Here is a 72089-nt window from a genome sequence, read left to right as displayed (position 1 = left end):
CAGATATAACTATACTGTTGTACGATGTAGTACCAATTTGGAGCCAAATTTGAGTCGATCTGGGAGGGAAATCTGCTGCTATTTTTTTTATAATTCAGACAACATATTATTCTTGTAACCGTTGTGCAATGACCTTCTAAACAAAAACTTCAGAATTTTAACCACCTTATATAGCGTAAGTTTACTAAAAATATTGTGTGATTCACTTTTCTTCATCACACAACACTTTTTTTTTTTTCGTTGTGCAAAAAGTGTTGTGTGTTAACGTTTTTGGTGTAGTGATAATTCAGTAAATAACACTAAATAACCAAACTAGCCAGCATTCGAACACAAGACGTGAGAGTTTCCCATCTTAAATGTTCCCGTCCTAGGACAAAGTGCATTTACTGAACCACATATTGTATATCTTTAAACTTAAAAATCATCTATGATTAACCAAATATCTGTTTTTATTTTTATTTTTTACATATATTTTCAACACAATTCGTTGTCTGCATATGTTTCTTCGTCATAAATAGGACAAAAAAAAAAAGGCCACGTTCGATACTGCCAAATGTTCCATTTTCAAATCTATAATTACGATCTAAATTTCAATTTATTATCATCCACCACGTACGTACGTACTTTCAGAACTTAGGGGGAAAAAATCAACCACTAGGTACCATCCTTCCTTCTTAATTTCCCCTCTATATGAACCATCACCCTCCTCCATCTTCAACACCAAAAGAAAAAAAAGGGTTCCCAACCTCACATTGTAGATGACCTCGGTGGCATTCTCCGTGTCTTCAGCGACAGTTCAACCTGGCGTTGCCCATTCGAGGACATAAACTTCGGCCCTGTTGGATACATCGATGACAGCTCCGTCGTCTTCAAAGACATTACTTACGACCAAACCCTCAACCTCTCCCTCCGTTTATACAAACCAAGATTAACAAACCCTACTTCCTCCACTGCCAAGCTCCCGGTGGTGCTCTACTTTCAAGGCGGCAGTTTTTGCGTCGGCTCACGTGTCTGGCCAACTTCTGCAACGCATGTGTCCGACTGGCAGCCGGGCTCAACGCCCTTGTGGTGTCACCGGACCACCGGCTTGCGCCGGAGGATAAGCTCCCGGCTGCGCTGGACGATACGGCGAGTGCGGTGGAGTGGCTGCAAAGGGAGGCCTTCGATGATTGAGAGTGGTGGTATCGTTGGCTTTGACAGGGTTTTTGTCTTGGGTAAGTCTTCTGGTGGCACCACAGCTCAGCTGGCGGTTTCGCTCGGAGGCGGATCGGTCAAGTTGGCGCCGCTTCGGGTACGGGGGTACGTGCTGATGGCGCCATTTTTTGGTGGAGTGGAGTGGACAAAATCAGAGCGGAAGCGTCGTGAACAATTGATGACATTGGATGTAGTTGAAAGGTAATTCTTTCTGGCTACCTCTAGTTCCTAATTAGCTTGACGAATTTATATAAAGCAATATTGGGAAATAATGCACCTTCATGCATGCCACCGTTCTGATAAAAATGAAACAAATTTTTTGGTTGGAACAAATTTTGGGCATAAGCCTACACTTAGCTCCGCTGCTGGGCACGAATAATTAAATGATCATTGATAAATATCTAGGACTTTGTGATATTATATAGATAGACTTAATTATAGGAGAAATTCTCATACACCCCAAATCCACCAATATACTTTCCATACACCTCACCAACTTATTTTCTTTCTCACTCATACAAAACTTTTCACTTTTTCTCCCTACTTTTCAAAACCACTCACTATTCATCCCACTAATATCTCTCTTCATCATATTTTTCTCTTATCTTATTCAACTATATTTTTTTTTTAAAAGCGTGGTGGGCCCATATCTTGAAATTATTTGTTTAAATATTCGTTACAGCTAAGTTTCATTCTGTATATTAGATGGTAAGTAGTTAAAACTTTATTATCCATAATCGCACATTTAGATATTATTCTGTCGAGATTGGACTTACTTGCAAATTGTAGAAAATTTGAAAAAGAACTAGAAGAAGAAAGAGAAGAGGTAAGAAGAGCAAAAGACTACAGAGACAGACTCAGCCGAGTCACTCCTAATTACTGGAATAGAATATTCTTAGTACAGAAAAGAATCTACAAGATCAAGAAAAATATTGAAGATCTGAAATTCATGGTTACAGAGAAACAAAAACCTCTTGACTATTTGAGCATCGGTTATAGATCCGCAAATCACTGATATCAGAGCTTGTAAAGAGCTCAAAAGGGGAATCCCCAATGGGGACAATGTCTGAATTGCTATTAGAGAAGTTGAATTCTCTACTAAAATCTTCTTATGAGAAACATCAGAACCTGATACAAGAATTATCTAGATGTCAAAATCATCTAGAAAAAGTACCAGATATAATCGCCCAATTAGAAAAAATAGAGCACAAAATAGATTATATCAAAGAACTTCCTGAAAGGGAAGAAGAACAGCTAACAAGTGTTGGCAGAAAAATCACTGAACAACAAAAAACGCTGTATTCCATTAAAGATATACTGAAGGATAAGAAAAAGCCTCCAGTAAAATCAAAGAAAGCTAATGGATTCAAACCATTAGAGAAACCTGAGAAGAATCCTATGCCAAGCATGATTTTTCTAGAACCTTCTACTAGTCTGACTAGTATCAGGTATGAAAAACCAAAGCACTTGGTAGCCAGAGATGTCAAAATGATGAGCATCTTCGGGAAAAAGAAAGGAGTGCAACTCCTAAATGTTGAAGAATTCGAATACAATGAAATTGAACAAGAGGTCAAAAAACTCCTCAATTCTAAAGTTAGATTTTAAACAAATCTACAAAAGGGGAAAGTTTGAATTGATGGATAGCCATCATTTCAAATTATTGGAATATACAACCCCCTCAACAACAGGAGAAACAGATCTCTTGATGATCACTCCTGAAAAAGTTGCCAGAGCAAGAACAAAGAATTATCAATTTATGCATATTGGAGCAGTCCAAGTAGGCACAAAACTTCTTACCCGAGAATGCATAAACTGTTCAGTTCTATGTGTCTTACAAGATATTAGACTAACAGATTTTCAAGCTAGTCTGTTGGGAACACTTGAAGCATCCCTGATAGGAGCATGAAATGCGACGTTTATAATGATTAAACCCTATATTTTGCTAAGTTATTTCCTTTAACTTGATCAATTTAACTTAGTTAGTGTTTTACAGGTGAAAATGGAGTCTCGAAGTCCAAAAATGACTAAGGAGGCACAAGTGGAGTAGAAATGGGAAGAAATGAAGAAATGGAAGTTCTCCCAGTTTGACTAGGAAAAGGAATCCCAGTTGGAGTAGGAATCAGAAGCTGACTTGGACTCAAACTCTTAAGTCGCGGAATTAGGAGTTCTACTTGGACAAGGAAACCCAATTCTACTCAGATAAGGAATCCTAGTGTGACAAGGAGTCCCTGTTGGATAAGGATTACTCAAGAAGGTTCCGGAAGAGTGTAGAAGAATCGCAGAAAAGAAGTTTGTATTCAACTAGTAAACCGACCTACATATGGAGTTCTACTTATACTAGGAGACTTGTGGAAGCTGGGAGAAGCCCTTGGAACGTTCATGAAGCATCTAGAAGTCTCAAGAAGATCATATGCCGTGCACATGGAAGAGGAGTACACTTTGGATTCGGTTTTGAGAGAAATATGGAGTTGGAATTCGAAGTGGAAAAGGATTGTAAATTTCTGTGATATTCTTGAAGGTTCTTGACTTTTCATTCTTCAATAAGGCGTGGAAGGCATCTGAGAGGCATGTGATGTGAAGGAAAACCGAATTGGACTCAACTTGTGCTTTAAAAGTCGAATTCATTACAGATTCAGAAATCTGCCTGTGCAGATCAGTCAACTTCAACGGAGTGTCAAAAATTGCTCAGAGCTCAGAAAATTATGGTCTTTATATGGTTGGGAAGCTACAGATGTCTAATTTCCAGAAATATTTACGTTTCATCAATATCTATTTTCTAGAGGAAGTTTTGGCCTTTTTAGTACACTGAGGTCAATCCTGCCAGAAATCTGTTTTGTGTCAAAGAAGTCCTAGATCAACACAAACTAAGAAAAGTCAAGTAGAAACGAATTGGGAGTGCTTTGAGACATTCCCCTATATATACCTAGTGTATTTGACGTCTCAAGGTGAACAATTTTCTCCACAAATTCGTTTCTCACTTGTTTTCTCTCTAGTTTTCAGGTTTTCACAATCTTCAAGGAGCTAAGCTGTGCCACCTTCCTCCACCACCGTGTTCATCACTTGTTGCGATACCTTAGAGCTGCTTTGGGTCTTTGGGACGTAATTAAGGGTTGTGCATATGCTTTACCATACATATATTCACTGTTTGGTGTACTTGTTAGATAGAATTTCTGCTTTGGATTTTCTATGTGTAAACCGAAACTTTTGAGTATGCAAATCTGTTTTCAAGTATAATTTTGATGTTCTATTCAATGATTGATGTGTTTATGTGTCCTTTGTCTTGATTAATTGCCGAATATATGGATTGTTGATCTAATTTTGTGCTTCATTATATGTAACGTTCTTGTGGTTGCAAACATAGGAAGACTTGCATGTAATTTGCTAGTAATTAGGTTTATGCTTTGTAAACCCTAATTCGAATAAGTAGTAAAGGCTTGCTTTGAGTCGAAATCAGGTTATGCATGTGATGATGAGTTTTGACATGCTTGGATTCGCATGTCTATTGATTCTTTCTTGAACTTAATGATTTGAAAACGGGATTTTTCAACGCAGTTGCTTTGAGTGTGTGTGATATTGAAATTTTCAAAATAAAATTGATTTGGTGCTTGCTATTTCAATTTGACTTAAGAAAGAAAGTTAAAAGGGACAATGGTTGCTTTGATCTTTGTGTCTTGGTTGATAGCTTTCCATGGTAATTAAAAGAAAGATTAAGGCATGCATGAAAACGTTGATCTTGAATGGTTCTTGATAAGTTGTTCTTCAAAAATTCTTCTTTTCCCACCTTTGTATAGAAACGATTTTTATTCTTGTTTGTTTTCTGAAAATTTATAGTTTAAATCTTCAAAACCCCCCTTGTTCTTTTGTTTTCTTGTTTGTGTATATGTGTAAATCGGTTTTAGGATTTTTAGGTAGCATGTAAATCGTAAATAACATGTTAATAATCTGAAAATATATTTTAATTTCGTGAATAGTGTTTTCATGAATAGTAATATGTGTTTGTGTTATACATGGATTTGTGTAGTTAGAGTTTAACTAGGATTTATTGTTTGTATTTGTGTTGTATATGGATTTCTAATTTAACTATAACTTGGATTCTTTGTAAATTTCGAATTGTTATCTATATATACTTGTTATTTTTGTTTGTTTTGTAAATTCTTTCTCTTATTTTCGTTTCACATGTAAGTACGCTCAATCCCCGGCTTGAACGATCCCTGCTTATTCTATACTAACAACTATATTTTTCAGGGCATAAATTGGCGATTGCTTTTGCCACGTACCAATGCCTATGCAATCAAGTTGCATATTTTAACTGCTTCCCAAACTTCTTAACCAGCTTGAAAGATGCAGCTAACTGTCTACGACTGAGAGTCAAGACAGATGGCATATCAATGAAAGAAGATATGCAAGACTCGCAATAGTATACAGAATAGTACACTATAAACTGATGAGTACCACAGTAGAGCCCAAGACAAGGATATCAAATATCCCAGGTCTTACTACCGGATTCCTCACCAATCAGAAGAATCATTCACAACAGATTCATAAAGTTACTTGGAATGAAGTGACTTTTCCTATTGAATGGAAATTATCTGGTCTGAAGATACCACCAGAAAGTGCTAAAGCAAAAATTTATGAAAGCAGAAAAACTGGAGAAATCAGTCTAAATTTCGACAATCACAGAAAAAGTGATGTCTGTTCTGAAAATATCAAGATAAATAAAAATCTTCTAAGAAAAAGCTACAGCACTAGAGAAGCTAGTGTCAGTGGTACCAAATACTCTGAAGAACCATCAGAGCCTATCACTGAAGAAGAATTAGAAGCTGATCTGAATAGACCAGTTAATATGCTTAGAGCATAAAAGCTCTATAAACTTTATGATGAAGCAGAATCTTGCGAAAATCCTGAACGATTAGAAAAACTAATAAAAGAAATGAAAAAATTCGAAACAGGAAAGGTAAGGAAAAGCCTTCCCTATCAAGATATCGAAATGGAAGACGGAGAAAGCTCCAATTCCAAAACTTTCATCATTAGAGAGAAAGGGAAGCTGAAACTTCCTGTACAGAAAGCCCCTACGGGCAGAAAAGAAGAAAGAAATTCTAAAAAATTTGTCCCATAAGACAATATGCCTAGAGTGCCAATCACGAACTTTGGCATCTGGCTAAATCTAGACAAAGCTCTAGGTAAAAGAAAAGTCATTGACCAATGGGTAGATAGCCCGATGATGACCTCTGCTCTTACCCTTGGGAAATTTGAAGCACCAGATCATCAGGTGTACTTTGAAACTACTCTCACTGGAGTATCCAAAAAGTACTATCTGTCGTTCAAAGAAATTGCCAGAGGAAAAGACTGGCTAGAAGAAATAAAAAATTCAAAATCTCCGTATGATTTTGCAGTACCCATGTACGATCAGTTATGTGGAGACCTCTCAAATCTGAGTGAAAATGCAAAAGAAACGGCCAAATCAAATATCTATGCTCTCAAAATCTGTGACCTGAGATATTTTGAAGAATACTTGAATGAATTTCAAGAATACTACTGCACAATAGGAGAACTAGAGAATACTGATCTAGTCAACCTGTTGCACAGAAAACTCCCTGAACTATGGAGAACAGCTGTGAGAGAAAGCATAGCTGAATAACCAATTGAAAGATTTTCATTTGGAGGAATTGCTGACAGAATCAGGCAATTACAGAAAGAACAATGCAAAGCAAACCTGAGAGCCAAAATGGCCAAGAAACAACTCAAAGGAGTTGAAAATTTCTGCTATGGAATACTGGATATGCCAACCAACTGGGGATGTCATGAATCCAAGTTCCACAAGAAGAGAAAAGAAAAATATTACTCGAAAAGATTCAGAAAGAGTAATAAAAAAAAAGGATTGGAAATTTAAGAAAAGTTCCAATTACAAGAAACAACAAGATGAAGATCCAAAAAAGAAATTCTTCAAGAAAAAGAAGAATCACCAAGCCAACCATCAGAATAAGCAACCAGGCAAGAAAGCTTGCAGATGCTGGTTATGTAAAGCTAAAGGGCACTATGCCAATGAATGCCCAGAAAAGGGTAAAAGATCTACTAAAACTCTATTTGACGAATACGAGCCTATAGTAGAAACAACACATATTAAGGGCTACGAAATAGCCTATTCTGATGATGACGAAGTTGACAGGTCAGTCTACTCTGCCTGGTCTGAAGAAGAAGAATCATCTGATTCTGAAATAGATTCTAAAGTAGAATACTTGGAATCTAGACAGATGAATGTTCTGCATGTCAAAAACTGGGAAGAAAGTAAGACGGAAGCAATAACGTCTTCTTATCAGGTGAACCCTGGTACATTCGTTTGTGATTACTACCTATGTCACAAAAAGAATGGACTTCCTATGTTATGTGAAAAGTCAAAAAAGACTTATCACAAAGAATGCTTCATAGCAGAAGCAAGAAGAAAAACCAAGAATGGCCTTATCAGTCAATTAGTAGAACAAGAATATGAAGAATATTTCTCTGAGCAAAAAGAGAAAGAATTAGAAACTTTGTTCCAAGAAATTGTGGAACCCTCTTCCTCAAAAATAAAGGAAGAAAAAATCGATGCAGAAAAAGTCAATGAAACTATAGAACTAGTTGAAACACCAGAAAATGTTCCTGAAGAATGCAAACCATTCATACCTCAGGAACAAGCTCAAGAAAATGAGCTACAACAATCGAAAATCGTCTCTACTAGTAGATACAGCAACTACATAGAGATTGGATTAAAATTTCCTGATCACAAAAAGTATCATCTACACGCATTTGTAGATAATGGATCGGGATTCATAATTGCAAAAATATTTGCAATTCCAGAAGAACTCTGGAAAGAAGAAAAGAAAAGAATAGCTATTGGTGTTCAGTTTGATGGAAACCACCTTACCATGAACAAGGTAGCTAGAAATGTTCACATCACCATTGGTGAAGGAACATTTGTTATCAACACTCTTTGGCAATCAAAAGGCCAAGGATCTGATTTCTTGTTGGGGAAATGATTTTATTCTCCAACAAAGATTTATTCAAGATGAAGAAGCAATCGGCTTCAGAAAGGAGAACGAGTGTTCTGGGCAGACCGGCTTACGCAAGCGAAAAGTGTAGTAGGTCCAAAGTTTACTACTCAATATCAGAGATTGCAACAGAATAGTGGTGATCATAAGCCCTACAAACCCAAATTTGAACCTGTGCTTCAAATCAAGCAACAACAAGAGTTGTTTATAGAAAATTCTTCTTCTTCTTCTTCTTTTGAAGAAGAAATAACTAGCTAAGATGAAGAAGCTAGTTTCATCCATGAACATAACCTCAAGCATTTCCAGAATAAGCTTGAGTAAAAAAAAATTCCCACTCTTGATAAAATCAAGAAAATGCTCGAACAAAGTATCGACGTCGACCCTCAGAAATTTTGGGAAAAAGACCCAGTGGTCTGTGAATTGAGACTACATGATATGAACGCCATTTGTCATATCAAAGCTATTCCTCAGTACAAAGAGGAAGATAAAAAAGAATTCAGAAAAGACATTGAATATCTCCTGAACAAGAGATTAATCGAACCATCCACTAGCCCTCATCATGCTCCAACATTCTACGTGAGAAATCATGCAGAAAACCTCAGAGGCAAAGCTAGAATGGTAATTGACTACAAAGATGTCAATAAGAAGACCGTTAAAGATGGTTATCAAATTGCTCAAGTAAGAGTACTGATCAACCAGGTCAGAGGAGCTAAAGTCTTTTCAAAATTCGACGCAAAGTCGGGTTTTTGGCAAGTCAAGATGCATCCAGATAGTGTTCCTCTCACTGCATTTGGAACACCATAAGGTCATTACGAATGGTTAGTAATGCCCTTTGGCCTAAAACAAGCCCTTTCGATTTTCCAAAGAAAGATGGATGACATCTTCAAACATGTTGCTGAATTCTGCGTCGTCTACATTGATGACATTTTAGTCTTCTCCAAAAACAGAGAAGAACACATGAAACACCTCTATGAGGTTGTAAAGCTGGTAGTTCAGCATGGAATCATCTTAGGAGAAAAGAAAATCTACTTTATCTTAGATGAAGTTGATTTCCTTGGAATAAACATCAAGAATGGAGTGATAAAACTCCAACCTCACATCCTTGAGAAAATTTGGAAATTCCCAGATAAAATTCATGATGCTAAGAGTCTAGAGAGATTCTTGGGAGTCATCAACTATGAAAGGGATTTTATTCTCAAAATCTCAGGACTAACAGCAATGTTATCTCCTAAAACAAGTTCCAAGAAAAAATGGAACTTCACAGAAGATGATGAAAAAATTGTGAAGCAGATAAAAGCTCCTGCAAAAATCTCCTTCCTCTCTAACAACCAGAGGAAAATGGTGAAATCATTCTCCAAACAGATACTAGTGATAATTACTGGTCCGGTGTTGTTCAAGAATGGAGTGATAAAACTCCAACCTCACATCCTTGAGAAAATTTGGAAATTCCCAGATAAAATTCCTGATGCTAAGAGTCTAGAGAGATTCTTGGGAGTCATCAACTATGAAAGGGATTTTATTCCCAAAATCTCAGGACTAACAGCAATGTTATCTCCTAAAACAAGTTCCAAGAGAAAATGGAACTTCACAGAAGATGATGAAAAAATTGTGAAGCAGATAAAAGCTCCTGCAAAAATCTCCCTCCTCTCCAACAACCAGAGGAAAATGATGAAATCATTCTCCAAACAGATACTAGTGATAATTACTGGTCCGGTGTTGTTCTGGCAAAAACTCCTGAAACTAACATTGAAAAGATCTGTAAATTTTGTAGTGGCAAGTTTAGTCCTGCAGAACAAAATTATCTTACAGGAGAAAAAGAAATTTTGGATGTCAAGAAAATAATTTTAAACTCTCCAGCTTTTCTTGGAAAACCTTTTACTGTACGCACCGATTGTGCCAGAGTAAAGAATTTTAAAAATTTTAAACTTGATAAAGCTGCTAACAGAGGAAGATTAGCTAACTGGAAATTATTTCTTAACCAATATGATTATAATGTTGAGTTAATTGTAGGAAACAAGAACTATCTTCCAAATGCCCTAACTAGAGAAATGGCAATGTTTAGTCGAAGAGATGACGACGAAGGTCGCAATCCCAGAAACAGAAGAACTGGGAAAGAACATGAAACTGCTGAGGATCCTAAAGAAAAAATCCTCAAAAGATTTCTGCTAGGACCAAAAGGACTAGCCACAACTGATCAATCGCAGGGTAAAGGATTGGCTAGCCTGTCTCAAACAGCATACGGTAAAGGCTCATCAAGACCGTTGAAGGCTGTTGCTTTGCCAAAAAGCAAATCAACTCCAATTGGAGTAATAAATGTTTTTAATTACGAACTGAAAACCTTTGTGATCCTGTGTTCAGAACTGGCAGGAGATTATCATACCACCAGAAGGCAATCCTAGACAACCTCTTATATGTCTTTCAAGAAAGAAATAGTGGTCTCATGTTCCCAGCTTTGTTTGCCCTTGCTGAAGAACTCCATAAAAATGACAGACCACAATTTGAAGAAGTCTATGAAACTACACAGCAGAGTGCTGTCCAGAACAAGAAAATTCAGTATCTTGAAGATCCTGAAAGTGCTAGAGTCCCTATTTTAGCACTAACAGAACCAGAATGGCATGACTTTCATAATCTTAATGGAAGTCAGAATTCTGCCTCATTTCCTCCAACTCTCTTTGTCATCCCTGGACCTTATGTTGGAAGATATGTGGTTAATGTTCAAAGTGAACATCCTCAAGAACACAAGCTCTGGCTTGTTGAAAATGGTTTTTTCCATAATCTTTGGACTAAGACCAATGATGATTTCAAGGGCTTACCACCCATCATAGTCAATACAGTCAAAAATGTCAGAAAAAACTAGGGCTGTCACTCGGTCGGTTCGAATCGGTTATAGGTATTACCAACTTCAAAACCAAAGCTTTCGTTTTCAAAATTGAGCTACCAATTACCAACCAAAATTTTTGGTTTTTAATCATAACTATCAAATTCAGTATTTCGGTTTTCAGTATAACCAACTTTAGAATAACTTATTCTTTGTAATTAAAATTAGAAAGAACAAAACTAGGTTTTTCAATTTTATAGTTGTAAACTTTGTACTCATCTCCTAATTATAGCTTTCTTTTGTATATATGACATCAAGTTTGAGTCATTTTCAATAAAACTAGGTTATTTAACCATCTTTGACTAGGTTACTTAAAATACATGTATTATTAATATAGTATATGTTCATACTATTATGAAAAATTTTATGTTTATTTCTTAATATACATGTATGTGTATTGAAAACCATAGTATATAAAGCTAACATTTAGATAATCGGTAGATTCGGTATTTACCAAAATCAAACCAACTTTTTCGGTAATTTTCAATTTTGGCTTTATCTGTCTCGGTTACCAAAAAGTCGGTTTACCAAGCTTAAAACATCGGTTGGTATTTGGTAAATTTGGTAATTACCAAACCAAGTGGCAGCCATAGAAAAAACTACTGTATCCTCAAGCTAAAATTCAGATCAACTCCTCCGGAATGGATTCAGAACAGAAATGGTGAAGTTGAATATATTTCTCCATATCATTATGTGAGGATTATACAAGGAAGATATCTCAAGCCCGCCTGTGTGGGATACAATGGTCAACCAAACTCAAGCATCCCCTAGATGAAGGCCATGTCCCTAGACTATATCCAAAAGATCATCGAAAAAGATAAAGAAAATACATTCCTAGCAGCAGGAGAGAAAATCTTAATCACTGCCTATGATAACCCTAAAGTGGAAAGCAGTGACATTTTTCTATCTCTCAAGAGAAAGGGAGTAGACTCTACGTTGGCATGCTTGCAGTGGATCTAGAAGCTTGAAAATGACAACCACTACGAGATGTATGCAGATACAGACGTAGAAGATAATGAAGTTAAAGCCAGGATGGATGACAACTCTCTTGTCCTAGGCCACAATTCGGAAACAGACGAAAACATATGAAGCAACAAGTGTAAAAAGCACCGAAAGAAACTTTGGCTTTTCCTAAAGATGCTTTTTGCTTTTCAGAAAAGAACAAGGTGAAAAACATGTCACCTAAAAGAATCTTCTTTTCGCCAAGCGACCTCCATCATCAAGAGCACTCACGGGAGCAGAAAATAATGGAGTTGTGCTGTACATTTTTGTGTTTTGAATTCAAGTTTGAGTTCCGCTCCCTATATAAGGAGCTTTAGTTTCAGTTGTAAGGCATCAGAAAATTTTCATATTAGTTATAGATCAGAAAATCGAGCATAATCATATTCTCTCAAGAAGTAAGAAAGCCATAGTAGCAGTGTGCTCTTCATTCCTGTCTAGTGTGAAAGAGTGTGCTTTCATTACAAGTAAGTATCTGTAATCATTCTTATGGAAATCTAAACAGCTTTTTAGCTGTTTACCTGAGAATGAGGCTCTGAATTTAGTCTATAATGATGTTTGAATAAATGATTTCCGATTGCTGATCTACCTTGTCATTTTATTTTAGTTTGATGTTTAAAGATGTTTATATCTGTTTCTGCCTTTACTCCTGTACTATTTTTAGGCTTAAACTTTCTGTTTCTTAGGAGAAATTGCCTCGACTTAAGATAGAGACAAGCAGCAGTGATTCCACCTGTTAAAGTAACCGTTAGGTGAAAAACTTGGGCATGTTGAAGGCTAGTTTTGTTTATTGTCAAAAGTTTGAACATGTTTTCCTAAGAAAAAGCAAGGGTTAGACCCAAAAATCAGTATAGGACATATTAGGCACTAGTTTAGAAAAGACTACCCCTATAGGTCTTTTCCCTAAAGAATTGTGTAAATGGGTACAATACAAACTTGTTGGTGCAAGTGGGCACAATACTTGTGATTTCTGGATAAACAGGAATTAACCCTTAATTATATACCACTAATAATCCAGACTTTATCATAGCTAGATTATTTATTAAGTAGTATATAGGAAAAACTTCACAAATAGTCACTCAACTATGACTCATTTGACACTTTGGTCACTCAATTTTTAAGTATATCATTTTGGTCACTCAATTTTTAAGTATATCATTTTGGTCACTCAACTATTACTCTGTCAATCAGTCTAGTCACCGAATGAGTATTTTGTTTCATTTTAATCACTTCTCTCAATCATTCCAATTCAGACTTCTCAACTTTCAACAATTGGTTGGATGAAATATCCTTAATATTGTGGCAAATAAAGTTTTTTTTAATGAAAAAATTAACGGAGTGATTAAAGTGAATAATAGAGTTAAAGTTGAGTGACCAAAGTAATATATTTAAAAAGTGAGTGACCAAAGTGTCAAACAAGTAAAAGTTGAGTGACTATTTGTGACATACTCCATGACGGACACCTACTGACCGCGAATAATTAAGATAACTATATAAATATGACCTACCATTAATAAGTAGTGGAGGATGATCCTCTCCACATGTAAATGACTCCACTATCATTGTCTCAAAACCTATTAACTATCTAGGAAAATAGTCTATAATTAGTATAAAATTCTAAATGTTTAAGGACATCTAATTTATGTGTCTGCCCAAACTCTAGTGACTTGTCCAAGTTGTAACAGGGTTAGTCTTACAGATATCTTTGTAGATATCCTAATCATTGTACGATTATGTTTCCTTGTAAGACTCTGATTTTTTGCTTGTAATTCTCTATATAAATAGGCCCTTATTATCAATGAAAACACAACTCATTCTCTCAATTCTCTCTGCATTCTTTTTTCCTAAAACATGTTATCAGCACGAAGCCCTAACCCTGAAACAAATAGCCAAACCCTAAATCCGAATACAAAACCTTGAAACCCTTTCTGCCTCGGCTACACACCTTGAAGCCCTCAACCTCAAGAGTCCAGAACCGGCCAAAAAACTACCGATCAGCCTCTGGAATCTCCAAACCGTCCGCCACAAATCCTCCGCTGGTTTGCCGCATTCTAGACATCCTACGGTCGCCAAACTTAGTCACCAACAGCGCCTCGACGCCAAGATTCAAGAACCGGTCTAAAAGTAACTGAACTGGCCGCCTAAGTCACTGACCCGTAGGCAGAAAAACCAAACATACACTACTAGAATTTTGTTCACAGACATCAGTCCAGAACCGATGTTAAACTAATTTTCGACCGATGTCTTAGTGGGTGTAGCGAAAGATATAGACATCAATATAAGCGCGTTTTTAACCGATGTCCCAGACAACAACCAACATCGATTCTAAAAAATAAATCGATGTATAATCGTTATAATCATCATATTTTTGTATGTTAGGTATGTCTAATTCTTCATATTTTCACATTTTATGCTTAATAAAGTATATGTCGAACAATACCTACGTGAACATTTGCATCGATTTGTTACACCCCACATCTGATGTACCCTTTTTACTGAGTTACACGAATTTCTATATGTTTACCTTTTGCGGTTATAATTTTAACGTTTAGGGGGGGTGGCTAAAAATTGACTTTTTATGGGTTAATAATTTGAGAAAATTTCCTTCATTAAAGTTGTAGAGGACGTTAAACCGAGCGCGTGCATATGTGGTACGTAAAAATCGGAGTTCGTATGCAAAAGTTATGAGTGAAATACGGAAGTTACTATTCATGGTAAAAATTTTGATAAATATAGAAAGTTACTGGGTAGGTTTCCAAAACCGGAAACCCACCCCTCTTTCTCTCTCCTCTCCCCCGACTCTTCCCCCTTCCCTTCGGGTTTCTCTTCTTCCCTTCGATTCTCCACTTTCCGGCCACCAACCGGCGTGCAGCCGGTCACCACAGGGGCGCCTCAACCCTCTCTTGACACTAGTGACCTAGGATTTTGGAGTTTTGGCCGAGAAATTCCTGATCAAAGCAAGGATTGCTCCGGTTGCAGTTTTGGGATTTCGCCGATTTCCGGCAATTCCGGCCACCTCCGGCCACCAGGTTAGCATCGAAGGTTCGGTTTTTGATGGAGATCATTTCCCCTAAGGTAGTTCATTCCAATTTGCATTGTAGAGGTCGAATTAACGATTTTTCATTTCTAGGGTTCTTAAGGTTTCGGGGCTTTTCTTCACCGGCTTGATTCGACTACTTCAAGGTAAAATTGGATTATGTTGCAGTTGGGAAAGCTGTTGGGTCTGTTGTGTAGATGCTAATGCCGGAATTTGGTGGTCATCGGAGGAAGTGGTCGCCGGCGCGTGGACCCCACGTGGTGGCGCGTAGAGCTGCGTTTTAGTTCCATATATCCTATAATGATTGTAGAATTCGATGTATGAAGTTTGGTGGAAATCGGAGGAATTACGAATTGAGTTTAAATAATTAATTATCGATTTTCGTGAGTTCGATCGCCGAATTTCTTTCGGATTCACTTTAGATATTACATCGATGAAAGATTAATGTTGGAGTATTAAGGATGGATGTTGTAGAGAGTTGAGGAGTTGGATTTTAGGAAGGGGGATGTTTTGAATTTCCATTTCTAAGTATCGTAAAGTTAAAATTTCATCCTGTGAAATATATATTTATGAATGTTATTCGTACAGGACGAGAGGAGTCTCCATACGAGGAAAATCACGAGCGACGTCAGGATTGACCGCATATTGTGAGTGGACTTTTATTTTCAAGGATTGATGCATGCAATCATTTATTTGCTTCCGAATGATAAATTGCTTATCGTATTACATTTTTGAATTTCATGATTGATCTCTGACATTACTTTGATTTATGCGGATTCAGAATTTATACTATTTGTTTTATATTTATATTCGGCTAATTGAGATTATTATGAGATTTACGAAATAAGATTTCGATGAAGTAAAACTTTATACTTATTTATATCCTATTTATTTTGAACTTGAGATGATCTTGGCGTGCGGGGTCACGTCTTTATACACTTGGATTCTTATTTCGTGAGATATGTGGGGAAACTATACAGATTTATTGGCTTTCGACGATCTTCTTCCTCACCATACGCGGGTCATGTGATTAGGTCTCCTCCTCACTTACTTTGTGTTTGTGAGTGGCAGTTGAGGTAGCTTTCTCCTCCTCACGTGGGTGGTAGTCGAGGTAATGTTCTCCTCCTCGCACAATCTATGTGTGAGTGGTAGTTGAGGTTATTAGTTCTCCTCCTCGCACAATCTATGTGTGAGTGGCAGTCGAGGGTAGGTAGAGCCTGAGGGTCTCTATTCCCGTATGGTGAACTCTTTTCCCCGTATCCTTTTGTTGTCGTTTTGGACTAGCGGGGCTAGTCGGTTTTTCTTGAGCGGAGCTGCTCATGGTTTTCTTAATTATTGCATGCATCGGGAGTTTTATTGATATAACTGTGGAAAAGTATAAACTCCTTTTTCCTTTCAATTATTTATTTTTGTCCACTCACGCTAACGTTTTTATATACTTTTCCCTGGGCCCTTCGGTTTCAAATGCCCAGATTGCAGTATTGCTGCTCGGTGTACGAGTGTGAGCCATAGTGACCGCACCTGCTTCCGCCATCACATTCTGTAGGTTACCTGTTTAACCTACTGCACTCCTTGTCCATTTATATTCCTAGAATGCTCTGATTACTAAGGGATATGTGACCTAAACTTGTATGAATTATATTTGAGGTCTATGACCTAACTTTGGTGATTGTAGTAACTTTTACCTTTTGGAGATTATGTATGATGTTATTAGCTTTGAGATGGGATTGGTTGAATTTGGGAGCAGGGTGGCTCCAGGAGTTATGGTTGGATTATTAGAAGTGAATTTTGGTTTTCCGCAGGATTTTGGGTTATTCATTTTTAAGGGAGGTTATGCCGAAATTTTTGGTAAATCTCCTTTAAAGGTGAGTCCCGCAGGGCCACTTCGGATTCCAGGGTGGAATTCGGGTGGGTCTTGTATTTCTATTCCAGAAACGATGTCCAGTACACTTGTAGACATAAGTTCCTATGAGTATTGTTTGTTCGTGGCCATTTTTACATGTAGGTTGCCACATTATTTTCCTAGGAACGATGTCTGTATCTTTATTCTACATCGTTTTTTTATTCAGAAATGACGTTCACCTTTTGACCGCACATCGGTTTGCTCCATGGTAGGTGATTTGTATGTTCATAATAGATTACGGTTTGGTGATTAGAAATCGATGTGCAGTAGTTTTGATTACATCGGTTTTGAGTTACAATTCGATATATTAATAATCATAGGACATCGATTTCATTTTTGATACTGATTTCTAATCTCTCAATTGACTTCGTTTTCCTTGGCATTACTGTTTTATTATGCTTTAATATCACTTCATTTTGACAAGCATGATGTGAAAAGTTTGCATTTAGCTATTGCTGGGAAAAAAATTGCATCTCATCATCCAAAATAAGGGGCTTTCCCATTAATTTGGAAATTTCTTTCCAAATTCATGATTCAACATAATTCACAAAATAAACCCCTAAACTTACAAAAGCTAGCTTGGAAACATATGAGCAACAATGTACAAAAGTTCCACACCAAGCTTTACTTCAAAGCCAAAACTAGCTAGCCTTACTCAAAAAATATCTTGGCAGTCACATTCCTACATCAAACTCTGTATATAATCAGCCACTTCAATGCGCACCTCGTCAATTTGATCAGGGGATGTGACACCATTGATAGGGTCAGAAAACTCTGCTACAAGTTCATCTGCAACCTGGAATACTCTAAACTCTTAGACTTACAATAAGATTTCGATGAGAACTTGTATAATCTGAAAAATTGAATGGCTGTAACTGAGCTAATGGCACTTGCATGCCAATAATACAACTCCTCAAAGGATTGACCATGAAATGAAGGTATATTATAAGTTATAACTTCCTACAGCTTATCAGTTAATAACAGGCAGCAGACAACTTAACACTTAAATAACTGGTTATCTTTTGAAAATGACTATTCATGCACAAAGGGACACAAAACTTGGATAAGATGAGTTTTTGTATCCTTAAAACCACGGAGAACTCCTTGAAGAACCAAAGATTCTACAACTGCAGAAGCACCAACTTTATGAGTAATCAAACAGAGAGCTCAAAAAAGAGCAATCTCTCGCTTCCCTATGACCTAAATTGATGTAGTTTAGTGACTTTATATCTTGAACATGTGGTTTGGTGTGAGTCTTAGTGACTCCCAGATCAATCAGTGAGTTAGTCACTTTCCTGTTATATGGAAGATGCTACAGTTTAGCAAACCCCACATTAACCAAGTGGGAATGCAATGGTGGGGTGCATATACCAGCTCTGCCTGGACCACTGTGACAATAACCAAAGGAGAAACAGACAAAAACATTACAAATTTCCCTTCTAGATATCTATTCCAACTTTACATGATAACACAAAAGCAATGCAAATTTTCTCTTAAAAAGATAAGAACAAAGGTTTTTGAGATTTGTTCAAGACAAGCTAGAGAAACAATTGGAGAAGTGAAGCAGGTTGAAAGATTCAGAATAAAGAAAATACAAGGTAGGGAGGTTCAAAATGAATAACATTAACATATATATGGTACAATGGTAGTACAGCAACGCATTTCAAATCCTCCATGTCAGGACCTACATTGATTCAAGAAAATGGATGCTTTACATTAATGTGATTCCGACTACTCCGGAAATATGTTTACCAATGCAGAACTTTCAGTAAATCTAGAGCCTATCATTCAGTTCGAATTTTGCCCAAGCAACTAAACATATATTGCCACTTAAAAAAGAACTTATTTTTTAGCTCAGTTCATTCCCTAGTCTCAAATTGCTGATCCGTATAGCATGTGATCCAAGTACACTAATTCAACTACTAACCCAAAAAGATTGTGCAGATCCTAAAGCATAACTCCAGGTACAACAAAGTTAAGCCAACAAATCCATAGCAAATATAAGATTCAGTCTTTTTGCAAAAAAAAAAAAAAATATTAATAGTATGACCCCAGCTACAATTGTAAACTAAAATTTGAAGGAAAAAAAAGATTAACATACTGAAGTTCGAGCATAACAGGTCTTACCAAAGTTCGAGCATAAAATGATTCTCATATAATGAAGTGCAGATTGATTTGTTAAAGTGAATCACCTAGATACATATTTGGGGACTTCATCCATATTCTTTACAACAGCTTTATTAGATACTGGAGTACCGGCTTTGTTGATCACCTTCCCATCCACCAATACTTAACCTACACCATCAAACAGATGTGTAAAGAGTTTATAACTTCATTGCACGCTTTGCTATTTTTCAATTTCCCAACCATTGAAAGAATATTAGGTTCAATTGCCTACCCAAAAAAAGCATCAGATTGTGCATACCTATTTGACAACTGAACTTAACCAAAAAGGCACAACAATAGTACAAACGCACAATAACTTCTTTCAACAAAATGTGTAACTTTCAGACCATGATCCTATTTACAACAAATAAAAATAATCATGCAGTAAACTCTGAGACCATGATGCTATTTAGAACCACACATCCAGTAGATAAACACAAATGATATATCTCCTTAGTTTAAGAGTTGAATAAATAAAGAACAAAGCATGGTTGAGTTCAGAAAAGGATTTTACATGCAATATTGAACTGGAGGAAAATAAAAACAGAGCAACTAATATTGTTGAAGGCCATACCTTTTGTGAAAGAAACTAGATTTCCAAGCCTATTGCGAGCAATTGAAACCGGATTTCCAAGCCTTTTGGGAGCAATTCAACCTTAGAAAACTTCACCTTTTCCCAATCAGCCCAACCAACAGCCCAGAACCTCTACCTACAGAACATAACTATATAAGGAAGCAATGTTTGAGGCCTCTTCTGTTAGTTTCCCTGAAAACATAATTATCATCACATCCATCCAATACTAGATAACTCAATCAACATAAAAATTACAAGTATGGCCCACCAAAATGGCAATAGTAAAGCTAAAACGAACCAGGTGTGAGAACATTGGCAAGATTTTGCAGAAAACCCCTCCGAGGAAGCAAGCACATAGCAATATCACTTGCTTGAGTAGTCTTTGCCGCTGATGCTGCAGCCTCCCCAAGACCCTTAAAAGCTTCTGTAGACGAACCAAATTGTCCAAGCCCAAACAAGCCAACCCTCTTCTAGCCAAGACCAGGAAGCCTAACAACCGTAGACTAGCCAGACTTTCCTGTGAAGTCCTCCTCAGTCAAGACCTCAGCCAACACCCCACCCAAACAGGAATCCAGCTTCTTCAATATCAGATTTTCGAATTTCGAGTTCTGATCTTTCGCCAAGTCCTTCTGCATAACACCAACACTTGCCCCTTTCCATTCCGTTACATCAATCTCTTTCGTCACGAAAGTGAGCTTCATAAATCACAATCAAATCAATACATCACACAACGAAATCCAGTTACAATAAAATCAAATTGCTCACATATTATGTATAGCTTCAATTCCACAAAAGTCAATCACATAAACACAAAAATCGAATCACCACATCAAAATAGATCGATCCTTTACATATATAAAGCTCAAGATCAATCAAACAACTAATAAGAACAATCATGAACAACTACAAAGTAGTTCTAGATCAGATTTTTATTTTCCTAAAATTAACACCAAAAACTAATCCAGATAACAAAATCTCTATACAAATAACACATGCATGCCAAGCAATTTTAGAATTCCAAATATTTCAGCGAAATGGAGCAGAGCAAAACCTTTGGGGCTTCAAAGACCGGAGAAATCTGGGTGAGGCCGAGAGTGGTGTGAGCAATTGTGTGAGCCATGTGCTTCTTCCCTCTCAAGGGCGTGACTACAAAACAAAGTCACAGACTCGGCGCGTGCCTTAGTTTTGTTAAAAACGAAGAAGAATATGAATGTGAAGAAGATGAAGTGATTGCGATAAAGGAAGAAGCCAATGACACGACACTGGCCACCATTGGAGTCCCATAGGTAAGGTAGTCGCCTGGAGTGTTTGGGATGATGTGGAAGAAGAGATCAAGGTAGGGGTTGCCGGTGGAGAGAAACGTGGCAGAGTCGTTCTCCGTTAGGCCCATTGGGAGGTTGTGCTTGGTTCCAACGTCGTTGAAATTCGCCACCATCAGGTCCACGAAGGGTTGGCCGGTGGTGGGTTTGGAGTCGGGTTTGGATTTGGGTTGGGGTGGCGCGCGGAGCGGTGGTGGTGGGTGAGGGTTTGTGGAACTCGGGAGGACCGAGAATACTGGGAGGAGCCATGGCTCGATTTGTGTGAGCTAGCTACCTATGAAACTAGGGAGGGAGAGAGAGGGAGATGAAGGAAGCAATGAGGAGCTCCAGAATGGCGGCGAGTTCGAGTGAGCTTAGGGTCCAGAATGGAGGTCGAGTTTGGGATGAGATCCAGTTTGGGGTGAGTTCAGAATGAAGGAGTCGAGCGAGAGAAACATTAGGGTTTTCGATCTGTTTCTATTTTGGGGCAATTTTTTTTGTAAGTGTGAAAGTTTTGAGTTTTAGTCCCCGCTTCTTCATTTCACTTAAAAGACTTAGCGTTTTTTGCAAAAATAGGTTCCCGCAAATTTTCGAACTAAACTTTTAACACTAGTCAATTTAAGAACTGATGTTAATGACATACATTTAAATCGGTATTTTCGTAAAACGATGTTAGATTACTTTTTTACGTTGTGGGCAAGTCCGACCGATTTAAAACATGCGATGTCTATGAACAGATTTCTAGTAGTGATAACCTATTTAGGGCAATTTCGGCCAAGTTCTGGCCAACGCCGGCCACCGACGACCAAACCGACATCAGGTGAGTGTTTTCCGACCAGAATTCAACCAACTTTTCCAGCAACCCTATTTCGAGGCATTTTTTTATTAAACATTCCCACTTTCCGTACTTTCAATTTCTTTTCTTTTTTCTCGGGGACTTGCAACCTCCCTTCTTCTATCCTCCTTCTTCTTTTGTGGGGAGACCTAAGCTGAATTATAGGGGTTCGTGCTATCTCCAAGCTTGGAGCTTATAGAGATCTCCAAACTTAGGGTTTGTTGAGAAGATACAATTGACCACAGACACATCATTGTTTCGATCTAATCCAATATCTCTTGGAACTGAATTTCTTGTGAGCGATTACGCACAGAAATTCCTAATTTCTTGGGAGCGACTACGCTCAAAATTTTTTGTTGTTTTCATGGTAGCCATTTTGCTTCGAAACTAACCATTTTTTCTTGTTCTCTTTCAGGATGAGTAACCTGAACAAACTGGACTTTGCTCCATTGGGAACAACTGGCTCTGGATATCACAAGTGGGTTCGTGATGTCCGCCAGCATCTCAAGGCCAATAGAATCCTGAATACAATTCTCGAGCCTAGCCAGGACGTGCTAACTATTGAGCGAGCTCAAGCTTTGGAAGCAAATAAAGCAGCCTTGGAGGAAAATAAGGTGAAAGTCATCATCCTAATGACTCGTCATATGGATGATTTTCTCCAGTACGAGTATATGAACGAAGAAGACCCCAGAAGGCTGTGGGTCTCACTCGAAAAAAAGATTTAGCAACGTCTGTGACTCCCTGCTTCCTAACCTAGAAGTGAGATGGCATATCCTCCACTTCTGTGATTTCCAGTCAGTTCTTGACTACAACTCAGAAGCACTTCACATTAAATCCTTAATAAAATTCTGTGGAAAAGATATCACAGATGTAATATTAATTGATAAGACTCCTTCTACCTTCCCTGTCTCTGCTTTGATTGTTGCTAAGAACTATCGAATCAATGTTACTGTAGAACAAATCACAAGGTTTCATGAGCTCATTGGAGCTATGAATGTCGCTGAAAAGCATGAAAACATCCTTATGAAGAACTATAATTCAAGGCTCATGGAAACAGAACATATTCCAGAGTCCAATTATAGTCGTGCCCCTAAGGAAGGGTGCCAAGAGCGAAACCCTAAATCTAGGGACATTTCTGGACATTCTGGTCCATATTCTCGCTCTAATGAGGAAGATAACCGCCAAAATAGGCGAACACGAAACCGAAGAGGTCAACGTGGAAAGAGAGAGGGAGGCAATTCTTCTGGCCATATTGGTGGCGCTACCAACACTAAGAGCCATCCTAATATTGATGCTTTCAAAGTGCTTCAATCATGGGATCCTGATTACAGAGATGTATGTTCTCAATGTGGAGCATCTGGTCATTGGGAACATGTTTGTAGAGCTCGTGAGAGTGTTTTCACCGCCTACAAAACATATTGTGAAGCAAGAGAAGCTCACTACATAGAACAAGAAGATCAAAAAGGTGATCTTGAACTAAGGGTTGAAGACTTCAAATCAGGCCAAGATCAAGAGACTAGCGATTCTGAATGAGTCTTTATTTTTCCAAGAGATGTAATAGGCAATTGCCATATATTTTGTAAATGTCATTGGTTAAGTTTTTCTTCAACTAGGCTCATCCAAAGTAAGTATGATGTCTAGGAAGGTTTTGAGATAAGTGGTACTTAAGCGATCTTTGCTCCACCGACATCTCTCTACTCACCTGGTCATATTTATTTTGGAGTTACCGAATAGAGTCGAACAACTACCTTTGTTTTGCATTAGCTAGTTTTAGATTAGATTTTCTTTTGGTTAAAGAAATAATGATGTATACCGTTGGCTTATGAATAAAATTTCAAGTCATTTTCATTATGACTACATTTCAATTCTAAGCTTTTGAGGAATGAATCCTAGAAAACTTTAGAGTCTTGCGGATAGTGTGACTACACACACCATTCACCGCCATAGGCAATCATTCTTAGAGATGCTGCCTACACATTCCTCCGTGACTATAATGGCTGGGTCATCAAGTTTAGTTCAAGGACATGGAATTGCCAAAATTCCTATTGCCAAATGGCACCTTGATTACTGTCACAAAAACTCTCTACGCTCTTAGGGCGAATTCAACCCTATTGAGCTATTCGAGGCAACAAATTCCATGCTAAAATGTATGTATAGAAAGGAAAATAATTTCTTTCACTACCTCTAATGATTGTAAATATAGACACATCTTAAAGAAAGTTATGTGTCTCTCTAGTGGTTTTTATGTCACCACTATTCGAGCTATTAAATCCAACAAAGTTATGAGAGCAGATATATTGGATTTAGACACATATTGGCTTTGACACGATAGGATAGGTTATCCTAGTCATGATATGATGATCTGTCTACTAAAGACTTCACACGGACATCCATTCTTTCGAGCGAAACGAAGCACGAATCAAAGGTTGATTTCTAAGACTAAGAGTGACCGTCGTCGTTGCCTCTAGCACCACCACCGTCTACCGCCAGCCTAAGGCTGGCACAGTCAATATCCATGACACCATGGATGGCGTCAATCATGGTAATGGTACCCCAGATGATGTTGCAATCACCAACTTTGCTTCAAATAGTGTTTCAGACGCTCAGGCCCAACCAAAATCCTCATTGATTGCTTCTAAGGTCTCTCGCTCGTTCTACAAAGCATGTTCCTTAGGGAAATTAGGACCGAGACTGTCCTACTCAAAGGATATGAGAATATTCATCCCATTCTTATATAGAATCCAAGGAGATTCTATAGACCGATTCAACCAACTTGCGGACATTTAAATATTTCATGATGTTGGTTGACACATAAACATCTTGATCACGTGTTGTGCCATTGCCCACTTGTAATGCTGCTTGTATTTCACTCCTAGCACAAATCATATGCGACGGGCTCACTCCCCAGATCATCCCATTCAGTCAATTCAACTTAACAATGCTAAGGATTTTACATCGAAAACTTTCGATGATTATTGCATATTATTGGGACTGATGTTGGACATCATATTCCCAAATGGTCTCGCGAAAATGACCACAATGGTAGCCCAGACATTGATAATGCGCACCAATCTCCATATATCCTCTTAGGGTGATGCAATATTGCATGCAGCTATGCTAATTCGTCTATGACCCACCGCCACTCAATCTCTCTCTGCGTTATAGCTAGTGACTGGGTACAAGTCTCTCGTACTTACGCTCATTTGAGTGCGCCATTTATGTGCCTAATGCACCTCCATAGCGCACTATGATGGGTCCTCATAGGCGACTAGGAAAATACGTTGGATATGAGACTCCAACAATCGCCTTCCACTTAATGCCCTTGCTAGGCGATCTCTTTAACTCTAGATTTGTGGATTGTCACTTTGACGAGACAATCTTCCTATCGTTAGGGGGAGATAAGAACATAGATGTTCAACATGAACGACAAGAATTGTGGTAGTCTGTCCCTACTATATCTCATCTTGATCCCTGCTAAAGTGACGAGATCACACATATCTGTTGCAAACATGCCTGCAAGGATGGACATCTCTACGAGAGGACGTAGTGCCACCCTATATGGAGGTAGGCATGGCATCAACTCCATAGAGAGTGGCACTCTGGTGTTACAGGCCATGGCCCCAGTTAGGATGCGTGGGAGGTCCATCGGTTCAAAGGATAATTTGGCACAACTCAATCCTTTGATCATCGACATTCAAGATCCCTCTCATGAGAATTTTCCAAATTATGGTTATTGTTGGGGGACACCTCAATATCAGAACATATTCTTGAGAATATAGAGTTCTCTGAAAATAACACTAGTATGCATGAGTCATGGGATAGAAACTCCATCATGATTGATGTTGTATTCACGTATTTCATAGCGCATGAGTTTGTTGGGTCTGATGATATCGAACCACGCTCCGTTGATGAATGAAATTTGGCCTAAATGAAAAGATGTGATCTAGGTTAAGTTGGACTCTCTAATGAAAACGAAGGTTTTTCGACCCAGTGATGTCAAGACCTCATAACATAAAATCTATTGACTAATGGGTCTTCGTTAGAAAGTGTGATGAGAAAAAGATATGGCAATCTCGCCTTATGAAACAAGGCTTCTTACAAAACGCCCTGAAATCGACTACAAGGAGACATATTCTCTCGTAATGGATGTCATTGCACTCCACTACTTGTGTTAGTTTTGTAGTTTCTAAATAACTGAACATGCAGCTTATGAATGTGGTTACTACGTATTTTTATGGGGATCTAGATATTGAATATACATAAAGGTTCCTAGTGGACTTCATTCACCCAAGTCAAGTGGCTCTAGACCACGGAGTGCATTTACAATGAGGTTGAAACCCTCGCTAAATGTTTGATTGGGAAGGGATATGTAAATGCTCAAGCGTTTCAGTGACAAGTTTTCGATTCTATCGTTGTTCATGTTGTAACATGATCTTCTTTGAAAGTCTTAAAGAGTTAAAGGAAACCGCTAAACACTTAAAATCCAAGTTTGAGATTAAGGATCTTGGGAAAACATGATTTTGTCTCAGTTGGGAACTTGAGCACCGTATTGATGGATGCTTAGGCATTTTGACTGTTAAGCCTTCAAGCATACTCATACTACAGGAGAAAACCCCTTTAGTGACAAACCTATTTTGTCTCACATTCAAACAAATTTGTCACCCATAGGTATGGGTGACAAAATCATTTTGTCTCTAATTTTGTCTCTAATAGTGGGTGACAGATTCTTATTAGTGACAAAAGCTAAATTTTGTCACCCAAAAATAAAGGGGACAAAGTATTTTTCGTCTCCTATACGCCTACATTTTGTCACCTAAAACATTTCACAATTGAGCAGATATTCTATATATGGCGGGTAATTTGAATAAAATGGCGGGATTTTGGGAATCAGTGACAAACTGTTCGGAATGGGTATGTCACCCATACTTTGAATATTTTGAAATTAATTAATTTTTTATTTTCATATTTAATTGATTATATATTATTGGTGACAAAATGTCACCTTGACACCTGGGAATATAATATCTAATTATCAATTTTATATAACAAATTTCAACACTAAATAAAACTAAATAAAAAAGTATTTAATTGCATTGAATAAATGAAAAGATAGTATAACAGAGAAAGTGAAGTTTTGCGTTTCTACACTTCTACATAGACAATAGGTAGCAAAAACAAGTTTTCTAGTTTAATAATATAAAACTAAAGTTCCATCGGAAAACAACATTAAGGTCCTAATAGCTAGTCTGCACCCTCATCTTCATCCCCATAGATATTCACATCATCATCATCATCCCCATTATCATAATCATCATCATCATCACTGGAATAATGAACATTATACCCTTCAACAGTAGCAAGTTGCTCTTCTATGTGACTGATATGCCTCAAAAGCTTTTCCACCGTGGCTGTCAGCTCAATCACCTTTTGTTCTGTCACGGAAGTATTTGCAGATTTATCACTCTCAGAATAATGGACGGGTTCCTTCCGTGGACCATAGCCCAGACCGCGAATGCCTCTACCCTTTGCAACCCCAACGCCATTTGCCAAGATATCCAACTGCATAGAGACGGGAACTTCTATTTCATCAAGTGAGGCAGCCCCAAGCACTTCAGCTAACTTCTCCTTTGTTTGATTCAATTCTCCTAACATTTTCTTCTACATAATTGAAGAAGAAAAAAATAATTAATTAAAAAGCGATAAAAACAAGATTAAAAATTGAAAATCTTTATAACAAAAGCTAACCCCAGTTTGTTCAGCTGCTTCGTTGATCCATTGACCGTCACGATGTTGATGCATAGCGCTCTAATTCTCAACAAAAGACACATTTTTACCTTTCTGTTTGTGCTCAAAATAAAAAGTTAATATGATCAGTATGCATATAATACATGTTAAAATATTCAATTTTAACTCAATACCTCAAACCTGCAGATTTATGCCAATAAATACCATAAACACATGAGCAGATTAATAATTAAACAGACTGAAGGAGCAAGCGCACATGCAGATTTCAGGCTCAAGTAATATTACGACCAAGCAGAAAACCACTCAGAACCGTGAGAATATATCACTTCTTAGTGATTCGTAAAAGTAAATCACAAGAAAACTTAACATGACTGAAGCGTACTAACATAAGGGCCAAGGACATGCCCCTTCTTTTTACTGATAGTTCCTGTTACAATATATTTTCAATAGGCAGTAGTAACCTCCTTAACTCTAACCATTTGGTTCAGTTGAAGTGCACCTCGCTGGATGCAATATCTAAGACTAGCCTTTCCTAATTCTAGAGAAGAGACAACTTCAATGTTCAAGTTGGACCTTTCATCTGTGTCATTTGAAACATATAGAAGAATCAATGACTCAGAAACCTATAGAAAAAGCAATACTAATTATTTGATCAAACAAGAAATAATACTTATGAACACATAGCAGGTTCACAGCCCAGTTTAAAACACATACACTAAATTATAACAATCGAGTCTGACATGAGGTGAAAGAAAAGGCAAATAAACAAAGAAAAACAGGGGAAGAAGTTAATTACCAATAAATTTGAAAGAAAACTGCACAATCTGCAATCAATCAGTTCAGAATTCAGAGTTGCCTACATGTATGTGTGTACTAGTTTCTATTATTCTCAAAGAATAAATCAATATCCGCACACAAAGTTAAACCAAGAGCTGAACCATCACCAAGTAAGACACCACCATGTCTAGTTACCAACAGATTTATTGTAATAAAGACTATAAATAATTCATTACCTTAAGTGCAGCTTCCATATGTTTTTGGTAAGGCCGCGAACCTCCACAGTGATTATACTCTTTCTGATTTCGATTTGCAGCATTAACTTGACTTCGTTTCTGCAATAACAGGACATTAATATACAGTTAATATAATAAAAGAACTTTAAACAATATCAATAAAGATGAATTCATATACCAGATAGGTTTCATCTATGAACAGCTCGTCACAAAGCCACTCCCATTCATCTATTGATCTTTCACCAAAGAGCTTTTCTCCGGGTGGGTGTGCTCGAGCATATTCTAAATCATGAGCATACTTTTTAAAATGTCCATGCAACTTGGATCTCCAAGATCCAAATGCCTTGGCCATCTTTTTCCCCACAAATATCCTCAGCTCTGGGTCAGTCCAATCAAACTCGAAATTAGTCTACAATAAAGTGAAAAAGAAGTTACTAAATTAGACAAGAACTAAACAGAAAAGATATATTACATAACTCACTGTCAGAGCCTCTTTGATGTCATTCTTGGCATCCTTTGGTACTTGTCTCCACCATTTGAATTTGAGTGGAGCTAATTTGCGTGTGAATGACCCAATCTCGTTAACAAACATAGCATTGGCTTCAACGGTCTCAGGGAGCTTTTGATCCGCGTCCATCTTGATTGGAATTCTCTTTTTGGTTGCACTAACAATAGCATGAGCTTTCAACCCTACTGTAATGCCACGGGTCTTCTTCACAGGTTCTGGATCTAAAGGAGGGTCACAATTCTCATCTGGAATACACTCTTCATTATCCATTCGGAGTTGAACTCTCTTCAGTTTTGGATTGATCACACCAGGAGTTCCCAACTTATTCTTTATAATGTCACGCGCCTTCTTCACAGGTTCATGACAGTTCCCATTTGGATTGGATTGCTCATCACCCATCGGAATTTGATTTCTCTTCTTTGTGGGATTGGTTGTAGCATGAGTTCCTAGCCGTAGAATATTGCCATAAGTTTTCTTCACATGTCCCTGAGATGAAACTGGCACAGAACGGCCAACTCCACCTATGATAAACAAGGAAACTAGTTTTTTAAAAACAAAATGATCATGCATCTTCCAAGGTTTACAATATGAGATAAAAATAACTTTATTTAAAGCCAAAATCTGTAATAAGTGGAGTTGGAAATAGCAACTAATATAAAGATAGCAAGTAAAGTTGAACTGAAACACTATCTATTATGCATCCTAAATGTAGAGTCTTTCCAACTCTGAAAGATGCAAACTTCTTAATCCAACTATAATCTGTCCTTGAGAGAAAACTACATAAACCTGCAAGTTAGCTGTGGAACATATTAAAAGTGTTTTTCTCAAGTAATAGCTTATATATAGACATGTACAGATCACATTATTCTCTTCCCATCAAAATATATAGATGTACCTATTTACATACATTATGAACTTAAACATGTATAAGTAGGTATGAGTGTCTGGTATAAATTTCTGTGGGAGATCATCGATCAATGGAAGAAGAAAAAAGCTATACATTCTTGTCGGGAACAGTTAGACAATGTCCCTGCCTTCAGGGAATCTAAACCTTCAAAATGACAAAGGCAGGTCGCTAATTCATAGAAGCATAAAATACACAATCAAAAGACATATACCTCAAAAATGATCATCACATCATCACTACAATTGTAGCACCATGATGAAGACTACTGATCAGATTTAACACTTAGCTAGCATTAGCAGTGTTCATGCTTTTGAATTTTGCGCAACTACTTGCTACAGACAAACCAAATCACACAAATATGAATTTAATAAACATTAGCAGTGACGCATTTGTTACTTGTTTCAAAAATGATATAAAATAAATGACAACCAAGAATTATTCCTTCATAAGTGATGCATTTGTGTCTAGCGTTATTGGTCAATTAAATTTGCTAGATCATAGGTAGCTGTTTGTGTTTTGTTCCTTTTTCCCTTATAGTCTACAGAACAACTTGAAGACAGATTGATCGTAGATTTGGAAACCAAATCACAGATATAAGCTTATCTGTCTATCTATTCATCTAAGTAATCACCTTCTGCAACTGTCCTACATCCTTATATGATTAGCTTAGCCTAGCTTCCTAAATTGAATTATTTCACCTACTTGGCTTTCGTACAAAATTCATCTAAACACTTTCAAATATGAATTTAATAATACATTTGAATCTAAGGAATTTAATACACTTAGCTAGCATTAGCAGTGACGTGTTTGTGCTTGCCTCTTGATCCATATTAGCAAAATAATCCTTATTCAACCAACAAATATGCAATTTAATAAACACTTTACATATCCAAAATCATATAATGTCTTTCCTTATTTTTCTATTATATACATGTCCACTACCATCATGTTTCAAGACTGGTCTTAGCTCGCATAAACCATAAAAAATAAAATAAAATAAAATAAAAAGGAGAGAGGAAGATATTAATAGACTACGTGGAACTTTAGAGCATACCTGGACACCTTTTGTGTAATACTAAAGCAATTTTTGGATTGAAGTGAGCTCAACAAAACCTAAAAAACAAATCAAGACAAAAGCAAAATAAAATTTCAGCTTTTCAAGGCCAAAAGATATGGTCCGCAGAAAATTAGTAAAGATATAAGTAAGCTGTGATTAAAGGTTGTTAACGCTTTCTCACACAACAAAAAGGACATTACAGGACTCTTCCTGATCATAGACCAGCTTCTTTATAAACTACTAAGGACCATAACATTAATGAGCCTACATCTAACATATTATAAGCAGAAGCAAAGACAAAGGCCATGTCAAAATGTATATGACATAAATATACGTAAATTAGAAAACTTACTTGTTCTTCTCAATATCGATCAGTTGCATCACTCTTTTTAGCACTTTCAACAATCACCTACAGAAGACAATGAATTCCAAAACAAAACTAAAGAGAAACATAGAGTAAAAACCGCAAGAGCAAAGAAGAATCATACTAGTATTCAATCCGGATGATGCTCTCTGATGCGATTCTGCTTCCCTTTTTCCTGGAATATATAAAGACACAAACTGTAAACTTTAACATAGATTGAAAATAGTACGAGTGTGACAATTGAGACTATAAGAACAATTTTATGTTTCCGCTTAGCAGAAAGTAATGCTTTGGATTTTCCATACAAAACTGTATCCAAGAACCCCGCCGTATCTCTCAATAACCTTTTCTCTGGCTATTGGAAGTCCAAGTAATATATATATATATATATATATATATATATATATATATATATATATATATATAAAGAACCAATTACAGTCACTTCCCTATATTAACAATTAGTTCCTGAAGCCATCACTATCCACCACATCAAATCCAAATATATTTAAACCTGAGTTCATCTCTCTACATAAAACTTAACCACCCCCAACAATTCCATCAAGACGTGCATATGTTAAATAAACAAGATTGTCAATTCTAAATGGGTGAGAAAACAAAAACAAAAACCCAATTAATATAAAACCAAAATTAGAGAGATGATATCATCAAAAAATAACAATACTGAAATTGAAAAGTCTACAGCAATCAAGAATTCATATCCCAAACAATTATCCATTGTTTTCTTACCAGTATAAGAACCCATCATCTCAACTGGTATATTGTAATCAAAACACAATTACAATTGAAAATTGAGAATACCCATTGAAACAAATCAAATTATAAAAAGAAAAGAAGACAAAAATTAAAAATTTACCTGATCGATAAAAAACCCAAGATGAAGGGGTTTGGTGCTGGTGATTTAGGATGATTTTGAGATTGGGCTGCTGGGGTTGAGAAGTGAAAAGAAGAGATTAGAGAGAAGATGATGTAGTAGTTTGAGGTTTGAGGAGATGAAGTAGTTGTCGATCGAAGGTGGAGTTCATGTTGCTGGCAGTTTGAGGTTCGAAGTTGTGAACGCTTGGGAAAATAGATTTCGCGGTGGATAGGATGAAAGAAGGAAAAAAAAGAAAAAAAGAAAAAAAGGTATTTATACCTCATCCTCTTTTACATAATACTACACCGTTTTGGAGATTTGAAGTCTCAATGTTTTTTCCTCTCAATTAAATTTTTGATTTCCCGCTGGTGGAATAAAGGCCAACTGCCTAAATTATAAAAACAATAGGAGGCAAAATTATATTTTGTCTCTAATAAAAAGTTGAGACAAAAAGATTTTGTCTCCTTTCTTTATTATTTTGTCAAGCAAACATTAATATAAATTTAATTTAAGATGACAACTTATTGGTGACAAACTAAAAAATTGTGCCACCCATTATAGTTATTAGTGACGCAAATGACTTATGTCGCCTATACTTTTGTCTCTAAAGGGGTTTTCCCTTGTAGTGGATCGTCTGTAGTCTTTATCCTAAAAAGGGTCCTCTTCGTCCGAAGGATGATGACGAAGATCTGCTAGAGGCAGAAGTCCATACTTGAGTACAATAGGCGCATTATTGTACTTAGCTCAATGTACAAGACTAAACATCTCATTTGCAGTGAACTTGTTAGCTAGGTATAGCTTTGCACCAATGCGACGCCATTGGAGTGGTGTAAAAGATATGAGCTTGTTCTATCCCTAGATAAAGATGATGGATTCGGACCTATCACACACCAGGAACGCCGCCAACACTGCCCTGCATCCTCTATCCCCATTCCAAAATGATATTAGTATTTTGGAAGGTTTTGTTAATGCTGGGAATCTCTTTGACCTACACAAAGGTTATTCCCAAACTGTTGTGTGTTCACCATGGGTTAGACTGCGATATCTTAGAGGTCTGTAAAACAGACCCTAGTCACTATATATATCTTCGAACCATGCAGAGATCATTGTTCTTCATGAAGTAGTTTGTGAATGTATATGGATTGGATCAATAATTACACATGTTTGAAGCAATTGTAGTTTGAAGTCTACCACAGATTAGCCTACGAGCATTTATGAGGATAATGCTGCTTGCTTTGAACAAATGAAGCAAGACTTCATCAAAAGCGACAACACCAAGCATAATCAACAACAACAGGCTCTCCCCAAGATCAAAATGAACTAGGTTCGATATGAGGTCAATGTGGCAGACTTGTTTACAAAGTCATTGTCTAAATCCACTTTCGAGAAACATGTTGGTAGCATCATTTGTGGAAGTTATCCAAACTCCCATGATGGTAGTCATCAGCGGAAGATGCAGACATCAGGGGGAGATGCCTACATGTTTGGTCTCTAAACGTGCAGATTGTGTTGTACTCTTTTTCTCTTTTGACCGAGGTTATTTTTATTCCACTGAGTTTTGTGTTACTCGACAAGGTTTTTGACGAGGCAAAGAGAGGAGCACCACATTTGGGCGACACAAGGGGGAGTGTTTAAGGAAATTTAATTTATGTGTCTAGCCCAAACTCTGGTGTCTTGTCCAAGTTGTAATATGGTTAGTCTTACAAATGTCATCGTAGATATCCTAATCATAGTACGATTATATTTTCTTGTAAGACTCTGATTCTTTACTTGTAATCATCTATATAAAGAAGCCCCTATTAAAAATGAAAACACAACTCATTCTCCAAATTCTCTCTACTGTTCTCTCTGCATTCTTTTTTCCTAAAACACTATAAAAATTTTCAATTAATAGATTTTGATAATTTTTGGATTAGCCAGTAGTAAGAATATATATTTTATTTTTTGTCAGAAAAAATTTTCAATTAGGCAAAAAGGGTTTATTTGATGTTAATAATGTGTTTATTGGGAATCAGAAAAATTTATTCAGGAAGATGTTAAACAAATAGACAATTCTCAGTTGCCCTCTATTTTTAAAACAGACTAATGAATAATTATGTTGGTTTTAATATTGTAAAGATAGTTGGCCATGAGTCTATGTATGATCAATCATACAATTTTTGAGACCCAAAATCAAATATATAGAACTTGTACTATAATCAACTCACATTTTGATATCTCAAATTTCAAAATCATCACTTTGTTACTTTAATTTTACATTTTGTCACTAAATTTGGTATATGTTGTCAAATTTTCATCAGATTAATTCAAAAAGTTATTCTTAATTATTTTAATGACAAATTTATTTGCATGTTCCAAACTCATTATTGAATATAAAGTTGAGGTATCGAAATAATTATTTTGCAACTTGAAAGACCAAAATGCCAACAAACTCCAAGTATTGTCGGTAATTTTTTTTCCTCTAATTTTGATCTCTCAATAACTTACCTTTTTCTTCTTTTATTATTAAAACTCATTTAAAAAGGATAGACCATCAAGTGTGAAGTCTGAACTGTAGTAGGCCACTTCATCCATTATCAATTGATTTTGGATGTAAACTCCAGATTACTTTATCAATCGATCAGCAGGGTCTGCAATGACCCTGACGCCCTTGAATTTCTTATATACATGCAATAGCTAGTTTATCACTTTATTGAACTGATTCAAGAAAGAACATTCATTTAGCTTTATAGGCTGCCATTTATTTATTGAAAGAATTAGTCTAGGGGGAGAACTGTGTGCAAGATAGTCAATAATAAGAACCAGCGGTGCTACAATTAGGTGATGTATATTTAGTGTCAAAGCCGATTGCATCCAGTGACTGGAGGAAAGAATGTGGTTTTCTGCTATTTAGAGCTGCGACTAGGAAAATGAGGAAGAGGAAAATATTACAATGGTGGCAAGCTAATTATTGTATATATCGTTTTGATATTAGTATCGCTTTTCCTTTGATGCTTTTGATATTAGTATCGCTAATAAAGTGTTTATTGCTTTACCCAGTCCCATAGCCGTTAATCTTTCACCAGATGTCGTCTTATACAACCAAAAGCTCTGCTTTATAATTACCATGCCTACCTTTTTTTTTTTTTTTTGAAGAGCTATAAGTCATGTAAAGTTATGTTTTTCTAATGTGAAGGGATAATCGTGTTTAAGCTTGGAATAGCTGAGCATTTTGGAGATGTATGCTATATGGAGCTTGTCTATGTCAATCAACGAACAACAACAGATTAGAATTAGACCATATCTAACTTATACACAAGAAATTAAACAAATTGATATCATATGAACAATTTAGAAATGGTATGCCAGAAATTCCAGAAACGATGTCTACAGTTAATAGCAACAAGAGCAATATGAAAAATAAAATAAAAAATCTAATTTCTCCCCAGATGCAACATTTATGTACTGTAATATATCAACTATACCCTATCACTTCTCTCAAGATGACACTAACTCTGTGGTTCAACAAAAACAGATGCAATTCTCTGCAGCATTTACAGATATATGATACAGAATTTCCATTGTGTCCCAACTAGTGACAAAATTACTTAGTGATATAGTCACTTCCCATTACCTTCAACGAATGCAGTAGTACTTGGGAGAAAATGGCATCAGACTTTGTTTGGAGCAGATCATGATGGGTTAAAAAACTTAAAATTCAGGTTAAAATTACGTTCAAGACTTCAAGTCATGCGTATATATAATTTTCTGTTTATAATGTGGTTAAAATTATGTTAAACGGTCCCCCAATTGTAGTTCTTAAGTTCACCTTAATTTCCTTAATTAATTAAATTATGGTCCTGTTGTCCATGATTAATACATAAAATGCACTGCATGAACTATTACGTAGTTGTAGTGGACTATTGGTTTACTTTATTCCGGAGTAATATAGTTAGACTTTGATAGTGGGTTACTTGTGTCTTTATCACGCCAGCAAAGGAAACCATTGTTAATAATGGTTATTGGGCCATTGCTATTGGTGTCACTCACCGATTATTGGTATCCATTGGCCCAACTGACACCATTAGTGATGGTGTCTGACAGTCTGAAGGCCAAATTTGCAGTAGTGTATACGCATGCATGAGTTTGTTTTCATAAATAGGACAAAAAAATAAAAATAAAACCACGTTTGATACTGCCCATGTTCCACTTTCAATTCTATAACTACCATCTAAATTTCAATTTATTATCATCCACTACGTATGTACTTTCAGAACATTTTATAAAAACCAACCACTATGTACCATTTCTCCTCTATATGAAGTTATGAACCATAGCTCTTCTTTATCTTCAACACCAAAAAATGGGTTCCCGACCTCACGTTGTAGATGACCTCGGTGGCAATCTCCATATCTTCAGCGACGGTTCTATCTGGCGTCGCCCTTTCAAAGACATAAACTTCGGCCCTATTCGATTCATCGATGACAGTTCCGTCATCTTCAAAGACATTACTTACGACCAAAACCTCAACCTCTCCCTCCGTTTATACAAACCAAGACTAACAAACCCTACTTCCTCAGCTGCCAAGCTCCCGGTGGTGCTCTACTTTCACGGCGGCGGTTTTTGCGTCGGCTCACGTGTCTGGCCCCACTACCGCAACGTATGTGTCCGATTGGCAGCCGAGCTCAACGCCCTTGTGGTGTCACCGGACCACCGGCTTGCGCCGGAGTATAAGCTCCCTGCTGCGCTGGACGATGCGGCGTGTGTGGTGGATTGGCTGCAAAGGGAGGCCTTGATGAGTGAGAGTGGCGATGACTGTGATGCATGGATACGTAGTGGTGTCGTTGACTTCGATAGGGTTTTTATCGTGGGTGATTCTTCCGGTGGCACCATAGCTCACCACCTGGCGGTTTCGCTCGGAGGCGGATCAGTCAAGGTGGCGCCGCTTCGGGTACGGGGGTACGTGTTGGTGGCGCCATTTTTTGGTGGAGTGGAGTGGACAAAATCAGAGCAGGAGCCTCATGAGCCACGGCTGACATTGGATGTAGTTGAAAGGTAATTCTTTCTAGCTACCGGCCTCTAGTTCTTAATTAGCTTGACGAATTAATTATATGAATACTATGAAGCCAATATGGGAAATAATGCTTCTTCATGCATGCCACCGTTCTGGAAAAGAAGAAACAAATTTTTTGGTTGGAAAAGATGAAACAAATTTTGGGCCAACTTTCAGAATGCAAAACGATTGCCGCAGGTAGCAACTTACTATCGAAGCTAGGAAATTTTTTTAGGTGAGGGTGAAATCCCAACATCATTACAAACTTAGTGTATGACAACGAAATTGATAATGGTTCATTGATGCAGTGGTTAATTGAAGGCTAGGTTCATGTAGCTTAATCCTTACAGATTGTAGGTTCGGATATGGAAACTTATATTTTGGACTTGCTTAAACCTATTTTTGACTTTGTGATGGCAAAAACTGGCTACCTTGGAGAAGCCTACACATAGCTCCGCTGCTGGGTACGAATAATTAAATGAAGATTATTGATAAAGATGTAGGACTTCGTGATATTATAAGTTGTCATAGGTAGACTTAGTTATACTTATACCACTAATTAATCAACACTTGTCATAGGTACCAGACCAAAAGAAAGTCATTTTCATAGGATCGTAGATTTAAATAGTGCATAATCCAATTTAGTTAGTATGACCTAGTACCTACTGATCCAAAATGATTAAGATAATTAACTATATAAGTATGACCTACAATTAATAAGTAGTGGTGGATGATCGTCTCCACATGTAAATGACTCGGTTATAAATTATAGACCATCAAGTCTGAACTACAGTAGACAAAATCTTAAAATCCAGAGAACTAGGGGTTCAAGAATTAGTCTATCAGACCATTTCTAGCTACTTTTTGCTGTTTTACTTTACTAATTTTGTGCTCTTCACTGTCAACTCTTTAGACTTTGGAGGCTTTCCCTGCCAGAAGGGGCAACCAGGGATCATCCGCTGGCAAACCCATTTGGACCAAACAGTCCACGCCTTGAGACGGTGGATCTTGATCCCATCTTGGTTATTGTGGGTGGCGATGAAATGTTGAAAGATAGATCGGTGATGTACTGGAGTAAACTAAAAGAGTTGGGAAAGAAAATTGAATATGCGGAATTTGATGGAGAGCAACATGGCTTTTTCTCAATTAATCCATACTCAGATGTTGCAAATGAAGCATTCCACGTTGTTAAGAGATTTGTGATTGAAAACTCCAACTAAGACATTGATCAATGACGATCATCATCATCTCTCGTTGTTTGGAAAACTTTGGAGTTCGTCAGTTAAATATTACCATGCACCAATAAATTATGGAGTGTACTACTGAATTTCATCAAACAGAAATCACGATTTAGTTCTTCTGCGTCTCTCTATTTCTTCTTTCTTCTTTTTCTTCCTCAATCTCCGAAAACCTATAACATGGTATCAGAGCTTAGATCAAACACCTTAGTATAGTAATCACTAATCAGCAGTGCCTGCAATGACCCTGGCGCCCTTGAATTTCTTATATGCATGCAATAGCCAGTTTATCACTTTATTGAACAGATTAAAGAAAGAACATTCATTTAGCTTTATAGGCTGCCGTTTATTTATTGAAAGAATTAGTCTAGGGGGAGAACTGCGTGCAAGATGGTCAATAATAAGAACCAGCGGTGCTACAATTAGGAGAGATGTATATATAGTCAAAGCCGATTGCATCTATTGACTGGAGGAAAGAATGTGGTTTTCTATTTAGAGCTGCGACTAGGAAATTAAGGAAGAGGAAAATAATGCAATATATGGTGGCAATCTAATTATAGTATCGTTTTTATATTAGTATCGCTTTTCCTTTGATGCTTTTGATATTAGTATCGCTAATAAAGAGTTTATTGCTTTGATGCCTTTAATCTTTCACCAGATGTCCTCTTACACAACCAAAAGCTTTGCTCTATAATTACCATGCCTTACTTTATTTCTTTCCTTTTTTTTTTAAGAGCTACTAGTCCTGTGAAATTATGTTTTTCTGATGTGAAGGGAGAGTCGTGTTTAAGCTTGGAATAGCTGAGCATTTTGGAGATGTATGCTATATGGAGCTTGTTTATGTCAATCAACGAACAACAACATATTAGAATTAGACCATATACACAAGAAAACAAATTGATATCATATGAACAATTTAGAAATGGTATGCCAGAAATTCCAGAAACAATGTCTACAGTTAATAGCAACGAGAGCAAAATAAAAAATATATAAAAAAATCTAATTTCTCCCCAGATGCAACATTTATCTACTGTACTATATCAACTATATCCTATTACTTCTCTCAAGATGACACCAACTCTGTGGTTCAACAAAAACAGATGCAATTCTCTGCAGCATTTACAGATATATGATACAGAATTTCCATTGTGTCCCAATCAGTGATACAATTACTTGTGATATGGTCACTTCCTATTACCTTCAACGAATGCAGTAGTGCTTGGGAGAAAATGGCATCAGACTTTGTTTGGAGCAGACTTGGCAACTTCTGGGATCCCAGTCACTTGGTAATATACTGATATTGTCACTTTCCATTACCTTCAACGAATGCAGTAGTACTTGGGAGAAAATGGCATCCGACTTTGTTTAGGAGCAGATTTAGCAACTTCTGGGATCCCAAACACATTCCAGAACCTCAGAGTCTCGTCCCCTGCTGATGCAACAGTGAACCCATCTGGGCCCTGCGTCATATAGAGCACTCTAGAAGTGTGACCACTGAGCTCTGCCAACCTCACCATGGAAGGGTACTTCCATAGGATGAGCTGGTTCTCTGTAAAGCCATGAGAGCTTAGCAACTCGCGTTCATGGCTGTTCCACAGTAAAGCACACACTTGAGAGCCTGTGTTGACTGAATTTACGCAGGAGCCTGTGTGTGCATTCCAGAACTTAATTGTATCATCCCCTTCACCGCCACCAGAGGCTAGTAAATTCGCTTGGAATGGACACCAAGAAAGGGCTTTGACTGCTGAAGTGTGATCTTGAAGCCTGTGAAGCCAGTGAGCATTTGGAGAGGCAACTGACCTATCCCATATGAAAACGAGATTATCGTTACCTCCACTTGCTAGCTGTTGGCCAGAGGCAGACCATTTTAGTCCACAAACCTCCTCCTGGTGGCCCAAGAAGGTTTGAACAATATGGGATCTAACTCTTACGTCATTGTTGATAATATTTCCATCCCTTGAACCTGTTGTGAGAATCTCTTTGTTCCATGCCAATGAACCTACTCGTTCATGGTGAACCTTCAATTTTCTTAACTGCATTGTGATTAGCATAGTAAGTAATAGCACTAAATGTTTTGTTTCAAAGGAAAAGAAAAACAATATATATATATATATATATAAGCAATGGTCTTACCAGTTTAACAGAAATAGAATCCCACAATTCGACACAAGAATTGTTTAGTCCAATAGCAATGTGCCTCCCATCAGCAGCCCAGCTAATGCTTGTAACAGGACCATCATCATCAGAAACTGTGACGAGCTCTGAGGTGGAGCTGTTTGAAGCATCCCATAGGTACACCGTGCTTTCAAGAGCTATTGCAAGGATGTTGTTGCTGCCCCAGTCCAGTAAATTCAAGTAGAAATCATCAGAGAGATCGGGAGCATCCAATATCTTCTCTGCAGTCTGCAATATCAATTTGGATCGGTTAGCGCAGCCGCCCGGCATTACTAGCGCGCGCACGCACACACTCAATTTGAAAGAACCAGTAAAGAACACCATACAGCATTAATTACTAGCACACACACACTCTCAATTTGAAAGAATCAGTAAAGAACATAGTATTTCTACATGTCATACACACAGAGAGACAACTCTCTCTCTCTCTCCCCCCACGTCTGTGCACACTTTGACAAACCAATTTAAAAGTAGCAGCACAGCAACACTCTTAACGCACACATTACAAAATCAACTTGAATCAGCACAGCCACACTGACAATATATTACTTTTGCTATAGCACAGATATATTGCAATATATTCAAAAGTATTAGCACCGCAAGAGATATTCCTATGTATCACACAAACAGACACTCCGACTACTCAATTTGGAAGAATTAGGATTCCTGTAGATCATATACACACACAGCATATGCTCATCCTCACAGATACATCCCCAAGTAAATCATAACTCTAAACAGCCCCGCAAAATACTTAGCATCAAAGCAACCAAAAGATGTTTAAATAAGCTACCAAAGTCCCATTCAATCCCGAAGCTTATGCAATTATACCTGAGAAATGTGTCTCCGGGGCCTGGATTTGGCCTTATGACTTGGAGGTGAAAGCAATGCCCTAGGAATTGGTTCAATTGGGGCAGGAGGTTTGCTCTTGAATGTAAGAATTCTCCGGTTCATGTTGAGTGTTTCAGCCAATAGCTTCTGGTATGCCACACTCGATGCAGAGCTCTCAACTGGGTTCTCTTTGCCTGTTCTCCTCTCTGTGAGCACGGCATTTGCATAACCAATGTCCATAGACTCCCTATCAGGAATGAACCTATCCAACTGTAACAACAAAACAAAACTCAATCAGAAAACTAATTTGGGACAAACCTATCCGACTGAAACAACATATTGAAATTCAATCAGAAAACTAATTTGGGATGAACCTATCCAACTGTAACAACATATGAAATTCAATCAGAAATAAAGAAAATGATTCGAAGTTCGAATCTTGATCAAACCATGTGGTGGGTTTCAATAAAAATTAGGGTTTCGCCAAAAGAATAAAAACCCAGAATTGGGGCAAATCGTTCACAAAGAAAAACCCTAAATTTGGGACAAAATCGAATCAAATTAAAGAACCCAGAGATGGTTTCCTTACGTTTTCTCGACTACGCTTTCTTGGAAAGAGCGGTTCTTGAATTGGGTAAAGGGAATTGACCTTTCTTGATGAATCCATAGCACCTGAACCCACAAATTCGCACAATAATAAGAGAAGGAGGCACAGAGAAAACAAAAAAAACAGACGATGAAAGTCTGCGATTAATCGAAAATGAAAGAAATACGAAATCAAAAATTGCGAAATTGAAAGAGAAGAGAGAGGAATGGCGGTGAGTTTGATCGTTCTCGGCAGGGCGATTGTGTGAGAGAGAATGGAAGGGAATGGAATGCGCTTTAGGAAATTGAGGGGATTATCCGAATAGGTGTTTGTGAAATTTGAAGGGTTTTCTCAACGGCTAGTGGTTTTAAATTGGAAACTCTTTATCTCGACGAAAACCCGAGTTTGAAGCCCAAATCCGGGTCCGATTAAGCAAAGGACCGATTTTTTTTTTATTCTTTTTTTTTTTTTTTGGAGTATTTGGATTTGAAGTTGGCTTACCTATTTAAAATCTCAGTTACTAAATAATTAAATATATGTATATGCCAGTTCCTTTTGCATTATACAGCGTAAGAATTAACTAAAAAGATAGGCTCATTGTTATTGCTGTAGTGCGAGTCTTTGTCAAATTCACCATGCTTTTTCTTTGTAGAGAAAATTTGAAAATGTTAGTTCAACAACAAGAGGGATGGGGCTACATTGTAGTAACTTTAGTTGGAAGAAAAGTTAAATGGAGTGAATTGCAAATAAGGGTTAAAACATGAAAGGTGAAGCTTCAATTGTCGTTCTCAACGAGACATGATAGTGATGGTAGTCATGGTACTTCACTAGTTTAGCAGTACTCTTTATATGACTTTTATACATGTAATTAGGAAAATTTTACTTAATCAATGAAATTTAGTCTTTTTCTTTTTGCCAAATGATAGCTTATTATGATACCTTTTTACAAATGTGGTTATCTTAGTATGCTCGAGCTCTTTTTTGTTATAAAAAATTTCTTGAAATTTTTAACGATTGTAATAATTTAGAATGATATTTCGCACAACCTTGGAAGCAGATACAAGCCACAAACAGCTTGAAGCTAGAGCATGTAGAACCTATTAAAAGGTGTACTACACCAATAACATGTCCTATTATAGGAGAAGTTGAGCACAACTCTAAAACAACTATATATGTAATTTGAGCAGAAGCTGCAGCATCCTCGAGATAATTACCAACAAGAATGTGGAAATCATTGTCATGATCTTGAGAGTTGTGAATTAAACAAATATGGACTGCTTTAAAGAAGAAAGCAAAAGACTAATCCATACTATATTCACCCTAGTACAAATCAAACTACTCACCTAAGCACGCAATTGTGGTACTCACAGCACGCTGGCACAGTGACTCATAGAGTGTAGTGTTCATCAATCCACCAAATTAACAAGCATCAAAACTATTGTTCGTCAAATGAAGTGAAGGGCAAAATCTAAATAGAATCAAACTTATCGCAGGACCCGAATCCCAGGTCCAAATCAGAAATGGACTTAGAATATGATCAATATCCAATCTTGATTTTGTAGGCAAGTCTCATCAAATTTGAGACCTGCCCTACCTAGACGAAATCTTCATACCAATCGTGTTACCTAAATCCCAATGCCTCATGCTGCCAAATTTCAGAGCCCGAAAACAAACATGTCGGTGACTGCACCTCTACACCAGGGAGATGTGATTTTGGTAGTGCAAACAACCCACAGTGGTCTTGAAACAATCGCACATCGCACATGTCTTGATGGCCACCGACATTTATCAATGTCGGTGATGATCAACAGGTAGCGAGAGACGGAGAAATAATCTCCTAATAAATTGAACTGGAACCAATGCCTTACGACGTCGACAGAACCTCAAGCCATGATGACTAGAATTTGGAGAGAGCAGACGACTCATGTACTGGTTACGCTCAAGCGCTAATATGTTCAGGAAGTGTTCTAGAATTGGAAATGTGTACAAAGGTGCTTCAATCAAGGTGAATTAGTTGTGGTGGGAGTTTAGACCAAAAAAAAAAAAAGTTGTGGTGGGAGAAAGAAGAGATGCGAGTGAAATGTGAAAGCTTGTGCAAAAAAGAAATAAAGAGGGAGAATTAGGGTTTATAGATTTGGTTTGACCACTGGATTAGTTTAGAGTTGTCCCTTATTCAATGCAACCGAAGTGCCTGTGTGTTTAGCATATAGGGAAAATTTCACAAATGGTCATTTCAACTATGACTCATTCGACACTTTGGTCACTGAAGTTTCAAATATATCACTTTAGTCACTCAACTATTACACTGTCAATCACTTAAGTCACCCAAAGAGTATTTTTTATAATTTTTTTTAATGAAAAAAATTAACAAAGTGACTTAAGTGATTGACAGTGTAATAGTTGAGTGACCAAAGTGATATATTTGAAACTTCAGTGATCAAAGTGTCGAATGAGTCATAGTTGAGTGACCATTTATGGAATTCTCCATAGCATATATGTGTCTGGCCATTGTTCTCCATATATTTCCCCCTAAGGATGAGTCAACAAGTCATATATTATGGGTGTTAGAAGTTATTCAGTATCATCACAATATATGCTTGATGAATGATGATCGAGTTGGTGTCTACGGGCGTGTGAGTGGAAAGGTGAACGAAGGATGTATGATTTCCTTCTAAATCTAACATCAATAAGCCAAATTGAAGACCAACGGGTACAATATATTCAATCTCAGTTGGTATTAAGCAAATAAATAATAATAAATTTGAAATGTACAATGTATGACAAGTTTACTTAATTAGAATGAAGTGACTAATTTCAAATGAGAGTCAACTAGTGTTTACTAACACGTACGGAAATAGATGTGGGTCCCATATTAATGGAATTATGGAAATAATCTGTTCCGATGAAATAACTAGAAGTTTGTTAACCAATATTGGGAGTAGATATTAGGAATGCTCCCACCATAGTGCATTTTTTTTTATACCAAAAACTAATAATGAAGCCTGCTTACCTAAGAGATGTTTTTAAGGGACTGTGATGGATAAGTGAATATAACATTTGAAAATAAATGCACAGTTTTAAGTTATTATTTCAGCTTTTAAATTTAATACATGCGGTTGAGATGAATTTGTCCCGCACAGTCCCTTAAAACTATCATTTAGGTGAGCAAGACGCAGTCATCTATACAAGCCCATTATATAGAAACCAAATGGGCTAAACAGTTTTTGTCATCTATGCAATCAAATGGCTAAATGGTTTCTACTTGGGATAATTTTTTGTAGGAAATAGGAAACTACAAAATGCATGGCTTCGATCATTAAATTAGATAATAGAAATATATATGATGTTCCTCAAATTTTAAGTTTGAAGATATCCTCTTTAGAACATCTCTCATCATCTATATATCTAAATAACTGTGTTTGTTTTACCGTTTTTATTTTCACTATTTTTTTTTATGTCTGTTTGGCTCCAAATTTGTTGTAGCTGGTCAACAGTCTCTTTTCTGCGCGGGCGTGCTAGCACCGTTTGGGTGCGGTCGTCGGGGGTGTCCCTTAACCTGATTTCTTTTGAGCGATTGTGGACGAGGAGAGCACCAACCTCGTCGCGGGATTCTTTGTGCCTCGTGGTGAGGACTTTTGCTAAGCTTCTTCAAAATCACACAATCGATACTCGACGTCGTAGATCGAGCATAGCGAAAATCATTGGGAAGTGGGGAGAACTTGCTAAAGAGTGACTTTAGCTTGGCTGGTTTGCGAGGGCGTTACTCTTGCTTGGCTGGTTCCGTAACCATTGTGGTCGCGGTACTACAGTAAGCTCCCAAGGAGACTAGGACCGAAGCACGTTGACAGAGGGTTTGGTGGCACTGACAGTCGACTCCTGAGGATTCTGGGACTGGAGTGTGGTCACCGATAAAAGAAGGAGAGGGGTTGCTCTAGAGAGGCTTGGATTTAATCGTAGAGATTAATTGATGAATTGTGTCTTGTTACTTCGTCATAGCCTCTATATATAGGCTATCAGGCCACAATGGTTGGCCTTAAACAAATCATGATGGGTTTTCCAATTAAACACTAATGGAATCATGATAGGTTTTCCAATTAAGCACTAATGGAATCATGATAGGTTTTCCAGTTGACCACCATGAAATGTAGTTGAATGCTTCCCCACGTGCATGTCATATTCCTTAATTGAATGGAGTATGAATATTCGCATGGGCGTGCCTTTTCTTGCAGCTTGCATAATCTTCCATAATTATGCAGGTATGCTTTATTTAGCCTCTAAATAATATATTTCGAACTTGTCGACAATATATAGCTTGAGCCACTGACATTGACTCAATTTCTCCAAAACACGCCTTGTCAGGCCAAAATACTCGTTTTGGGTTCAAACAATGTCCTAGAGTTTTTACTTATAAAGTTTGAACACGTATATAAAGCTATGCGAGTCGAATAATGCATTGACTGCATAGATAATTTGATCCTCAATTATAGTGAGATATACTCATGGAAGATAATATTAATTGCTATAATGAGATATACCGTACGCTAGCCAGTACATTTTGAAAGGGGCAAAACTCTGAACATGCAAACTACATACACAACGTAAGGGAGAAAAACTTTTGTATCTGTGTTCAATATCAACTGAGGTCAATATTAAAGAGTCAATATTAAAAAGTAATTCTTATATAGCGAAATTAAAAGTTTGACAAGCTTTGATCATTTTAGGTGCAATAATAATCTATTGTTTGTAGAGTAACATTTCGGCCACTTGTTTTAATAAGAGCATTTCAATAGTCAAACTAATTTTAATTTCGACTCAAAATAAGTAGTAAACAATTTAATACAAAATCAGCTACATTTCTATTTTAATTGTACATATGGTTAGTTAACGGCCAAGTGAGAATGATTTATTCACATCCGATTCCTTCTCACTCCCATTAAGGTTGTCCTTGATTCATGAATTTCTCCATTCCAAGTAAATACAGGTATCAATCATGAATCATCATATGTCAAATGAGAATAAGGTTGTCCTTGATTCATGAATTTCTCAATTCCAAGTAAATACAGGTATCAATCACGAATCAACATATGTCAAATGAGAATAAAGCAATATGAAACAAGTAGTTAAAAGCTTAATAGAACACCTTACAAAAGGTAAACCAATAGTATTAAGTCTAAAAGAACATTAAAATATAGGAGAAATCTAAGAACTAGGTTTTGTAGCAATAGTTCTTATTGCTAGAAGACAATAGATTCTTTATTTTACATTTACGGATCTCCATACGCATCTATGTCAACCGAACCACACATTATAAGTGTACGTGTTGTTAAGTGCGAGCTTTGATTTATGGTTGAAGTTATAGCTTGTACCCATGAGATATTCAAGGATACCTTCACAACTTTAGGAATGTTGTATGATCGATATGCAACATCTTTTACTGATGATGGATAGCCCAATAAATTATTCAATGATTAGCAATCAAGTTTTAAAAAGAATTATACAAATACTGTCTCCTAATTGTTATTATTTAGAATCTCATCCATACGACTTAATGTACTCTATAAAACTCACCCTAACCAATAAACCTCCATAATGTCACCAAATTATAACTATCTTAGGCCATATCTAGTAGGAAGGAGCTATATTGGCGCCACAGAGTTATAATTTAGCCCTCATAAATATTATTCTTTATTCATGAACAAGTGAACCATCTCTACTCTCTAGTAAGGCAAAGCTAAATTTTAGTCTTTTCACGTTTTTTATGATTTTACATTATGTTTTTCAATTTTATGATTTTATTTTATTATAATAATATTTTAGTTTAGACTAAGGGGAAATATCACCAATGGTCACTGAGTTATAACTTATTCGACACTTAACTCACTGTATTTTCAACAATATCACTTAACTCACTCAGTTTTACATCCGTCTTTCACTTAACTCACTGCCGTTAATTCTACCTTAGAAGCCATTAAAATTGAGGGTATATTTCTCAAAACACTTAAAAATCATTTTTAACTTAAAAAAACTACATTTATTAGATTTTTTTTCAATTTTTTTAATTTTCTGAAATTTCTAATAAAAAATAATTTTTTTAACTTAAATATAATTTGAAAAAAAATTGTCTTTTTTTTAAAAAAAAGAAGAAGTTAAAAATGCATTTTTTTAGTGTTTAGACAAATATATCCTCAATTTTAATAGCTTTTAACGGTAGAATTAACGACAGTGAGTTAAGTAAAAGACGGATGTAAAACTGAGTGAGTTAAGTGATATTGTTGAAAATACAGGGAGTTAAGTGTCGAATAAGTCATAACTCAGTGACTATTGGTGATGTTTTTCCTTAGACTAAAATTAATTTTTGAGACAAGAGCCACCATTAGCGGCCAGCCGGCCATGTCCAATTAAGCTTAATTGATGTTTGTTCTATGTGGGTCCTACAAAAGCCAAAGAGCTACATTCAGGGCTATTTTCAGCTCTCCTCACCCCTCTTTGGACCTGGCCCCATTTATAGCTCTTTGGACATTTCCACAACAAATTCATAATTTAGAAAAAATGACTAGAGACCTCGTTTTGGCCCTCTTATTAGAGATGACCTTACAATCTCACCCAAGACTTTAGCTACTCTATGCACTCATCCTAACCAAATGAATCTCTGATCCCTAACATCTATATTAGGTGAAGTGTTCAAATGACAGAATGTTTTCACTTGACCATAAAGTTGATCACTCAACAATAAAGCACTATGAACTAACCAATGACAAGTTGCCACATCATTGGCTTTTTGGACAAAGTCTAATAAAGGAGACACCTAGTATAGGAATAACGTTTTTACTCTATGATTTCTCACCATGCTCAAGTATCTCAAACTCTGCCATGTGTTTGTCCGTTGCGATTTGAATGATCATCATTGATTTCACATTATTCTCAATATGATTTGAGTTTTGAAGGCCATATTATTGATATAGGTTTAATCAACAATTTCTTCATATGGTGAATTGCTTTGCAGAGTATTTGAGCGTATTTCCTATCTTTAATTTGAAATTTTGTAAGTAATGAATTGTTTTACGTTCTTGTGCTTATTTTACCTTTTTTAATTTTATTTTCAAACAGAGTGATAAAAGGAATGTGTTAAAGATGAGGAGATAAACAAGAAGAAGAGTCGCTTTTTGGCCGTTCAGTAGAGTCGTGATAACGATAATTTGAATAAAAATGTCACAACCACACCTTTACAATCAGAATCTGTCGAACTAATCTCATTAATGACATGTTTATATCAGTGCACCACGATCTGGTTTATCCAATTTTAACACTTATTACGTAACGATAATGTATCAAAACCGCCTCGCAAGTGCCAACTTCCCGATGCATACTCTCTCCACGCCAAATTTAGTAAAAAAAACCCAAAACGCATTAACAAGTTAAATCAATCACAACCACCTCACAAGTGCCAACTTCATAATTTGGATCAAGTTAAAATCCCCCGGTCAAACACCCCTCACAACCAGTTAATCAGGTATTACCACTAATTATTGACATTTTCCCGACGTGTATCGTGCGTGTTTATTTCGCAATTCCGAATTTTACCGAACAGTAAAAAAAAACTAACAGAGTATAAAATGACGCGGTAATTAGTTGTAACTAGCCGGAGTCAAACAAAAAGGTCCCGTCCTCCTTGAACCAACCAACGCCTCCGTCTCTCTCTCACTCTCTCTCTCCTCTCTTGGTTGTTGTTGATAAAATTTCCTTCTCTCTCCTCTAACACGGAAATCGAGATGAATAAATACAAAAAAAAACAAAAGAGCAGGAAGGGGGCAGTTGGTTTTTGAAAATAACAAACAGGAAAAGAAAAAAAATCTAGGGTTTCCCCAATTCTCTGAGACTGTAATATCCCCCCCAATTTCGATTTTCGGTTCCCTCCAAAGCGCGGCTTCTAAATTTGGAGTGGGGGGGAGGGAGGATTCCAGCTCGGCCTTCTTCTTTTCTGTTTGTTTCGCTGTTCTTCTTCCTTCAGATCCTAAATTTTCTCCGGATTAAGCTTTTTCTTTCCGGGAAAATTTGGCCTGCACTTCCTGCTCTCCACGACTTTGTGCGGTTTTGTTCTTCAAGCTCTTTCCAGGTACCTCTCTTTCCCTCCCTCTTATCTCGTTCTCTTGGTGGCTCTGTTTTCTTCTTTCTCTGTGGATTATTCCCCCGGGAAATAGGCTTTTAGTTTTTCATAATCGCGGATTAGGCAATTGCGGATTAGGAAGCTTTTTTTTCCATGTTCCCTCAGGTTTGAGGGAACCTGTGATTATTAGAGGCATGGTGTTTGCTGTGTACTAGTTGTTTCTCTTTTCATTTGATACATACTCCGTCGAAAAACAGAACGGAGTTGTTATATGCATTTGTTTTTGTGTGTTTAGTTTTGATTTTGTTGATTTTTGTTTAGGAGCTTTTGAGTATGAATTGTTGATCTGTGAAGAACAATATAACTGGTGGTAGGGGTGCAGGAAGGAGGGGGATTCGCAGAGAGATAGAGAGGAGGATCGGGGGAGCTCAACGGTAGGATTTCTGTTTTGTTGAATGGGGTGATTCTGTTTGTTTTCGGCTGGTGTTGTGTGGTTTTGATTGCGGATCGGGTGTATGGAGTCGGAGGCACTTCCGTCCCCGTCGAGGAATGTGGCGAAATGTTGCAATTGCGAATGTAGTTGCACGTTGACGACTGGTTCCTCGGGGACATGGATTCGGTCGGTCAAGAGGAAATATGCCGAGTTGGAGGAGGAGGGTAACCGATTCTTTATACCCGGGTTGGAAGTCTATTACAATGCAAAAGTCCAAATGGATCACGAATGTAATGCACTGCGTGAGACTCTTAGTAGCCAGCAGAAAACAATACAAGATTTGTACACCGAACTGGATGAGGAGAGGAATGCTGCTTCATCGGCTGCAAATGAGGCTATGTCCATGATACTGAGGTTGCAGAGCGAGAAGGCTGAAATACAGATGGAGGCCAGGCAGTTCAAGCTCTTTGTCGAGGAAAAGATGGCACATGACCAGCAGGAGCTTCTGGCATTGGAAGATCTATTGTATAAGAGAGAGCAGACAATTCAGGCACTCACCTGTGAAGTGCAGGCCTATAAACATCGGATGATGAGTTATGGGCTATCTGAGGCCGAGGCTGATGGTGCAGGGAGTGTGCTCAGCCGTAACCAGAGCATGGGGGATGTTGAATCCCAGTATGATCTCCCCACAACTCCCGTTTATGAATACCCACCTTTGAAATGCAAGATAAATGAGACCCAAGGTCCTTTGGAGGATGATGATGTAGCAGATATTGAGAAATATGCATTTGGTGAGACTCCTCGAGATCATTTGAAGAATTTAGAAAATAGGCTCTACCAGATGGAGAGGTGTCCGAGCAGCACTCAGTTGGAAGGGGATTTTTCGGGTTCCAAGCACATATATGAAAAGGGGGTGATTGGCCATTCTCCTAGGCGGTCAAGACATTCCAGGATGGTTTCAAATGATTCGACTCCATATTCAGCGATTGTAAGAGAAGCCGGTGCAGATTTCTTTGCTGAATCTCCTAGGTATAGCAGCAGCTTCAAGAGGGCAGAGAATGTCTCCCACCCTGAGGACTACTCATATACGAGAAAGTTGGACAATGCATCAGAAATTGGAGACGACATGTGTGACAGAGTTTATACCATTGACTCTGTTCATAATGGAGCACCATACAGTGGTTTTACTGAGGCCAAAGCTGGAGCTGGGATCTATGGGGATTACGTAACTACACCAAGAGGGTCACTTCACCATGCCGAGGATCCTGATATCATGAAGCTCTATATGAGGCTTCAGGCACTTGAGGCTGACAGGGAGTCAATGAGGCAAACAATGCTTTCGATGCGAACTGATAAAGCTCAACTGGTGTTACTCAAAGAAATAGCTCAACACTTGTGTAAAGACATGTCACCAGATGGACGAGTGATTGTGAAGAAGCAATCTGGCTTTTCATTCATGTCAGTTTTTAAGGTAATTTTGGATTTATTTGAGGCAAATGAAATATATATTTCTAACATGGATCATCATTTGAATTAGCACTTGTTTGTTGTGTGCAGTGGGTCAAGTCCTTTGTTTTCTGGAGAAGGAGAGCCCGTCGAAGCAAGTAAGTAGTGGTTCTTGACACCATAGTGGATATAAATTTTAGCTTATAATTGACACGGTCCTTTTAATTTCTTTTTGATGATTAATTGAAAATAATGCACATTTGAAAATAGAAAGGCCAGGCACCTCCTTGTAGCAGTGTCCTAACCTTTGTCCACTAATTTGTAGTGCTTAGCAATAGACTTCTTAAAGCCTTTAGAGCTAATCTTTGTCCCACAAACATCTGTACTTGTTGCTCTTTCCAGTAGACAACATGAAAGATAGCAGCTTATAATAGCTCCCAGAGCAAAACCTTGTGTCCCACAGCCTTCTGGCACTCTTTTGCTCTCTTGATTGAACATGGTTATTTATTCCTTTATGCTTTCTTATCATGTTCTCAAAATAATTCAGGTACATGTGTGGACTATCGGCCAATGTGGGTTTGCTGATGCTTTTAGAGAACAGCCCCCGTGCAAGGCAGTGGAGATGTCTTACTAGTACACAAGTCTGAAACTGGTTACCAACAGCCGTATCTGTATCTGTATAAAGGAGACACTCAGCACTCAATGTGTGGAACACCAAGGGCTTTTTTAATCATGCTACTGCAAGTAGATTTTTTACATTCTTTTCCTGGTTTGGTTGTTGATGCTGAATTTGGGTTTTTGTGCAGAGTGTTCTTTTGATTCATTTTCATTGGGGATTTGAATGTAATCCGTTTGCCTGATTGGTATAAACATGGGTACCTTTGAGCATTCTTGCTCATATAGTATCTTGGAATTCAGCTCAAGCTTTTGTATCGTTTGGTAGTCCTCTCTCCTGTACATTGCAGATTCTTGTATGCTTGATTTCCCATTCAAAATATGCAAGGCCTATTCTAGTATCTTTTCAAGTCCTTGCTTTATGCAGGTTCACCTGCGGATGGGATTCTAAATCTTGTTTCCCTTGGATTTTAGTGTGTGGTCTTTTTCATCCTCATCTTTTTCCTTTAATAAAAGCAGAGCTGTTCCTTTAAAAAATTAGTGGATGCTTTTGGACCAGAGCATAAATTTGATACAGAACCGTTAATGTCATTCAAATGTGCAAGTGTCGATTCTAAAGTTTTTAAAATGCACTGGTATTATTATTATTCGATGGAGTTTAAATGCTCTGGTTTGATAAAGAACCATCGTTGTTCATTTGATTCTCTCTCTTTTCGTTATGGTTGTTTGTAAAGTTTGATGAGTTAACTGGCCTGGCTGCCAAAGTAATCCTGTTCAAAATATTGTGAAAAGTGCACTTCTTCCTGGTCTTAGAACGTGATAAGACGGTCTTGAATCGCATTGTTTGACCATTGACCAATTCTAACTCGCCAGTCAGCTGATATGTGTGGCACACTGTTTTAGAAGGGGATAATATTGTTGTAGATAAACTTTTTTTTATTCTTTTTCTGATTTATTTCTTCATAATTGGAAAATTTTTAAATGAAGCTGCGTGTGACGTGAGTTGTTAGATGTAACAAATTTATTTTAATTTATGCATGTGCTCATCACAAAAGTTTCTCGTTTATTGGGTTTTAATTTGACAATTATGTAACACACTTATCACTTTGGTTGATTTTAGCTTAACAGTTATGTAGCACGTCAACTTCACCCAAGTCATATTTCTTAAAATGGGAAATTCCCTCAGTTTCTTCAAATATATAAAATGGAATTTCCTTACTAAGAGATGGTTATCGGTTAAGCACTGATTTCTATTAGTATAATTGACAAGTATCATTTCATACTATTCTAAAAAAAAAAAAAAAAACCTTATCATTTCATACAAAAGCGGCCGATTAAAACTATAATACAAAAGTTGTTGTCCCCCTTCTGATTTGCTATTATGTGTGCTCTTGCATAGCCATGGTTATATATTTGATAAAATAAATTAAATTAAATTGATGAGTTTGCCCTGACCCTGATGACCCTTGGATAGATCGTTTGCCAAACCGGCCAAACTGGGTGATCGAGAAACCAACCGCTCGATAGAGCGATTGTAATCTTTTTCCAACCACCATAAAACATTACAATCTCTCTATCAAGCGGTTGATTTCTCTAAATTCATTTTTCACTTCATGGTTGCTTTAGAGTGAACCTCAACAATTTAAATGCAACATATAAGTCATACAACTTTAAGAGGCAAATTGGTAAACGTCTTTATAATTAAAATTGAAATTTTTATCTTATGTCCACACATATCCATCGATGGAATATTTATAGACGTGATGTAGAAAAATAAGCACGTTTCGCAGTTGTTACACCATCAGTCAACCAAGAAAACATACAAGTGACGACGGTTAACCAATTCGATCGGATCCGAAAATATGGTGAAATTGACTAAATTTTTTACCACACTCATAATTTATTGTAATGATCATATCCAACGGTTAGTTTTTTTATTTTCTTTGAATTGGTAGACGTTGCTCTTTGGAGTGTATGATATATAAATATAAGTTTATAAAAAAATTAGTATCTTTAAAGATTTATATGTAAATAAAGCCCGCAAGGCCAGGCCCAAAAAAGCCCACAAGGCTCGGCCAGCAAAAGCCCGCAAGGCCCGCTTTATATGGACGGGCTTGGATTCTTCAATTTACAATAAAACTCGGACCGGCCCGGCCCGGCCCGCTACTATTTAAAAATATAGTAAGGCCCGACCTGGCCCAAGCCCGCTATGAATGGGCCGGCCCGGCTTATTGATGAGGCCTAGAGGTGGCAAACTGGCCGGCCTGGCCCATTTATTATCGTGCCGACCCATTTACTTAAACATTAAGCCCGACCCAGCCCATGGCCCGAGCCCATATCGTGTCGGGCCGTGCTTGTGCCAGGTCAATAACGGGCCGTGCTCGTGCCTACCCACTATAAAGCACGATTTTAAGATCTTAATTTGAACAAATAAAAATTAATTTTATTTAACTATTTAGAAAATTAAAATAAATTAAGTTCTACAACGTTTTTCTTAATCTTAGCTTTTTAAGATTAGATTTCTAATAATTTTTTATATTCCACTATAAGAAAGAAAGAAGAAAAAAAAACTCAAAATATATTGTTTTTAGTATATTATTGTGAGATTAATCTTTATTAATATAATGAAGATTTTGTATCTATTATTCTTTCCTTCATTCTATAGTTGTATTATTATGAGATTAGTCTTTATTAATAAACATATATTTAATATTTAGAAAAAATACTTATGTCAAAACAAGGATATAATGTTTTGTTTCATTATTTTGACAATATAAAAAAAAATATTGGTGGAATTGCCATGATATTTTAAATAAAAATGTCTCATATTCAAATCTCATCATTGTATTTTTTTAATATTTTTAAAAACAAAATGAAATTTTGTGTTTATAACGGGCCGGCCCACAATATGTCGTGCTCGGGCCGTGCTTGGCCCATTACGGGCTCGGGCCGGGCCGGGCCAATGGGCCAATATTCTTAGGCCCAGCCCGACCCGTTATTCTAACGTGCCGTGCCGGGCCGCTTTTAAGCGTGCCGGGCCCGTGCCGTGCTCGTGCTTAGTGGCCCGTTTGCCACCTCTAATGAGGCCTAACTAGATCCAAGGCAAGAACCACTAAATTAAGACTCGTTTGGATGCTAATTAGCTTTGACCTTATGTAGAACACATCCACCAACAATAGCTAGAAAATAATCCCAGCTATCATATGAATTGAAAGAGAATGTGCTTGGATGTGAATATTCTCAGAGGTGAATTTACTCACCGTGAATATCGTGACATTTAGTGGCTAAATAGTTTGGGTATCAAATTAGTCTTGGCACATTGAAAGAGAATGTACTGAAAAAGGCCTCAATATGTGCATTGATTATCGTGACATTGATTAGTGCACATGTTTCTTGTAATAAATAGTTTTCCGGTACAACAATACTATTCAGTGAGAGTAGGAAAGTATATAAATCAAGAGAAAAATTCAGCCACTGTCCCCAAATTATTCTGCCAAGACCAATTTGATACCCAAACTCTCAAACGTACCAATGTGATACCCAAAGACTTATATTGACATTGACGTGATACCGCCATCTAATTTTTGTGACGGCGTCGTCTATTTGCTAACATGGCAAGCATGTGTCAGATATGTAATATTTTTATCAAGGGCAGAATAGTCTTTCACTTGCTAACTAATGAAAGAAAAAAAATATTATTGAACAGATCTCTCTTTCTCTCTCTCCCATTCTTCTTCTTCTTCCCAACACTGTCTCCTCCCACTGCCAGATGCATCATTTTGCTGCTAAAGATTTTTTTTTTACTATAGTAAATTATGGGTGTGTGATATTAAGGATGGTTGATGTTTTGGTTATTGGGTCTGTGATTATGATTGGTTGTGTTCAAATTGAAGAGAAGCGGAACATCAACCGTCGCAGCGAATGTAGAGTTAACCGCTAAGAAATTGGCTGTGGAGAAGCTTGTTGCCTTGCTCGCGGCTCAGATTCCAGACTCGGGAAGCCAAATGCGACTTCATCAACCTGCAAATCTTTCACCTTTTTTTGAATAAGAAACTCACTGCCCATTGAAACAACGCCGTTCTCGTTCTTGGGGGCAGGAACAACGTCTGATTTGGATTGGTCGTAAACCATATTGAAATAGAGATCGTTGTAGAGAGACCAAGCGCAATCTAAAGCTGGCAGCGGCGGTGGCGGTTGGTGAATTTGGCTGGAGCAGGGCTCTGATTAGGATTGGGGGAGGTAACTGTCGTCAGGGCCGAGCTTGCGTTCAAGGTGGAAATAGAAATTCTCAAAGAGGACAAGGAGTGGAGGAAGCCGGGGAAATAGACGGCGAGCTTGTGGAGGGTTGACCAGCCACCAGGAGGCGAAGGAGACAAAATTGGAGACGACGGAGGCGGGTCCAGTTGCGAGGGTCGTCCTCCAGCTTGGGGAACACGTTCAGAACGATGTCAATGTGGTGGCTGATGACGTTGTCAGGTAATCAAGGAAATGTGGTGGTGGAGGTTGCATAAGAGGTTGTGGCGGTTTGGCTAGAACAAAATCCAAAACAAGAAAAAGAAATGATTTTTTTTTTTGAATTAACACAAAAAGGGTAAATTGGTCATTTAATTTTTATTTTTATTTTTTTTCTCCACGTGCTTGCCACGTCAGCAAATAGACGGCGCTGTCACGGAAATTAGACAGAGGTATCACGTCAATGTCAATATAAGTCTTTGGGTATCACATTGGTACGTTTGAGAGTTTGGGTATTAAGTTGACCTTGGTCGAATAATTTAGGGACGGCGGCTGAATTTTTCTCATAAATCAAATAGATGGGCAAAGTGGGCATTGAGAGGATGCCAAGATGGTTAATGATTTGGATCTTAAATTTTAGTTTCAATATATTTAATAAGAAAATAGGTTAATTTTATTTTATATCTCTAACCTTTACACCTTAAATCAGTAGTGTGCTTATGCACTTTTAATTTCATCACATGTACTTTTATGCTCTCCTATTTAGTCAATCATGTCAAGTCCTTAGTTTTTCTGTCAAATACTTTGTAAAGTGAAAACGACGTGGCTCTAATGGGCTCCAAAGTGCGTAAGTAATAAAAATTTCAAATATATCGATAGCACAATGTTTGGGAAAAAAAGCTAAGGATTGAACATGAATATTGAATTTAGCAAGTACAGGTATACCCATGATGAAATTAGAAATATAAGGGCACAAATAATTTAATTAGGATGTAAAATTCAGGTAAAATGAAACTTTCTTTAAAAAAAAAAAATCAAGAAGACAAACATATTGTTTATTAACATGATTAGAGGACATGGATTTTCTGTGAGCCGAGCACCACAGATAGTCTTATACTATTTTTATATCTTTATTTGTTTGTATACGTCTGAACTCTCTTTCATGTTTACTATTAGTGATGACAATCGAGCATATTCCAACTTGTTCTGCATGTAATAATTTGTGTTATGATCGCCAATAATAACGAGTATGTACAGTACTCCAGAGTATGCAATAAATATAGTTGTGTTATATTATATGCATAATCTACCTCGTGCAAGTGAACATTTGATTCAATGTACATGGCACATATTTTGGAGCATGTAATAATTTGTGATACGATCATGCATATTCTATTCTAGCATTGAATTATTTGGATCGTGGATGAAATGTTATGAGTAAACTAGTTCGATTTAGATGTAGGCTTACTCCATATATTAGTAGGCTATATATATAGTTTGTGATTACTCTATTTCTATATTGAAGTAGCTAGTCTACCATTGTATCAACACTAATTAAGTCTACTATTGTGTCGAACTTAGTTTACTTGGTGTATCAGTATATTGATGTACTATAGAAAATGATGCCATATGGATGAAAAGAAAGAGAATTCAACTCAATTTTAACACCATATCCTTTCTCTGGTGATAGTGCGTATTAGGTTCGGTGTTCATCAATATACGAAGCCAGCCATATTCTTAAAAATAATTGGGAAAAGATCTCATAATTTTTATTAAGAAAATAAAGGAAAACATATAGAAATCTTTTTATTTTAATTGTTGATAAAATTATGAAATTAGGATTCGTCTACGGTACATTAATGTATATATACATCAAGTACACTAGTTCTATATAGAGATAGATTAGCTTGATACAGAGGTAAACTAATTTGAGATCAAGTCAAGTTTGTCTACTTAGGCATGATGTTAGTCTATCTTTATATCAAATATAGTCTACTTGATTAATATATTAATACAACAAGAATATGGAGAAAACCCTATTCTCGCTACCTCGCGCTGACTCTAACCCCGTCTCCTCCTGCTGGCGAGGGGCATAGCGGCTACGGCCGGTTTCCAATCTCCGGGCGTCTCTACCCTTTCATTAATCTTCTTTTGCCAAATCTGATCCCTATTGTTGATGGTCATGGTGGTGGTGGTTCTGAGGCCCTGGTGATTTGGGCTAGCGAAAGCCATGGCGGTGGTGAAAGGGTGGAACGCTTCACCCACGATGGTGACCCGATTTCCTTGTTTGAGTTGGCTCTTCAAATGGCTGGGATCGGTGTGACGCTCATGTGGCTGCGATTCCCTGAGGCTGCTGGGGGTTTGCGACTATGGTACGACGATGCAGTCGTCGATATAAGACCGGGTTTTATTGAAGAAGATAGTGATGCAGTCGATGCCACTGGTTATGGCGGCGATGCGGATCTTGGGTCCTTGGGTTTTGATATGTTTGGACCAGAAATCAATATGAAGGATGGACGCGCGCCACTATGTGCTGGCGGGGTAGAGCTGCTGATATCGGTGAAGCGGGCTGCTAGATGGCTGGTTGATCGACTGTCGGCGACTCCGATGGCAGGGATAGCATGCTGGCGGTTTCTTGGGTTCCTTGGGCCGTGGGCTGCGGCTGCGGCACTGAAATCAAGTTCTTGGCCGGGATCTCTTGTGTCTAGAATGAGCAGTGGGTTTTTATACACTTTTTTTAATTAGTTTTGTTTTAACTAGCCTATTACTATGCGAGATAAGCTCATAGTTATAGGTTCACTTTAAATAAGTGAGCGATAAGTTCGAATATAGTTGGTCTATCCTATGTACCACTGTGGCTCCTCCACGAATTCTTGTCTGGCCATTGTTATGTGTCAGCGGATGGGTATGTAATAGCCTTCTTGGCATGAGTTTTATATCAATGAAATTTTATTAGTTCAAAATATATATATATATATATATATATAATATTAATACATGTACAGTAGAATTTTCCAAACCAGAGAAATCAAATAAGAGCCCCCTTAACCACGGTACCTAATGACTGCCACTACTCCAATCCGAAGCGTGCAGGCAATGTACCAGGAGGGATACCGGTTGCGCCGCCAGATGAGGAGCCACCAGCAGAGGCGGTGAGATAGGAGGATAGATAATTCTGGAGACGTTCAAATGAAGAATGCATCTGTTTGAGTTCCGCCAACTCAAGTCCCTCCATAGGTTTCTCCCACCAGCAAGGGCCGCCCTGATCTTTGCTTGTTCTAGCCCTTTCTCTTTTCCGAAGCTCCTTTGCTCGATCTCTGTCTTCTTTCAGCTTGCTTTCTAAGTCGTTGTGTATCCTGAGGATACCGTCGACTCTTGCCTGACGATTAGCCTCAAGTGCAGCCCGGGCATCATCACTAATTTGGTTTTGGTTTTGTAGCTCCGGCAAGACTCGGCCGTCTACAGATTCAATAGAGGGACTGCCGAAAGAGTAGGGTTTCCCGGCCTCGGAGAATATCACTAAACAAACATGTGCACCAGTGAGGGTCGACATTTCACTGGCTTTTTTTATAACGCCAGATTTCTTTTAGAAAACGTCACTTGACGTTCGTCAGCGTTCTCAGTCTTTTTTATTGGAATCTTTTGCCTGCCTTTTGTTTTCTTGCCTCCTTCCATGGTGAGAATAAACTCAAGCAAGGCTAAGACAAGAAATCAAGAAAAGTAGACAAAGAAACTATGGATTACTGACTGCTGCTGAGAAGGTTATATAGCTAAGGGAAAGGAATTAATTATTATGTCACGGAAACACAAATTTCAAGCCCTAATCACAAATTTCTTTTGGTTGGCAACTTTAATGTAATCTATTAACCATGCATATTCCGCAGTTTATTGTTTTTCCTTTCCCAGACTTTGAAAAGCCTGGATATGCTTTTTTGCTATTAATTTGCATACAAGGTGTTTTTTCTTATCTAGCTAGGCTTTATCCATGATTAAAATGGTGACCAACTTCTTCATTCTGTTCCTTTGAAGTTAATTTCTATTTAGGCAAATGTGAACGCAAGTAATCAAAATGACAAGGTTATCGAGTCGGGCAATGATATAGGGCCTCAATGAGGCTTAAGATTTGTGGCCTCAATTCTAGGTGTCAAGCCATGTCACCTATATACCTCACTAATTTATCAAATTATGTCATGTCATTCTTGAATAAAAAGACTATCTTATCATTTCAAAATCTAATGGCTCTAAATTATTTTAGCTTTTTTTCTAGAAAATATACATTATTTAATTTTTTTATTATATATATATATAATTTGTCTAAAAAAAATTTATATTTATATATTTTTGTGAATATATATATATTTATCTATAATTCGTCAATATATATATATATATATATATATGTTGTTGAATATATAACGGCTCTAAATTATTTTGACTTTCTTCTAAAAAAATATTGTTTGGTTTTTTTTCCTTTCTTTTCTTTTTCATTATTTTGGATTTTTTTTTCATTATACATATTCAAAAAAAATATGGGTGTGTGTGTGTGTGTGTATATATATATATAATTCGTCCAAAAAATTTATATATTTTGGATGGAGAATTAATGTGGTGTGTATATATATATATATATTAATATCGTAATTATAATCCATGAAATCTGGTAAATTGAAGTAATATTTCAAGCTTTTAATAAATAAATTTAATAAAATTAATGGAAAATTAGTTACCTTACATTAACAAGTTAATTTGAAAAGTCAAAAATTAAATTGGATTCACAAAAATTGAAAGAAAATGTATTTAAATTGTAATTTTAACTCATAAAATCTGGTGATTGAAAACCTAGATATCTAAATTGATTGGGAAGTTGATATCTGAAAAGAAATTGCTTAATATGGAATACAATATATTGCACATGAGGAAATTAATTTTTGAAAGTATACTTGTTTTGTTGATCCCAAATTTTTCAATAGACAATAATGATTTTTAAATGTGAATGATATATAGCTTCTATTTTAGTGTAAATATGTCAGTAGAAAAAAGTTCCCAGTGAACTCTACTTGTTCATTATTAGCTACTTAGTACTTTTTTGTTCGTATAAGACATGTTAGTACTTACCTAACTTTCAATTTCAACGTGAATGATATATGACTTCAATTTTAGTGTGAATATGTTATTAGGGAAAGATTCCCCATTGAACTTTACTATTGGCTACTTAGTACTTACTTGTTCGTGCAAGACACATTATCTTATTTTAAGTTTCAATGGATGATGGCTTCTATTTTAGTGTGAATATGTCATTCGGGAAAGGTCTCCAGTAAACTTTACTGACTCATGATTAGCTACTTAGTACTTATTATTCATGTAAGACATGCTAGCTAACTTTAAATTTCAGTATGGATGATGACTTCTATTTTAGTGTAATTATGTCATTAGGAAAAGGTCCTCAGTGAACTTTACTAGTTCATTATTGGCTACTTAGTACTTATTTGTTACTGTAAGACAATGTGGATGATGACTTCTATTTTAGTGTAATTATGCCATTAGAAAAAGATCCTCAGTAAACTTGACCGGCTCATCATTGGCTACTTAATACTTACTTGTTCGTGCAAGATATGTTAGCTCTTACAGTTTCAGTAGATGATGGCTTCTATTTAAGTGTGAATATGCCATTAGGTAAAGGTCTCTAGTGAACTCTACTAGCTCATCATTGGCTACTTAATACTTACTTGTTTGTGCAAGTCATGTTAGTTCTTTCAGTTTCAGTAGATGATGACTTCTATTTAAGTGTGAATATGCCATTAGGTAAAGGTCTCCAGTGAACTCTACTGGCTCATCATTGGATACTTAGTACTTATTTGTTACTGTAAGACATGTTAGCTGACTTTAAATTTTAGTGTGGATGATGATTTCTATTTCAGTGTAAATATGCCATTAGGGAAAAGTCCCCAGTAAACTTTACTGGCTCATTATTAGCTACTTATCACTTATTTGTTCGTGTAAGACATGTTAGCTGACTTTAATGTTAATATGGATGATGACTTCTATTTTACACCTTCCTTAATTGCACTTTTTCTTTGATTATTGCTGTGTTATACACTTATTGTTCATTGAATTTCTACATAGTATTAATAACATTATGATTGTTTTTTCATGTAAAAATAAACGAACAGTTGTATTAATGAAGTCTCACTTGACCTTTAAGGAACACTTCCTAATGTTGAGTTTGGATGCGACAATATTAAATTATCGAGAAATTTTGAAATGATGGAATCTAGAATTTTATCAATTCAATTTATTAATGATATTTTCTTACCTCTTCAATTATCAGATTTCATAGGTTTTAATTACGATTTCAATACATTTTCTTTCCATTTTTGTGGATCCAATTTAATTTTTGACTTTTCTAATTAACTTGTTAGTGTAAGGTAAACTAATCTTCCATTAATTTTATTAAATTCATTTATTAAAAGAGTTGAATATTACTTCAATTTACCAAATTTGATGGGTTATAATTAAGATATTAATATATTTTCTTTCCATTTGTGTGGAATCAATTTTAAATTTGACTTTTTTTTTAATCAATTTTTCTTAAAAATTTTGTGGGTTAGAATTATGACATTAATATATATATATATATATATATATATTTATACCTTATTAATTCTACATCGAATATACATATATAAATTTCTGTACGAATTATATATACATATATAATATAATTATATATATATATATGTTTGTGAATACACACACACACAAACACATATTTGTATATAATTTTTTTTTTTTGAAGAATTATAAATATATATATATATATATTAACAAACATATATATATATATAACAAAAAAAGAAAAAGAAAAAAAAATCAAAATAATATATTTTATTTTTAGATGAAAACCAAAATAATTTAGAGCCATTAGATTTTGGAGGGATAAGTTAGTCTTTTTACTCAAAAATTACATGACATGATTTGACAAATAGGTGATGTATGTAGGTGACATGGCATGACACCTAGAATTGAGGCCACAAATCATTTTCCTTATCGAGTATCCACATGCTTCAACTTTCTTAACGTGCGCCAGCTATATACCCAATTGAACACCATATATCTCACTCACATGTACGTGCTTATAAATTCTCTTAAAAAGGGAAATGCCCCATGCATGTGCATGTTGATATATGGGTAGATACATAGTATACTAGCTAGAGTTTTTTTTTTTTGGACGAATACTTGCTAGAGTATCTAGGATCAACTAATTAAGTCTCGTCCTTCATAGGCAATTTAGATTTTTAATTTTTTGTGAATGAGACTCGAAGTGATTAGGAAATGAATCAGTTTATATGTATATACACCATGATACTGAGGATATTAGTCTCATATGTTGAATGGGTTACTCGATATAGCTTCCTTAATTTTTAAACTTTTAGACTCAAACATTAAGGGTATTGAGCTATGACATGTTGATAAGTTATAATTCTAACATTGTAATGGTCATGGTTTCGATTCTCATTGGCATATGTAAGGGTGGGGTACGTAGACTAAGGGGTAAAAAATAAAAAATAAAAAAATAATTGAATGACAAAAATGTAAATAGCTACGATATAGGTCCCTAATTTTGGTTTATGCATATTCCAATACATTAAAATAATTTGGGTTATTACATTTTAGTTTGGTATTCTTCTCGGGCTATTAAGAGTATCTTTAGCAATGCTAGCCATTTTTGAGTCAAATTTTAGCTAAAGTAGCTAAAAAGTCATTTTAGCTAGCTACTTTAAAATTACGTCTGCATCAATGCTCTCTATTTTAGCTAGTTTTGAATTTATATTATTTTTTAAATGAAGATTAAATAGTTTAAATGTATTTATAAATTACATAAAATAACTTAAAATGAATAGTTTGAATTATAGAGAGCTTCATCTCGCTCTCTATATTTAAGAGCGAGATACTTAAAAGTTAGGGTTATTATTACAAATGGTACCTGAACTTATCCTCTATTTTATTGATGGTACCTGAACTTCAATTTTGATCACAACCAATACCCGAACTTTTCGATTTCATTTTAAATGGTACCTAGAGCCACTTTCGGTCACTATTCTGACCAAAAAAGCCAAATCCAAAAAAAAATTAAAAAAATTAAAATAAAAGTTCAAGGAAAGCCTATTACCAAAAAGATCATCGCTATGATCGCAACCCTTGAAATCACCAAAGATCATCATTATGATCGCCTCACATGCCCTTTTTAGTTAGAATAGTGACCGAATGTGGCTCTAGGTACCATTTAAAATGAAATCGAAAAGTTCGGGTACTAGTTGTGATCAAAATTGAAGTTCAGGTACCATCGATAAAATTGAGATATAGTTCAGGTACTATTTGTGATTTTTACCCTAAAAGTTATAATAGAGAGTCACTTAGGAGTCTGGTGCAGCTACTAAAATAGATAAAAAGTTAAACATGCTCTTCAAAATAGCTAAGGAGCCAAAATAGAGAGTTTGGTAAAAATTGCCTAAGCTTTCTTATTTACCCAAAAACAAAAAAGAAAAAGAGGTTATTGTTGAGTTCAATAAATATTGTAGACATACTATGCATTATCAATAATTTTAACCTATTTCCAGATAATCATACATATTAGTACTATCAGTTTTGTATATTCCAGCACATAAAATAATTTGTATATCACATGATCAAGCAGTTTCTGTTACAGTCGACCAAGTGCAATTATTTGTGTTACGATCATGCACTTCCTAGCTAATAATTTTTTGGGTAATGTAATAATTTGTGTAAAATTCTATGCAGTTGCTTCATATGGTCAATTCATAGTTTATGCCAGTAGGCCTCATCATTTAGCCCTTCGGCACGTAGGGCCAAAGCCCAACCCAGCCCTACCCTTTCTCAAATAGGGTAGGGTAAGGCATGCAAATGAAGCCCGGCCCTACCCTATGGCCCGGTCCGGCCCAGCCCTTTAAGCCCGCCCAATTAAGCCTTAATAATTTTTTTTTTTTTGAGAGAAGGACGTCAAGCTTTTATTTTTTAAATATATTTCTCTTTAGTCTATAACATACAACTTATCTCTTTTTTGTAATTGATTTTGTAAGCTTTATTTTCTTTAATTTTTGTTTCCTTTGTTAAACAACAATTAATTTTGGGAGATTTAGAGAGATAGTTAATTGAATATAACCATCTTAACTAATATTTACAAATGTTATAACTTATAAGTTAATTCACTAGCATTTCTTGATATTTAACTTAATACTCTCAATGTTTTTCAACTTTTATAGTAGATGAAATGGTGAATATAATTAATTAGACCAATAAAATACATTATGTAAACCAAAACTTAGTAATTGTAAATAATTGTATACCTAGTAATATTAAACTTAGTAATTTTTTATTACTGAAATAACAGCATGAGAAAGGTATGAAGCATGAAGCTACAAAACTTGAATTGTGTAATATATTCGATGACAATGTTCTTTTTTTTCTTCAAAAGTAAAATATTTGAAATATTGGTACTTCAAATTGAGAATTGGTGGTAAAAAAAAAAAATCGTAAATTGGTTATTGATTACATATGTACTATAACCTTGTGGTCACTACTTATATTGAAAGATGTAACAAGTACTGAAGTGGATGTGTTGCAAGAATGGTTGTGTCATCAATGTTCTCCACGAGTGACCAAGGTTCGACTCTTGGTTCGGGCATCATTTTTGTTTGCAGATTCAAGTCTCATTGGGCACCTGGGCTTTCAGGTTGGTGGGGCCGCGTGATAAAGGAAAAGTGGATCAGAATTTCGTGAGATATTCTCTAAATTTTAGGAAATTTCGAATATTTTGCCAAAAGTTCAAAAATATCGCAAAATTCCCAAAATTTTGGTTGAAATTTCTTTGGTAACTAAGGACAGTATCGGGGTCTCCCAAAAACAAAAATTTCATTTAGTCCTTGGTTGAGATTATTGGACCAACAAGTGTTGTTCGCAATTAGTGTGGTGCAGTTCAACATGGTGGTGTAAAGAGCTGGAGGCTGCAGACCTTTAGTGTGGTGTCCCGACCAAGTGATAAGGGGTCCGTATTGGTAGATGGTGGTTGCCAAGCTATTGAGGTCTTTACTCGTTTGCAGTAAATTTTTTGTTTGAGTGCTTTAGTTGTCTTTGGTCTTTGGGTCTATGATCATATCTCAAATAAGTCTTTACTCTTTCGAGTTAAGGTTGTCATCATGGATTTCGACAAGTGGTTGGATTTTGGTAGTAGGTTCTTTGTTAAAAGAACCTAGTCTTCTGCCAACTTAAAGTCGTGCATTTCATTATCAGCCAATGCTGAGGATTTCAGGAGATCCTGGGATGGCCCACCCAATAGTTTTCTATTGTGATCAAATCATGTCCTAGTGACTGCTACCTATCTAGGTCAATTTAGCTCGATCAGCTGCCCAATTCAGCCTTCATCGTTGGATCTATTAACATGTTAGTCTCTCTTCTTTAGAGTGAGGATGTGTAGTGTGAGTCTAGAGTTGTTTGTCATTAGTTGTAATCCCTTGTCGGGTGCTGTTATTGTCCTGTAATTACAGTTTATTTGAATGAATTTTCTTTTGATAAAAAATAAAATAAAATAAAATCTTCTAATTCCAACTTGGGCCAGTGTACTAAATTAATGACTTCGCTAAATACATCAGATGATAATTTTCTTAAAATACTTTTAAGGCCTAATAAAAATATAAATTAATAAGTAATGTGATCTGCTCATGAGACCTAAAGCTGATTAGTCGGATTGTTGATATGTGATTAAAAAGTAGGTCGCATAAACAATCCCTCATAATTGTAGCAAAAAAAAATTAAATAAAAAAAACATAATAGTCGGATTGTCTATATGTGCCATTCTGAATTTTGGATCTCATGATCAATTTCTTGTCAAAAAACATATTTTTTTTTTTGAAAGGTCAAAAAACATAATTTTATATGTGCTTTAATTAAAAAAAATTGTATTTTATTTTTGTATAGAGATACTTAATTTATATATTTTTTGTAGATTATATTCGTGCTAAGATTTTTGTACATAAATATTAAAATAGTGCTTCTATTCATACATCCATATTTTGTATGTGGACCTCCACTCATTTTTGTAAAAAGTAATTTCCTATTTTGCCCTCTAAGAAAGTTATCATATGTTCATATCCCAGTTTTGTTTTCCATCATTTGTGATTATGTGGGAGACGAGTGAGGTACAAAGCCATAGATAGGCTTGGCTTGTGCGCCTGGGGGTGAATTGCCACCAATAGATGCGGCTACGGATTCCATCTTCAAGCCCATAGCTGAATTTTTCAACTACAATAAAGTTGTGTTTTCTTGGATTTCTAGACTTTTCTCCTTGCAAATAGTTGAATAATTATTGTTGAGAGGTCTGGGCAATAAGTATATGATGAACTCCTCTGTTCATGGAATTTGGGATGTGGATTTTGCAATTAAGTTTAATGATATATCAAAACAGATTTAATGCTTAAGAGAGAAGAAAGAGCTTATTGCACCATAAGTTGAATATGGATAGTTGGGTTCAAATGAAGCTGAGTTTCATACATTCAGAAATGGGGATTGTTTAGTTAATACAAAGAGAAAGAGAGATAAGAGCACTAAATACAAAGTGAGCTGCCAGTCTGCAACGCATGAGGTTGACTAGGCTGAAGTAAACAAATTGAGAAAGCAAATAGAGAGAGAGAGAGAGAGAGAGAGAGAGATGAGGAGTATGACTCTTCAGAAGTTTAATAGGAAGGATGGAGTTCTAGAGAGAATACACGATTGCTCTTGCTTTTTTCAGAGGGTGGAACATGAATTAAAATTTTACAAAAATTAGAGGAGGTCCATATACTAAATGTGGAGGTATGAATAGAAGCACTCATATTAAAATAGTATCTAAAAGACATAACTTCTTGCTTAGCTAAAGTGGTTGAGCATACATCACTTAACAAATGTTTACATCACTTGAGTTGGGTATGATACTTGAGTCATGATTGCACCCAATTGTCCTTTACACTCATTGACCTGGGCCTCCTAATCCCAAATACTATGGGCACCCAAAGCCATGAAAAATAGTCCATCTTATGCAACCAAACTTGTTGCACCACTACTCTTTGTCTCCGCCATCCTCCCAAGCCAAGTTTCAAAGTGAGCAGTGCATGCACCACCGCACGTTGCCGCAAGAACAAGCTTCGAACTGCTAACTGCCAAGGTCGAGCATAACCCGAATACCCTGAACAATGCTGAACATCACATTCTTCATCCACCACCCTAGTAGACCAAAACCGACTAGACTCCAGATCCATTTGTTGGCAATTAATCCGTCCCAGAGATAGTCATGCCTAATTAACAGCACCGCTAGCCAAATTCGACCCGAATCCCAAAGATCCCGATGCACAACAGAGTACAAAACAAACTACATCCACAATCCAACAATGATCAAACCCAGAACCTAGCCAAAGCAACACAAATCCATTGAAGGGTTTAGGGAGAGAGAGAGGGGGAGACAGAGATTATGTGACACAATATTCTCGTTAAAAAAATTAAGATCCTCTAAAGTTAGTATTTGTGAATTTCATAAAATCTTATCCCCCCTTCTAATCTAATGGATTTCATTGTGCCACATAAGCTAACATTCGTTTTTAACTTTTTCTTGCATTACTTTGTAATGATTAGGTTCCTTCTCTTTTAATTGAATTTAAGTTAAAAAGAACTAGTATAAGGATCCTTGTAAGCAATTATTTCTAAATAATTCTATAGCCAATGACATATAAGCCACTTTTATTATCTTTGTTATTTTATTTTCATATCTCATAAAACCACTAAAATGTAAGAAATATCATTATTTACATCAATATCACTGCATTTTTAATCTTCAGTATTTATGAAAATGTCACTGTGTCAAAACAGTTATTGTTATTAAAAAGTTATTGCCAACGAACAAAAAAGATATTATTCACAAACAAAAAAGCTATTGTTTAATAACCAAAAAGCTATTATAGATGAATCTAAAAGTTATTATTATTTTTCAGAAAAATTATTGTCATTCACGGCGCTTAGGCATTAAAATATAGGGTGTCTTATTTGATAATACAAGTTTTAAAAAGAAACTCATAAGTAATTTGCTATATATAATTTCTCAATAAATAAAGCAAGTAATCAATAAAGGGTTTTTGGCTCTCTCTAAAACCTAATCGCTGGGGCTATGGTTCTCCAATTCAAAGATCGATTCCAGTCTCTGTCCTAAGTGGGGACTTGTTCTTCATGTTTTGTACGTGGTTTTTGCACCGACACTCCAACGCCATATTTTTCCGACGACCACTCAACCTAGCCAACACGTTGCACTCAGATATCACCACTAAGCCTTGATGGTATGAACTTGAAGATGATAGTAACAGCCGAAAGATATGATTGTGATCAATGATTGGTGTGCATGGATATCTGGCTTCTGGATTTGACCATGGAGGGGATGACTCAAACCCTCATTCGATGAAACTGTGTGGGCTGACACGATGGCTGGATCGTGTCTGGTTATGAGGTCTGGCGATCAGAAGTTGGGCTTAAAATGGATCAAGGCTAAATTGAGAGGTCAAGAATGGCGGGCTAGCTTGGCTCTGGGTTTGAAATGGATTACGAGTTAGAAGTGGCTGGGCAGAGCGATGCCGACTTTGAAATGGTGTGACAAAGCCTTCAACTGTATTGTGACTATGATCAAAGGCATCCGGTCCAATAGAGCGATGGCAGCATGCAATACTCTCCGATCAGAACATAAGGTGGTGAGTTCGATGATGGCAGAGGGTATAATGGTCGGCGTTAAGAGGACCCCTACTTCTAGTAGGGTGTCTAAATCATTTAGGTGGCTCATTTCAAGTGGGTATGTGGCCTCAATCTAATAGGCATGCTGCTTCCATAGTTAGGTAGGCATGTTGTTTGGATTTGGACCCAATTGTAGCCCAAACTGATGAGCCTAGGTCTTTTAAGGTTCATATTTGGGAATTATTTCAATTAACTAGCTTGTCTATTTACTATGTGTGTTGCCCAAATTTAAGTTTATTCTTAGCCTATCTACTATGTATTTTCATAGTTCTAGCCAAATAGTCACCCTCAAGTATAAAAGTCAAGTTATAGTGTAGGGATTATGAGTAGGGGATATCGTACCCAAGGGATATTGGAAAACACACTCTAGCTAAGGAAAACCTAAAGGATGCTAGTTGAATATGCAAATGTACAAATTACAAACAAGGGCTCACAAGTGAACCAAAGTTCATGGTGATTATATGCAAGATTGGGTGGTGTTTTGATTTTGGTTTTGGAGATGATTTGATTCGGAAATAGCTATAAATGAATACTTGAAATGTAAACTACCCTAAGCTAAATTAGATGTAATAAAATGGATGAGAGTTAGGACTTATGATTTTCACCTCTAGCCTTTCTTGCAAACAATGATGCTTCTATAATGAATTATGCCATTTTAATTAGCCAATTTCTCTCCTTGCATCCCTCTCGGGTATGACAAGGGACATTCTCCTTTGATGATATCAAGCAACCCCTCTCGGGTGTAGTACTTAACTACTTAAGTCATGCATTTCAATCCGGTTAAGTATCTAATGCATTTACCTAAGTGCATAAAGTTGGAGATGAAAAAATTATGCAAACCAACCAAGCTTATCTTTAAGTGATTATAGTTCACAACCCTAACATGCACATATGATATGCGATCATGCTTCAAACAACCAAGGTTAATCAAGCCTTAATTATTTTTCATGTCATGGCAAATATTCATACCCAAATTGATTAAGTTTAAGCATAAACATTTAACTCTTGAACTAGCATGTTAAGGTGCTAAGAAAAGTGCATCAAACATAATATTTACATCAAAGTCATACAAGATTGGCTAGGGCTTTCAACCCTAGCCCCAACAAACTAACTACTCACTCATAATCAAATACATAAGCTCCAACATGTTTATGAACATCAAACTAAAAAGTAGGGATAAAGAAGTGACTAGTGATGA

General features: G+C 36.6%; 5 protein-coding genes across 7 annotated transcripts; 2 read left to right on the top strand and 3 right to left on the bottom strand.

Annotated features, from left to right (window-relative positions):
• Positions 1 to 27191: 27191 nt before the first annotated feature.
• LOC121052290 lies at positions 27192 to 29574 on the bottom strand. The gene is made up of 5 exons (XM_040517003.1): positions 29149 to 29574; positions 28846 to 29076; positions 28668 to 28766; positions 27655 to 27747; positions 27192 to 27567 (listed from the first exon to the last, which is right to left on the bottom strand). Exons 1-4 carry the CDS (start codon positions 29572 to 29574, stop codon positions 27715 to 27717), a joined length of 789 nt encoding a protein of 262 aa, XP_040372937.1. The 3' UTR covers positions 27192 to 27567; positions 27655 to 27714.
• A 7073-nt stretch (positions 29575 to 36647) lies between these two features.
• Positions 36648 to 38740, top strand: LOC112194892 (probable carboxylesterase 15). Its single transcript, XM_024335144.2, has 2 exons — positions 36648 to 37414; positions 38326 to 38740. The coding sequence occupies exons 1-2, from the start codon at positions 36723 to 36725 to the stop codon at positions 38630 to 38632; spliced, it is 999 nt and encodes a 332-aa protein (XP_024190912.1). The 5' UTR covers positions 36648 to 36722; the 3' UTR covers positions 38633 to 38740.
• Positions 38741 to 39736: 996 nt separating this feature from the next.
• LOC112192980 (cell division cycle 20.2, cofactor of APC complex) lies at positions 39737 to 42599 on the bottom strand. The gene is made up of 4 exons (XM_024332953.2): positions 42246 to 42599; positions 41657 to 41926; positions 40784 to 41053; positions 39737 to 40683 (listed from the first exon to the last, which is right to left on the bottom strand). Exons 1-4 carry the CDS (start codon positions 42321 to 42323, stop codon positions 39970 to 39972), a joined length of 1332 nt encoding a protein of 443 aa, XP_024188721.1. The 5' UTR covers positions 42324 to 42599; the 3' UTR covers positions 39737 to 39969.
• Positions 42600 to 49919: 7320 nt separating this feature from the next.
• LOC112192280 (myosin-binding protein 7) lies at positions 49920 to 53330 on the top strand. Of its 3 annotated transcripts, none has more exons than XM_024331934.2 (4): positions 49920 to 50355; positions 50729 to 52250; positions 52337 to 52383; positions 52773 to 53330. In XM_024331934.2, the coding sequence occupies exons 2-4, from the start codon at positions 50862 to 50864 to the stop codon at positions 52870 to 52872; spliced, it is 1536 nt and encodes a 511-aa protein (XP_024187702.1). In that variant the 5' UTR covers positions 49920 to 50355; positions 50729 to 50861; the 3' UTR covers positions 52873 to 53330. The 3 variants fall into 3 exon arrangements, with proteins under 3 accessions (XP_024187702.1, XP_024187703.1, XP_024187701.1); XM_024331935.2 differs by having other exon boundaries at positions 50721 to 52250; XM_024331933.2 differs by having other exon boundaries at positions 50668 to 52250.
• A 6813-nt stretch (positions 53331 to 60143) lies between these two features.
• Positions 60144 to 60626, bottom strand: LOC112194313 (agamous-like MADS-box protein AGL61). Its single transcript, XM_024334565.1, has one exon. The coding sequence runs from the start codon at positions 60624 to 60626 to the stop codon at positions 60144 to 60146; it is 483 nt and encodes a 160-aa protein (XP_024190333.1).
• Between the last annotated feature and the right edge of the window lie 11463 nt (positions 60627 to 72089).

The sequence above is a fragment of the Rosa chinensis genome, chromosome 3, assembly GCF_002994745.2.
Source record: "Rosa chinensis cultivar Old Blush chromosome 3, RchiOBHm-V2, whole genome shotgun sequence".
Lineage (NCBI taxonomy): Eukaryota > Viridiplantae > Streptophyta > Magnoliopsida > Rosales > Rosaceae > Rosa > Rosa chinensis.
Note: the sequence above shows the minus strand (reverse complement) of the source record. Positions and strands in the feature narration are given on the sequence as shown.

Coding starts and splice junctions, on each gene's coding strand:
- LOC112194313 (XM_024334565.1), bottom strand. CDS start 60,626: ATGTCGACCCTCACTGGTGCACATGTTTGTTTAGTGATATTCTCCGAG.
- LOC112194892 (XM_024335144.2), top strand. CDS start 36,723: ATGGGTTCCCGACCTCACGTTGTAGATGACCTCGGTGGCAATCTCCAT. Junction 37,415..38,325: donor ACATTGGATGTAGTTGAAAG/GTAATTCTTTCT, acceptor TCAACTCTTTAG/ACTTTGGAGGCTTTCCCTGC.
- LOC112192980 (XM_024332953.2), bottom strand. CDS start 42,323: ATGGATTCATCAAGAAAGGTCAATTCCCTTTACCCAATTCAAGAACCG. Junction 41,054..41,656: donor CCCGGAGACACATTTCTCAG/GTATAATTGCAT, acceptor TTGATATTGCAG/ACTGCAGAGAAGATATTGGA. Junction 40,684..40,783: donor ATTCTATTTCTGTTAAACTG/GTAAGACCATTG, acceptor ATCACAATGCAG/TTAAGAAAATTGAAGGTTCA.
- LOC112192280 (XM_024331934.2), top strand. CDS start 50,862: ATGGAGTCGGAGGCACTTCCGTCCCCGTCGAGGAATGTGGCGAAATGT. Junction 52,251..52,336: donor CATTCATGTCAGTTTTTAAG/GTAATTTTGGAT, acceptor TGTTGTGTGCAG/TGGGTCAAGTCCTTTGTTTT. Junction 52,384..52,772: donor AGGAGAGCCCGTCGAAGCAA/GTAAGTAGTGGT, acceptor AAAATAATTCAG/GTACATGTGTGGACTATCGG.
- LOC121052290 (XM_040517003.1), bottom strand. CDS start 29,574: ATGGGTGATGAGCAATCCAATCCAAATGGGAACTGTCATGAACCTGTG. Junction 29,077..29,148: donor ACATCAAAGAGGCTCTGACA/GTGAGTTATGTA, acceptor ACTTTATTGTAG/ACTAATTTCGAGTTTGATTG. Junction 27,748..28,667: donor ATATGGAAGCTGCACTTAAG/GTAATGAATTAT, acceptor GAGCACAAACAG/AAAGGTAAAAATGTGTCTTT.